This window comes from Glycine max, chromosome 12, assembly GCF_000004515.6.
Source record: "Glycine max cultivar Williams 82 chromosome 12, Glycine_max_v4.0, whole genome shotgun sequence".
Lineage (NCBI taxonomy): Eukaryota > Viridiplantae > Streptophyta > Magnoliopsida > Fabales > Fabaceae > Glycine > Glycine max.
Genome location: NC_038248.2, coordinates 1,278,754 through 1,347,462, shown reverse-complemented (window position 1 = coordinate 1,347,462; position 68,709 = coordinate 1,278,754). Strand labels below are relative to the sequence as shown.

At 34.0% G+C, this 68,709-nt stretch overlaps 9 protein-coding genes and 1 non-coding gene across 13 annotated transcripts; 5 read left to right on the top strand and 5 right to left on the bottom strand.

The window, feature by feature from the left end:
- The first annotated feature begins 1,165 nt into the window (after positions 1-1,165).
- Positions 1,166-4,193, top strand: LOC100787046 (uncharacterized). Its single transcript, NM_001255361.3, has 3 exons — positions 1,166-1,406; positions 2,046-2,248; positions 3,579-4,193. Exons 1-3 carry the CDS (start codon positions 1,311-1,313, stop codon positions 3,901-3,903), a joined length of 624 nt encoding a protein of 207 aa, NP_001242290.2. The 5' UTR covers positions 1,166-1,310; the 3' UTR covers positions 3,904-4,193.
- A 1,560-nt stretch (positions 4,194-5,753) lies between these two features.
- LOC100784576 (altered inheritance rate of mitochondria protein 25) lies at positions 5,754-10,590 on the bottom strand. The gene is made up of 11 exons (XM_003540149.4): positions 9,625-10,590; positions 9,196-9,282; positions 8,911-8,952; positions 8,748-8,792; positions 8,260-8,325; positions 8,107-8,163; positions 7,952-8,013; positions 7,168-7,288; positions 6,451-6,528; positions 6,266-6,372; positions 5,754-6,062 (listed from the first exon to the last, which is right to left on the bottom strand). Exons 1-11 carry the CDS (start codon positions 9,976-9,978, stop codon positions 6,032-6,034), a joined length of 1,050 nt encoding a protein of 349 aa, XP_003540197.1. The 5' UTR covers positions 9,979-10,590; the 3' UTR covers positions 5,754-6,031.
- A 3,543-nt stretch (positions 10,591-14,133) lies between these two features.
- Positions 14,134-18,156, top strand: LOC102669790 (uncharacterized protein At1g51745). The gene is made up of 4 exons (XM_006591956.4): positions 14,134-14,529; positions 14,664-15,223; positions 15,372-15,656; positions 16,514-18,156. The coding sequence occupies exons 1-4, from the start codon at positions 14,369-14,371 to the stop codon at positions 17,728-17,730; spliced, it is 2,223 nt and encodes a 740-aa protein (XP_006592019.3). The 5' UTR covers positions 14,134-14,368; the 3' UTR covers positions 17,731-18,156.
- A 3,033-nt stretch (positions 18,157-21,189) lies between these two features.
- Positions 21,190-24,023, top strand: LOC100787589 (dentin sialophosphoprotein). Its single transcript, XM_003540565.5, has 6 exons — positions 21,190-21,377; positions 21,593-22,172; positions 22,275-22,514; positions 22,625-22,975; positions 23,053-23,630; positions 23,747-24,023. The coding sequence occupies exons 1-6, from the start codon at positions 21,264-21,266 to the stop codon at positions 23,831-23,833; spliced, it is 1,950 nt and encodes a 649-aa protein (XP_003540613.3). The 5' UTR covers positions 21,190-21,263; the 3' UTR covers positions 23,834-24,023.
- A 1,952-nt stretch (positions 24,024-25,975) lies between these two features.
- On the top strand, positions 25,976-31,142 carry LOC100527622 (uncharacterized). The gene is made up of 8 exons (NM_001248121.2): positions 25,976-26,105; positions 26,203-26,294; positions 26,371-26,451; positions 28,620-28,668; positions 28,841-28,937; positions 30,081-30,133; positions 30,259-30,321; positions 30,505-31,142. The coding sequence occupies exons 2-8, from the start codon at positions 26,212-26,214 to the stop codon at positions 30,775-30,777; spliced, it is 699 nt and encodes a 232-aa protein (NP_001235050.2). The 5' UTR covers positions 25,976-26,105; positions 26,203-26,211; the 3' UTR covers positions 30,778-31,142.
- A 1,271-nt stretch (positions 31,143-32,413) lies between these two features.
- On the top strand, positions 32,414-34,910 carry LOC100787051 (uncharacterized). Its single transcript, XR_005887610.1, has 2 exons — positions 32,414-32,531; positions 33,078-34,910. It is a non-coding gene; the product is annotated as an uncharacterized protein (transcript).
- A 1,358-nt stretch (positions 34,911-36,268) lies between these two features.
- Positions 36,269-39,809, bottom strand: LOC100816276 (ADP-ribosylation factor-like). The gene is made up of 7 exons (NM_001254107.3): positions 39,619-39,809; positions 39,209-39,299; positions 38,629-38,744; positions 38,410-38,469; positions 38,267-38,332; positions 36,812-37,017; positions 36,269-36,730 (listed from the first exon to the last, which is right to left on the bottom strand). Exons 1-6 carry the CDS (start codon positions 39,673-39,675, stop codon positions 36,820-36,822), a joined length of 588 nt encoding a protein of 195 aa, NP_001241036.1. The 5' UTR covers positions 39,676-39,809; the 3' UTR covers positions 36,269-36,730; positions 36,812-36,819.
- A 2,302-nt stretch (positions 39,810-42,111) lies between these two features.
- Positions 42,112-53,357, bottom strand: LOC100813443 (protein EXPORTIN 1A). 2 transcript variants are annotated; one of them, XM_003540119.5, is made up of 32 exons: positions 52,963-53,357; positions 52,532-52,648; positions 51,785-51,877; positions 51,600-51,671; positions 51,019-51,126; positions 50,865-50,947; positions 49,964-50,102; positions 49,816-49,884; positions 49,661-49,738; positions 49,477-49,539; positions 49,351-49,395; positions 48,933-49,040; positions 48,663-48,761; positions 48,227-48,433; positions 47,641-47,700; positions 47,423-47,533; positions 46,920-47,017; positions 46,727-46,835; positions 46,218-46,283; positions 46,014-46,112; positions 45,819-45,899; positions 45,622-45,711; positions 45,417-45,502; positions 45,217-45,297; positions 44,950-45,132; positions 44,702-44,768; positions 44,012-44,122; positions 43,760-43,867; positions 43,434-43,571; positions 43,211-43,348; positions 43,038-43,142; positions 42,112-42,717 (listed from the first exon to the last, which is right to left on the bottom strand). In XM_003540119.5, the coding sequence occupies exons 1-32, from the start codon at positions 53,059-53,061 to the stop codon at positions 42,595-42,597; spliced, it is 3,234 nt and encodes a 1,077-aa protein (XP_003540167.1). In that variant the 5' UTR covers positions 53,062-53,357; the 3' UTR covers positions 42,112-42,594. The 2 variants fall into 2 exon arrangements, 1 of the variants encoding a protein (XP_003540167.1); XR_005887532.1 differs by lacking the exons at positions 42,112-42,717; positions 43,038-43,142; positions 43,211-43,348 and having other exon boundaries at positions 43,553-43,571; positions 43,967-44,122; positions 52,963-53,296.
- Positions 53,358-55,740: 2,383 nt separating this feature from the next.
- On the bottom strand, positions 55,741-61,455 carry LOC100809861 (probable methionine--tRNA ligase). Of its 3 annotated transcripts, XM_006591955.3 has the most exons (18): positions 61,138-61,438; positions 60,898-61,042; positions 60,538-60,691; positions 60,232-60,387; positions 59,646-59,876; positions 59,420-59,563; positions 59,169-59,259; positions 58,667-58,773; positions 58,496-58,544; positions 58,373-58,429; positions 58,145-58,272; positions 57,959-58,024; positions 57,717-57,845; positions 57,471-57,614; positions 57,262-57,382; positions 56,881-57,113; positions 56,683-56,784; positions 55,741-56,207 (listed from the first exon to the last, which is right to left on the bottom strand). In XM_006591955.3, the coding sequence occupies exons 1-18, from the start codon at positions 61,250-61,252 to the stop codon at positions 55,977-55,979; spliced, it is 2,403 nt and encodes an 800-aa protein (XP_006592018.1). In that variant the 5' UTR covers positions 61,253-61,438; the 3' UTR covers positions 55,741-55,976. The 3 variants fall into 3 exon arrangements, with proteins under 3 accessions (XP_006592018.1, XP_006592017.1, XP_014619901.1); XM_006591954.3 differs by lacking the exon at positions 58,373-58,429 and having other exon boundaries at positions 58,430-58,544; positions 61,138-61,455; XM_014764415.2 differs by having other exon boundaries at positions 58,373-58,544; positions 61,138-61,450.
- Positions 61,456-63,038: 1,583 nt separating this feature from the next.
- LOC100786507 (probable methionine--tRNA ligase) lies at positions 63,039-67,583 on the bottom strand. Its single transcript, XM_006591953.4, has 15 exons — positions 67,318-67,583; positions 67,056-67,200; positions 66,698-66,851; positions 66,392-66,547; positions 65,801-66,031; positions 65,583-65,726; positions 65,332-65,422; positions 64,830-64,936; positions 64,593-64,707; positions 64,218-64,345; positions 64,032-64,097; positions 63,790-63,918; positions 63,532-63,675; positions 63,323-63,443; positions 63,039-63,174 (listed from the first exon to the last, which is right to left on the bottom strand). Exons 1-15 carry the CDS (start codon positions 67,430-67,432, stop codon positions 63,107-63,109), a joined length of 1,914 nt encoding a protein of 637 aa, XP_006592016.1. The 5' UTR covers positions 67,433-67,583; the 3' UTR covers positions 63,039-63,106.
- Between the last annotated feature and the right edge of the window lie 1,126 nt (positions 67,584-68,709).

Here is a 68,709-nt window from a genome sequence, read left to right as displayed (position 1 = left end):
TAAGAATCACTATCACTAATTCACTATTACAATTTATTGGTAAATAATATAAATACTTCATAAAGGATTCATGTATACTTTCTAATTTTTACACTATATTCTCTTTCTAGAAACACTTATTTGAATGGATGTGTAGCTTCTCATTCTTGTTTTCAGCTGTTTCAGGTGATAAGTGCTCTTGAGAATCAAGGAGGGCTTGTCGTGAGGCTAATCAAGTGGCCGATATTTTATCTAAGTATGGTCTTACTATGGACTATTAAGGTTGTATTTCCGATTTAGTTCCTCAATTTATTTGTAACGCTATTTTGGCGGATGTTTCCTCGGTTCATTTTCCTCGTGGATATAAATAAATTTCTCCTGATGGGGCTTTAGCCTTTTATCCACACAAAAAAAAACTTATTTGAATGGTAGAGTCCATGTAGACACATTAATGGAGTTTGACTCGTATGAAACAAAGAAAATTCTATTTGAACTAGTGTTTAAGAGTGACGTAGCCAGTTAAACCGTTCGTGTCTATTCAATAATAACAACACAAACAATACTTAATGTAAGTTATTTTTTAAGATAAAAGAATAATGGTTTGAGATGATTGAAAAATATTTTTTTTACTAGCTATTAAATCAAATAAAATTTAAAATTATAATTAAGGAATATATTTAAAAGAAATAAAAAACTTAAATTAATTACTCAAATTATAGGATTTGATAAAAAAAAAAAACCATGTAACTCAACAAAGATGAGAATAATTCCTAAAATTGTTGACTTCCATTCAAGAATTATTTTTCAAAATAAATTCTAAAAATGTTTTTATTAAGAGAGAGAGAGAGAGAATTCAAATTAAGAAGCATTAAAAAGGGTCTTTGACTGAAAGTGATGACTAAAAACAATTGAAGATATTTTTGTCAAATAAACAATTAATACAGTATAAAAGACAATTTAACAAGATATTTTTAGAACAATTTTTTTAAAAAACGAGTATTTTATCTTGGTACACGTAGGAACGTGTAGGTAGTATTTTATTCTGGTAAGCAAGAGTTAATGTGTCACTACCAAGTACTACTAAATTTGAATACCAAAAAAAAATAGTACTAGTGCACTAGTTTTAGATTTGGCCTTTGGTTTTAGTTTAATAATATATTCGGTTTCCGTGGTCTTCTGAGCTTCTGACCTCATTTATTGGAGGCAGAATCACGCTTCTTGGCCACTATCCATCACTGCTTACAAACTTTACACTTCCCACAACACTCTCCATCTGAAAGAGACACTCAACACACAAAACAAAAATTTGGAAGAGAAAAAGAGAGAGAAGAATGGAGAAAAAGGTTCTGATATTGTGCTGTGTTGTGGCCTTCTTGGGGCTGTTGTCGGCTGCAACTAGCTTCGGTGCTGAAGCGACAAGGATTAAGGTTTGTGTTCTGTTCTGTTTTCATTCCTTGCTTTCCTCGAAAACCCACCAACGAAAGCATCAATCTTTTTGCTTTGTTTATCGTTGAATGTCTATCGGGTCTAGTACTTGTGCTTGCCACAGTTGAGGTACGCTTTAACGAGTTATGAGTCTCTGCAAAATCTGAAATTTTCTTATGTTTAACCGTTTATGATGCACGTTCCTTTCTCATTCATCTAATTGAGGAATTGCATCAAGCCCCCACTTTTTCTTTTCGTTGATTCCGCTGTTCATCTCGAAGATTTTGCTTTACCTTTCCCTTTAGCTAAGTGTTCATCAACCTTTCCCTTTTACGTGTCTTTTGTGATTAGTTTGATATACTTTTTTTCTTCTACCAAAGCACATAGGGTCTTAAAAAAGTACATGAACACATAGATTCATGCTAGGAGTTTTACTATCAATCCTTTGGGGTGGGGGGGAAAGGAAATGGAATAACAATGTCTGTAACTTGTAAGTAATACACTAGTCCAGTATTTGAATAATGTACCTTCCATTTTATTTTATTTTTTTACTTTACCATTGTAAATTTTTTTGTGTTTATATTCAGTTCACCATAAACAAAAGCTGATAGAATAACTATTATACTCTGTTACTTCTGCAGGTTTCTCAGGTTCATTTTGTTGCACCAAACCAGTGCACATATCCTCGAAGTCCGGCTCTGCCTCTTGGTTTAACCGCAGCACTGGCTCTTATGCTATCTCAGATAATCATAAATGTTGGAACTGGGTGTGTTTGCTGCAGAAAAAATTCGCAAATCCCTGATTCCAATTGGAAGGTGGCACTGGTCTGCTTTGTTTTATCTTGGTAATTTTCACTTTGTACTTTTTTGTTTGTCATATTCCTGGTAGACTGTGCCGGTGTAACCAATTAGATGGTTGTCCTCATATGATGGAACTTAAAAACTGGTATCACCTTGTGGATTAACTGGTATTGCCATTCTTCTAAAGAGGTATTGGCTTTACACAAAGCAGACTTGAATCTACAGGCAGCAAAGATGGATTTGGATGATTCATTTATAGGTTAGTATAGTTAAAGTAAGTTGTGGAGTATATGCCATTGATGCTTAGACATTTGTGATTTATATACGCGCATGAGGAGCAAAATATAACGTGTTCTGATATCAAAGATGAATTGAATGAGAAGCAATTTGAACTTCGAGACCTCTTCTGTCAAGAAGAGGTGTTGATGAATACATGTGACTTGTGAACAAAATCAACAACCACAATACGGTAGAGGATTGTTGATATTAGTAAGGTCCAACTAACACTTATTTTACACGCTGATACAAGTGAACAAGCAAACATCTTTAATATATATAGTTTGCCTGTATTATGATATCATGAGGTACAAATCATATAAGTTGATACTTGATAGAAATGATAGTTTCATCATTTTCATTTGAAAGATGCACCTACATATAAAAGAGAAAATGTTATTTAAGACATAATTCAATATATATGCAAATTAGTGAATTTTGAGGTACATGATAATAACAATTATTCTGTAAATATATATACTTGTACCTTTGGTTGTAGAAACATAATTGTGTTCATGTTATTATTTTATTCTCAGTTAAAATGTGAAATATATACTAATGGTATTTGTCACAATTCTTTTCTTGCTTGTAAACAGTGAATGCTTATTTTATTTTATTTAGTAAATGTCCAGTTCATGAACACAAATAGAAGTATTCTTTATTTGAGATTGTTTTGTTTTTTTCTTGAGTTTATAATTTGTTGCTCCAACTTGTTTATCTGATTACTGAAGAAACAAAAATGAAGCTTGTTCTGTTGTGTGTATGGGTGCATTGGTTTTGTGTGACAGTGTGGAACTGCATTGAGTCTTTGAAACTTTAACTTGTGTCTGATGCATAGAGTACTTCAACTAGGTTTATATCAGAACAGTAGGCTAAATGATATCATGTTCAATTAGGTGAAAAACCACATACGTGCTTTTATATTTTAAATATTTGAATTCACGGTGGTTGCTGTTATCCAAGGCTAGCCATTTATGTGCTTTCATGCTTACTAGGAATGGAAACCTGTGCATACTGTATGCCTCACATTTTGAGCACTGGCACTTGGATTGTAAATTATACTCCTTATTTCTTTGGTTGGAATCACTGTTGAAACAGGCTCACATTTGTAATTGGTTTTCTCCTATTGCTGACTGGCGCTGCACTGAATGATCAACGCGGTGAAGAGAGTGTATACTTTGGCTACTACTACTGCTATGTTGTGAAACCTGGAGTGTTCACGGGGGGTGCAATTTTATCCCTTGCAAGTGCTGCATTTGGCATTTTGTATTACATTTCCTTAACTGAAAGAAAGAATGGTAGCCAATACCCATATCCTAATCAAGGGGTCATAGCCATGGCACAACCGCAGATCCCATCTCAGACTAGTCAAGAACCTGTATTTGTGCATGAAGACACATACGTCAGACGACAGTTCACATGATTGGTACATTCAAGTGTGGAGGCTGCTTTAATCAAAACCTTTCTTCTAATGTTTACTCTTAGGAAGCAGTGTTTCTTAGGGTTTGTATGTGCATATGTGTCACTTTTGTGAGGGAGTTGTTCTTTTTGCCGTGTTTATAACTGGGTGTTCTAGACTATGAATTTTTGCCATGTTTTAGATATTAGACTTTTTAGCAGAAGATGCATGTGGAGGTAGGTTTGAATATAATCTTTTAAAGTATTACAAGGTGTGCAAATACTAAATAATAGACTCTGAATTTTCTTTATCAGAAAAAAACATCAAAATCTTTTGAATTTACGTGGTACACGAGCCAACGCAAATAAACCGTAAAATTTGGTAAATTTTACCAGCTTATTTGACCATCTCATTATATTTTGCTCCTTTAGTAAATTTTGTGCTCATGGGTTAAGTTATTTGAATAACTCAACAATAATTATTTACTAATCAATATGTCAAGTAGTTATTTTAATCAAATCATAACCGGTTATGAAAACATAATTGAGAGTCAGAGGAGCTGGGCTTTTCTTTTTAAGGAAAAAATATTGGAACCATGACATTGTTTTTCATTCTGCTGGAATTCTCTAGTCCCTACACAATGAAAAAAATAGCATTTAGAAAAGTAATGTAAGCCAATGAGATAAACTCATTTATTTTGACCAAATAAGTTTTACAATTGAATTAAATAAGTTATAAGTTAAGGGAAATAAATTGTCAAAACACATTTATGATAAACACCTGCTGTGAGCTTTCTGCAAATAGTGATTGAAGAACTAGTGATCTTTTTTTCTTGGAAGAATTTGTAAATTGACTTGTCTATTAACTATCACTTCCACAATCATTTGTTTAACAACAAATGATCTCATGGCTCAAATGGTTAGGTCCACGACCACGACTAAAAGACCCCAATAAGTTACTCGGGCGATTCAATCCTTTCTCTTCACGTTAGTTAACCTCAACCCTCCTAAAAACAGCCTCGCACCATGGGAAAATCACATAATATTTGTCGTTTTATACATTTTACCCCCTCTTTTTTCTTTTTACCAAACAATTAAACAATCATCTCACTTTCTATTATTTTTCTCTCCTCATTTTTTCCTCTCACTCTTTCCTCTATATTTCTTTCATCAACCAAAGTGTAAACGATAGATAAAAAATGAAGAAAAAAATATTAATGGTTTATAAAATGAATGTCACACACGTAATAATACAAAATAATAAATTTCTCAAATTCGTGTGCATTCCAATGTATTTGTGACATGCACGAATACCAAAAAAAAAAGTTTGGGATTAAGTGAGCACTGATATGTAGTTGTTTTTTCCAACGAAAGCCTGTTCTTAGCGTCGGAATATGTAACAAAAAATGCGTTGTTTTTCAATTGATTATAACATTTTGAGCCTTTGATCGCCTTCGTCTTCTACCAAACTCTCGTTTGCCTATATTATAGCATTTAATATATCCCCATCCATATAGGCGGAGTTAGCTAAAATTTCGACATCAAGAAAGTTCTTCATTGGACTACTCCAAATCTCAAATTACTTGCTTGAAAACATGATTTGCCAGAAAATGGTAGTAGCTCAATTAATCAGTTTGCATCGTCATCCCATCATACAGGTGAATAAGACATCACCTAATATGAGAATGATTGTTCTTTTATTGGTGAATAACGGCATTAACCACTTGACCAACATGCAAACCAGTTAAAACAAAAAAAGAAAACAAACAAACCAGTTCAAAGATCAAATGTCCCAGTAGCTGTGCTTTAATTTTCATAGGGAGCAAAATGAAACTCTGATGAGAGTACAAGGAATAAAAATGCATCTTAATCTACTTTTACCCAACAAACAAAGCAATAACATAGGAATAATTATCTCATTCCCTTGCCATCCAGCAAAAGGAATCAACAACAGGCAAAAATAGCAGAGTTAAAATTTTGATTTTGTTACATGAATAAATGGACCCCACTGCAGCTATCAAGAGTATGGAAACAGAGTCAACATTGGTATTAGCTTAGAACACCTTCAATTTTTAAAAGCTACTTGGCAGAGAATGGCTTCAGGGACTACATTGGCAGTCGATAACCAGATTACACTGTCTGTCAAATCAAATTTACTCTTCGGCAACAAAGAAGGGTAGTCCCCTAACATCCCAAATTAAAAAAAAAAAAAATCAATATCAATTACAATGTTCTGACTGTTGGCAAGTAAGAACAAGATAAATGCATTAATAGTAAAAGGCAAGAATGGTGTTTGTATATACACTCCTATAGGTCAGAAGGTGATCCTTTTCTCAAAACTTTATTTACACAAAACACAGTCATGATAAACAACCCAAACAACTTACCAGCCCCCGTGTCTTGAGAAGTAGTCATTATCTAGTGATATAGCAAGAGCTACAGTTACAGCTCTCTCTGCAAGGGTCAGTTTGCGACTGACTTCCAGGTCTTCAATCTGCAGAAAGGACATCATAATATCATATCAATTAGTTAAGAGGAGAGTGAGGTCTAGAAAAGGGGGGTGAAACTTTACTGCACTAGCAAGGCCAATCTTGGAGCTGGGATCAGAACTCCCAAATCGAATCACATACTGACCAGCATCAGTCAAAATCTGCACATTTCAGCAAATATATATTTCAGGCATGAATTACAATACAACATACAACACCTAAAATATATGAAGAACTGAACATGGAATTCTTCAGTTCAATTCAGTTAAATGACTCCACAATAATAGTTAGAAAAGTTGATGTTCCATAGGAGGCATAAGGTTAAAACTGTAGCAACTGAGAAACTCAAAGAAAAAGCAAGAGGCAAGGATATCTGGTACATAGCCAATAAAGGGCTAGTCATCTGATTAAAAAATGGAGGGAGAACCCTTAATTATAATATAGATAGATAAATATAAATTTGATGACTCCATTGTTTCAACTTTCAATAGAAAATTTGTAAATCTGTGCTTAATAACATTAGTTGTCACTTACCTGATGCAAAAAGACATATAGATAACTTAGCAATGTGGTTGATTACAATAAATATCAAATTTGGATTCATTTTGTAGAACAAAACCAATGGAAAACCAACCTTGAAATAGATATTTTAAAAAGAAAAAAAAAATACTTGGGATGTTTAAAAATGTCAGGCCAAAAATGATAAAAGAAAAAAATAGTAACCAAAGATAAGCAAGTTTAAAAAAGGTAACAGAAATAATTTTTTAACAAAAAGAATAAGGTAAATGCCAAAAACCAACCTCAAAGCCAAAACCCCTCCAATCACGATCTATTTGAGCAAGTACCTCACCATTAATATCTTTCAATGTGAATGTCCAATTCCATAAGCCAGGATTCTCAACCACAGCAAATTGCTTATTCCTGCAAATCTTATTCTTATAACTGATTATTTGCAAAAATATTGGTAGAAAGACCACAAGCTTATTGACTTTCATGAAGTGAAAAATTACAGAAAGATAACAGATAATTATGTGAGTGAAAATTTAGGCACCAAAAAATTAAGTTCTCTTAGAAGAAACAAGAATATAAATGTGATCCTGAATACACACAGAAAAGTCAAAAGCATATCAAATATAATGCAAGTTGCTAAAGAAAAAATATTCAAAACTACATAAATTAAATAATAATACAGCCCATATTACTTCCTCTATCGGCAGTTAAATAACTTCTAATTTCTTTTGTCAGCAATTTCAATTTGAATCTAATGGGGATATAAATAACACACAATGATAATCAAACTATCAAAGTCAACCTTTGGTGGTAAAGGAATTTATGGATTGAAAGAAGTTTGACACAATAAACTCCTAAATCACACAGAACACTGTAAACTCCCACCCCTGGTCGCTTCTATTATCTGTTCACGAACTCATTATTTAGGAAGTTATGTAAGACTTCAGCTTTTAAACTCATTTTTTTGCAATGAAATATGCAGATGTAAAAAGACAACTAAAGAGAATAAACAATGTTATGGTCTCAACAATTAATTATAACAAATAAACTCAAAACATAGTCTCTTGATATTACCCCAAGTACAAATCATAGATTCTCCTCCAAAGATGCCATCGCCTGTGAACTACTCCAACTTCCTGAAGAGAGGACTTGACACAATTAACAACTAAAGTGATGATAAACAACTTAATATTGTAAACAATGTACAGCATTTGACAAAAATGGCATACCTTACCATCAATTTCTGCATAAATTGAGCTTGTTATCCACCAAAAGGGTCTGCGAACCTAACCATGATAGTTGTTTGATTTATTTCACTAAGGTGAATAGGAAAAAAAACCACATGCATAAAAAAGAACCAACACAAAATATATGTTCCTTACCCTAAAGAGCTCGTTCCCCAAGGCATCAGTTATGTATGCAACAAATGGCCGCCTAAGACGAAGCAACTGCAACAAGAAAGGTTGAAATGGAATATAACGAAATAAATCTTTAAACAAAAATTCATAATGCATAAATGCAGACAAAATGGTACCAATAATATACATATGCGGGCATCTTAGGTTTGGTTGATTGCGGTACCAACAAAATGGTAACAAGAACAATAATAATAATAACAACAACTAAAGCTTTACCATACTAGCTAGGTGAGGTTGACTACATGGATCACAGGATGTCATTGGACTTAGTTTAAAATCAAACTTTCAAGGATGTTATTCATTGTGAGATTCCTTTTACCACACAACAATAGTAAACAATAAAAATATATAATTACTATTTTCCTTCCAGGTGGATGATACATGACATGAGATACATTTTAGAATAAAACAATCAAAGGAAGTCAAGTTCAAATGATTATTGAATTGAATACCTGTCTGGCAATGATGTTGCTCTGTTCACGAATAAAACCTACGGGCTGCATCATAACAGCAAGTAGCAAAAAAGGTCAACCATCATTATTATGGGCTATGTAAGAGAATTACATGAATATGGTATAACTTGGTAATGAAAAGGAGATAATAATTGTCACTGACCGACTGAGGGTAGCAAGCATCTACAATGGCATATCGATTTTCCTTTAATCCAACCAAACAAAATCACAAAATTAGACTTCAAGTCAAGAACAATAGTCAGGAGAGATAGCATAAAGGGAACAAAAAGGTCATATTAAATTCTTCAAAGATGCTACTAGAGTGAGTAATGTTCCACAACCTCAACATACAAAGTATCCATTACACATGATAGAGTGAAATGGAAAATTTAAGAAGTTGCTTAAATATAGCTAAAGGAACCAGGCATCAGAGAATAAAGAAGATCACCTGTTCAAAGCCTAGTACAAGATTTGCCCACTCGATATCTCTGGTAATTAGCAAGTTGGACCTGGCAAGCAGCGGTGCTACCTTGGCCTAATCAAGAAAGGGCAAGTACAACATCTCCATATTAAAGTTAACCAAAAGGATTTAGAACCGTTTGTTTGTCATTTTTTAAAGGGAACAAAAAGCGTTTTAGTTAACAAAAATATGTCTAAACTTCAAAACAAATAATATCATACAAAATTTTATGCAAGAGCACCCTTATAATTTGTATCTACACGGCCGAAATCATCATCATGATATAGTTCAACTCTAGTCATTGCAAGAAGTACAAGAATGTTTGTCAAGAGTCAATATTACTTATCTAACATAAGTAATGCCACAAATGTTTAAAAGAAAAAAAGAGCATTGCAAAATGAAGGCAGAGGAATTGACCTCTTCGGGAGACTGCGGATCAAAAAAGTCAGAGACAGATTGACTAATAGGGGGCTGCTTCAAAACGGCACGTCGTTTAGGTCTCCTGGGGACAGCAGATGTAGCGGAAAACCACCTGGGGTCACCATAACCTCCGAATGATTTAACTCTGTCTCTAGGGTTTCTCATTTTTCTATCATCAACCCAAAGCTTTACCAGGAACTCCCTCGTCAACTTGTGAACATCCATTTCATTTTCCTTTCCACCGTTAACGCCGCTTCCAAATCGGCGAGTCACGATCACCTTCGAAGCAACATTTCCGTGAAAATCAATCTTAGATAGCCACCTCCAACCCTCCTTCGACCAATTCTTCATCTTCGACCAAAATTGCAGCACCAAGGACTGATGTTCAAAGAAATACAATTTTACAATTTAGGGGTGCGCAAAAATCGGTTCCCAACAAAAAATCAAATCCAATTGGTTTGGAATCATTGTAGCCGGTATCAGAAAAGTATTTCACTTCTGTGCTGTTGCCCCATTAAAATAATAAGTTAATATTTAATGGGACTCTCATTTTATATCTCTGAATAGTAAAACTGATTTAGAACCTAATTGGTTAAATCAATTCTAAATCAAATTGGTTTTAAACCAGTTTTATAAAAATAATTTGGTTAATCAAACTATTTTTTGTAAAATAATGTAATTATTTTTTCAAACCAAATCGGTTTTAATTTCATTCGATTCGAACCGGGTTTTTTTCCCACCATGACTTTACATATAGCAATTAATTAAGGGATGGAGGGAAAGGTATAAGATGGAAACTCGAAAGTGGTGCGCCGGTGATCAAGTATTCAACCTCCTTGATATAATAACATTTTTATTTCAAAGTGCACTTTACTTTAGGTCCTTTTTTTTACCAAAAACTCCTCGCATCTCAGAGGAAGGGTGAGTCTGAGAAGGTACTAGGCAAACATCGGTGATGATGTCGTCTCGTAGTCGTTGGTTAGTGAGCTCGGGCGCAATTTTAAGAATAGGGTTTCGTCGAATTTGAGCCACATCATAGGAGGCTTGAGAGATCCAAGCACGAGAAGAAGAGGCTTCTCAATTTGTTCTCACTCATACTCCGTGTACCTATGCATAAATTTTTTAGGGAAGGCTAAAATAAGGATAAATAGTTAAAATTGTCTTTTTGATAGTCAATCATTGACAAATTAATCCTGAAATATAAAAAAAAATTGGTCATTGATTCTAAAAGTAATTGGAGTAGATTGTCAAGATCTCAAAAAGATATTACCTACTAAGAGTTGACCAACAAGAATATGAAATAAAGTATTACCGTGTGAAGTGTCATAATGTGTTAACTATCAAGATGTCAACAAGCAGCCATGTTACAAAATAGTATCAAAGAAGATCTTTCTTTCATTACAGTGTGCTTCAAGAATGAACCAAGTGAAAATTGGTGAGCATGTAACACCCTGAACGAATCACATTAAAATGAGAGAGATTCAAAGGTAGGTATGAGACGACATAGTTAACGATATGTTAAAGGAATTAATTAATATTACATTTACTAACAAGATGCATCTATTTTTTGGTAGTCTATCACTTAAGAACTCCAAAAGTTAAGCATATTTGACTTAAAATAGTTATAGGGTGGGAGATCTTCTGAGAAGTTTCTCATAAAATGTGCGAGTGATGACAAAACACGCTGAAAAATATTGTATTAATTTGTGGGGACAATCAATGATCTTGAGAGCAGTCGAGTGATGTCAAAGCTGGTTTTTAAGGTCTCGGAAAGGATTACATACAAAAGGATTTTGATCGATGGATGATTCTGACAAATAAGAATGTTGAGTGAAGTGTCATCGTATAAAGTGTTATAATACGAGAGTCGTCGAGAAGTCGATAATCAGGGACATTACAAATGTCATTAAGTTGAAATGTTTAAAGAACCAATTTGTCAATAAGTTATATTTTTTAGGACCAGTTCTACATTAAGCCCTAAAATTTAGGGACCAAATTGTAATTAAATTGTTCACAAGATTAATCTGTTACACTTTTTACACATTCGGTGACTAAGTTTAAGTTTTTTATCCTTAAAAAACCAATTTTTCATTGCCTCACATTTTCATATATTAAAATGTGTTTTTATCCATTATTTTAAAATGCATATTATTATATTATATTATAATAAAAAATTTAAGATAGTTTTAAAAATATTTTAAAAAATGTTAAAAATGATTTCATATAAGAATCTTATATATCCACAACAAATAGAAATATATATATATACACACACATATGAGTGTTTAATAATTAAAATGTATTAATACTTTATATCTAAAAACTTAAAAACACTTAAAATAATCTAAATAAGAATTTTCACGAGATCTTAAAAAATACAATATAACCAACATAAAAATACAACTATTTATGGGTTTCAAGACCAATGTCAAGCATTTGCAATGTGGTTTTACTAATTCTAGTGTTTGTCCTCTATGTGGATTGCATGAGGAAACTACTCTTCATATCATGAGGAATTGTGATAAAGTGTATCCCACTTGGCTCTTGATTGATTTTGATTTTGATTTTGTATTGTTTGGGGTTCACAAATTGAAATGGCAGGTGACGTGACATTAAAATATACACATCAGTCCTCCTCACCAGCCCTATTACGACATTATTCACTTAGCAGTCGAGTTGTTGGACTGATAAGTTGTTGATATATTTGAATTTTAATGATAATGTTATTATCCTCGAATCAAATTGCAGGTATCCGCTTTTCAAGTGACTACGAATTATCTAAAGTTATAACAACCTTGACAATCAAGGACCTAAGACTCCTGTCCAATGTTATAAATAATCAAGTTTTACCCACACTTTTAATTTACTTTCAGCTCATTCACATATTTACTTGAGCGTCAGAGCCCCTTTTGCAGGTTCCCCCTCCCTTGATCCTCTCATGAAGGATACACGCGAGTCTGACATAGGAGATTGTAGGGCTCACTCTGACGAAGGTCTATCCTTACATCAATCAGCTCCAGATTTCGGTAAGTACATATTCAATGAGTGGTAAGTCTAACTTGTGGATTGATGACTTGTCTTTATGGGTTTCTTCTAATATTAGTAGGTGTTAATATTGGAGACCCCTATTTGTGTTATATGTTGCACTTAGTAGGCTCATAATCAGTTTATCTTTGAGGAGAGTTCTTGGAAGTGCCATGACTTTATTTATCGAGCTAAGTTCATGTTTTTTAAGGTTAGCCAAGGTGTTGGGCTTGACTATCACAAATAGAGAGCTAAGGAGAAGTATATTATCAGGTGGACTTTCCCCCTGAATGATTGGGTTAAGTTTAATGTGGATGTCTCTGTGAAGAGTACGAGTTATGCTGCTAATTATGTCATGGATTTTGCGCGATTATTTGGAGCTTGGAAGTTGGGCTTTAATTTACAGGAAGTTAGAAGTTCGCTCCATTACCGCCGCAGAGATATCAAGGGTTATTTTGGCATTGAAGTATGCTTGGAGTTTGGGGGAGAAGAAGGTTTGTGTTGAATCAAACTTGATAAACACATCATATATAAAGGATAAATCTACATTTTATTATAGGATTAGTCTCCCCTTAAATTTTAATATTTCTTTTATACTACATGTATTTTTTAAAAGGTCGATATTTTTTAATTTAATCATTTTTAATAATGAGCTATCTATTTATTTTCTATACTAAGAGTAATCTAGCTCAATCACGACTTACATGATAATTATGTGTAAAAAATATTAATTTCGGACATGTTTCTATTACACAATTTTTTTAACATTCTATATTATTATCTTAAAATTTATTATAAATCACAAATTTTTGTGATCTCACTTATAATTTAACAAATACTACTCATGATTTCATATTTTAAAATAAGTAATCCTTATCCTTTTTACTACCCATTTAGTAATTATTATTGAGGTTTATTATTTTTTTTTCTTAAATTTTTTACATTTATATTTTTAGTCATTTAAGTTCTTTTTGATGGATTAAATGTTCCTTAATTTTTTCCTTCTTTAATTTTAGTTTTTAAAGTTTCTTTCCGTCCTCAAAATCTAAAAACAAGGAAAAAAAAATTAAAAGACATTGATCAGTAAAAGAAACATTAATCTAGAAAGACAATATAAACCATTATTATTACATCACATTAATAGAATAAGAATATTTCAAAAAACTAAATTTATTTTTTGAGTAATAATAAATTTTCTTATAATTTTTGGATACTTTATGAAGAAAGTATTAAATAAATTCAAATACATTTAATATTTTAGACTAAAAACATTTAGTAATTTAATAAATGCAAAAGTTAATAAAATATTTTTCTAAAATAAATAAATTTATTCTTATTTGATCATAACAATAAATGATTTTGTCAATATGTGCTAATTATGTTAAATAAAATAAAATAGAGTACAAGGAGGATACGGAATTTCAGAGTATAAAATGCATAAATAATCGAGGGCTTTTAAGAGTTGTGAATTACCCAAACCGACTAATAGACCACACAATCCGTATATCGAGTCGAAAATACAAAGAGTATAGTATAGGGAAAAAAACAAAAAGAGTGAAAGAAAAAAGGAGGATTAAAATTGAAGCCCCGAAAAAATGAAATTTCCCCAAATCTGAATGGGAACATTTGCCCTAACCCATTTCCCTCTATTCGGATCCTCCAGTTACGACGACCACGGTTCCCGGATCCTGCGCTCATCGGTTCTCCGGGGAAGCGTATGATGGATTGCGGTGTTGGATCCATCGTGTGGGTGCGTCGGAGAAACGGGTCGTGGTGGCCGGGTCAAATCCTCGGCCCCGACGACCTCTCCGCCTCTCACCTCACCTCGCCCCGATCCGGAACCCCCGTCAAGCTCCTCGGCAGAGAAGACGCCAGCGTGTAAGTTTTCCTTCTCTCTTCACTTCTTCACCAATTCCGTTTTTTGCGACCAAGTTAGCGAAGTTTCACTGTGCTGTGTGCAATACATCTATTAGCATTCTTATAATAGTTTCTGTTGATTTCACCGTCCTTAGGGATTGGTACAATTTGGAGAAATCCAAGCGTGTGAAGGCATTCCGGTGTGGCGAGTTTGATGATTGTATTGAAAAGGCTGAAACCGCTCAGGGAGGGCCGTTGAAGAAACGAGAGAAGTATGCGCGCCGAGAAGACGCCATTCTCCATGCTCTTGAGCTTGAGAAACAGATTTCGAAGAAGCCAGGGAAATCAAGTGCTAGTTCATTGAATGCTGTTAAAAAGGTTGCGGTTGCGGTTGCATCGCCGCCCGAAACACTGGGAAATGATAATGAAAACCATGCAAATTTGAATGTGTATTGTGAAAATGAGACTGGTGGAGGTTCCTTTCCTTCCGAGGTTGCCAAGGATGGCAATCAACTGCATGTGGAAGTAGATTATTCTGAAACGACTCCTCGGATGAGAGACTTGCAGGATTTTGGGCTCAGAATCGCCCCTGCGAAAAAGAATCTTTCATCTTCTGTTGATCCATACTTTTCTCAGAAGCGGATTGTTGATGATGGTGCTCGGGCTCTTGCAAGTGGTGGTGGTATTCGTACGGGGAGTGCACTTCTCATGAATGGTAAAATTCTCTAGAAAAGAAAAAAAAAGGCCAGATGAGAGATTCAGTCAGAAATATTTTAAAAAAGAAACATGGAACTCGCTGCTGTTTTATTGTGAAAATTAGGGATATGTGTTAGGGTGTAACGTGACTGTGGTTCTGTTTTCAGGAGCTGGGCAAATAGCAGATTCCCGAGCAAAGAGGAGTAGATATGTGCACTTTCCGACTGAGTCTAGTGATTCTCTTGAATACAGAGAGACTCTACCCTGTGTTGAGATGTCACCTTCCCAACTCAGAAGGGAGTTTCCTTATCATGATTCTTTGGTTCGAGAGGCTGAATATACTTTTATGGATGATGCTGAATCTGATTCTTCAGAAACAGCCTCTACAGATTCTGATTCTGATTCTTCCGAGACAGAACCAGACATGGATGAAGAGATGACTATATTTTCAGGTTAAGTTTCTGCCATTCTTATACTATCCTTATCTTAGCAGTATGGTCTATTTGCCATTCCTTGAGAAAAAAATTGCATAAAAAACCAGCACACACACACACACACATATTCTGCCAGTATCTTTTATTTAGTGATTTTACTTCTCTTACATTTAATTATGTTCCTTAGCTTCTTGCACTTAACATAGTTGTTAGTTATTCTTGTGGCATGATTGTATGTATATTGAAATGAATAATGTGCAAGTCATTGTCTCAGCCTCTGATGTAGTACTGTAGTTGTTCTTCCTCTCTGCATTCCTGTATCATCCATACCTTACTTGGTCTAGTAATTTGCAACTCCAACTAGTGATGGTATCCTGGCAAATGGCTTAGAATTAGCTGAGTCTAGATGGCAAACCTCATTTCCCTAAAGATCTCCGTTCCTGCTTTCTCTTTTCATCTCTTTTAATGAAATCGACAAAAGATTTTTCTGGCTAATTATATTTATGACCAAGATAAAAAATTATGATCCTATTCCTACATTAGATTGGCCAATCTACTATACTTTTTACTGCATGTGTAAGAACTCAATACATTAGAAAAAATGTACTATATGAACAATCCAATTTGCTAAGGTCTAGGGACTGAAGTTTAAGAGGAGGGATAAAGAAGGAATTGGCACATCATGCATATTTTAGTTTTGACTGGTTTTATGTGATGTAATTTGGGAGTCACTTCCAATTTGTGTGTGGGGCATCTAAGGATTCTTAGCCTCATTCTTGATAAGCACTAAGGTTTCAGTTTGTGTTTTGACTTTGTTTTAGCTTTCTTTCACATCATCCTTCATGGCTTTACTCAGGATGTTCCTATAACTGCAGAAACTGGTCATGATGCTGAAGAACACGAAAGTACTAGCAGTGAGGAGCTTGATGAATTGCCAATTTCCAATGACATGTCTCACCTTTATCCTCGTGACTTAATAACATGTAATGATGCTGTATCTAAATGGCAACTTAAAGGGAAAAGGAATAATCGGAATCTTGTAAAGAGGTCCGTTGGTGCTTCTGAAGGAAAATGTATTTTGGATGGAGCAGGAGCAGATGTTGAAGGAAGGAATGGTCATTTAAGGCACAATAGAAAGGGTCCAAGTTTGCACCGCTACAAATTTGATTTTGGTGATACTTTTGATGACGATGGTCAGATTTTTGGACTGGAAGATGAATACTCTCTAACTTCTAGATCTATATCAAAAAGTGGAAGTAAAATTCATCGTGGTGTAGCTTGGAATGATTTGGCCTGGGGTGACCATCTTGCTTCAAAAGGATATTGGGATGTTAAAGCATATTCTCCAATGCATGGTGATCGTTATGATTTTGGTGGGAGGGTGAGGTCGATGCTGGTTGATGTAGATTTGAAGGTTCAAGCAAGCTATAGGAAAGAGCATGTACCTTTCATTTCTCTGATGAGTAAATTAGATGGGAGGGCAATAGTAGGGCACCCAATTCAGGTTGAGGCTCTCAAGGATGGTTCATCTGATATTCTATTTCCTGCAACTGATGACTTCAGTAATGATGGGACTGCTATTGAGGGAACTAGCGTGCTTCCACCAGCATGGAGGACTGCAAGGAGAACTGCAAATTTTCGTGTGCGACGCCCCCATGTTCCATCTTCAAATGGTGTTGAAGTTGCTGCAGAGCTTCCCTCTTCAGATCAAGAACAAAACTTCGAATTTAGAAGTTTAAACTCTGGAAGTTCCAGTCACCAGGCTAGCCTTCAAAAGAAGAGTGGCCTTAAAAGTCATCGGTCTTCAGCTGACAGAAAGTCCTTAAAAAAGGTGCCAAAGAAATTGGGCTTGTCATCTAGCCAAAAAACTCGAACTCTGTCCTCATTATCTACTGAACATAATCTTAGTAGAAAGCCATTACATGATAGCAGTAGTTATCAAACAGATAGATTGACTAAACCAGAAATCTCTAGGCCCACTACAGTAGCTTGCATACCAGTCCAGTTAGTATTTAGTAGATTACTAGAGAAGATTAATAGGCCTCCATTGAAAACAGCTAGTAATGCGGCTTTGCTGTATACTGGTGTGTAGAGAAATTCATAGGTTACATGTACATTGTTATATGGGAACAATAATCTTATAGTTGTAGACAATATGTTAGGCATGCCTTGTTTCTGACATAGGGAAGTCCTATTCAATTTATTGTCAGCATTTTAAGGATTAATATGCTGTATAGTTCCCTATTCACCATGTATCTAGTCTAGATAAATAAAAGGTACATGAAATTATTTAGCTGTCTTGTAAGTGTACATGTGCCAACAGATCTTGGTTTCCTGGGAACTGCAAACTAGCTAGTTATTGGTTTATTAGTTCTAATATTGATGGGAACTTGAAAGTCCAATAGAATCTAGTCTTTTGCTAGCTCTATGTTGATGCTTTTGGCGGAAAAATCTGCTGAAGTTTGGGTTTTTCGAAATTACAAACAAACATAAGCTGCCTGCAGCTGCTTCTTCACTACACACTACATGCATGTGTTTGGCATGTAACAATTTGCAGTATAATGAGTTTTTTTTTTTTGCTAAAATATATACTCGAATTTGTTCTCATTTGGAAATTGGTAGCTCTGGTCTATATAAATGTGTACATAGCCGCCGATTGCTGTGTCTGTTTATGATTCTGACAGATTTGGTTAAGTTTGCGTTTGAATTTTGTCTTCTTGCTTTCCTAAGCATTATGTTATAACAGTGACACTGAGTTAGATTTACAGGCTTAAAGTATTAAACATTACTAAATATATAATTTTTTATTTTGTTTATAAGAAACAATTTTTTTGCTGAAAAGAAACAGCATTTTAGTAATTATTGATAAATATAAAAAAGCTTTATGCTAATGATGGTCGAGTGCCAGCATGCTTAAACCATTTCACAAATCATTTCACTGACATAAAAATTCAATTGAGTTAATTTTTGTAAAAACATTTTAGTACTTATTGTTGTAGACGTTTAGTATTGTCATCTTGGAGATTTTATATATAAAGATATTTGCATTTGATAAAATTTAACGATGTTAAAATAGTTGAAATTTCATATTAAAATTTAATCTTTTTATATCTCAATGCTTCAATTATCTTTTTACTTCTTTTAATCATTTGGCAGCAAAATAAACAATGAATCAAAATAGAGAAAAGGAAAAAAGTCTTGCTAGTAGGAAAAAGTAAAATTTAAAATAATAATCAAATAGTAATGCCAATATTCTATCAATCTATCTATATGTTGAGAGTACTATATTTATGTATCATGAATCTTAAAAGCAAAAGATTTTGGGTGATGGAAAAAGTTATATAGGATAATATATTGTTTCTATAGGGTGCTATAAAAGATTAGTTACAAATGTATGCTATTTCGTAGAGATACTTTTTGTGTTTTGTAAATATTTAAATATTGACGGCTCAACCAGATATTTAGCACGTTGATCCAACTGAATAGCAGGTGAAGACTTTACTGACCATGTGACCTAGGGTTATGACATTAACACCAAATAATATTCGATGTTGGTCAATTAATTTTTCAGAAAATGCTATCTTAAGCCAAGATAACGAAGATGGCCAAAATTTTTTTTGCAAGAAAATCAGTAGTTAGTGTCACTAGATGTGCATTTCTTTTATCTTTGATCACTAATGTATTTTTTATAACTTTAGAATCTATTTCAATGTCGAATAACAAAGAACACGAGTTCATTAGAATAACTAGGTGTCTAGCTATTGTTGTTAGGCTAACTGACTTGCTATCTTTTCTCTCAAAATTTGTTTGGGATTGATTGTTCGTAATCTTTCTGTTATAACAACTCGTGGATACAACATATTAAATATGTAACATTCTCTTCAATTAATTTCACATCCAACACCCAATTTTCTCTCTTCTCTTCTCTTCCCTTCCAGACCTGTTCTTCATCATCCCAGACATGACCATTGACCTTCTTTTACTCTGAGCTGAATGCTACTAGGCCTTGGCAGCCGAGATCTGAATTCAGTTCTGTCAGAAAAGGAGATCGAACAATGTCTGAATACAAACACTTTGACGTCATCACCCTGCAGCATGGCGACTGGCCTCTGGATTTGGCAAAAGAGGAATCAAAGCTGGAGGAGATAAAGAACTATTCCATCTAGTATGGCGAGGAGCCTTTGGATTTGGTAAAGTGGAGTCAATGGTCTTGCAACATGAATCAAAGTTGGTGGAGATGAAGAAATCATGTCAAATTTGTCAAAAAAGTGGTCACAATCATCGCCATACAACAATGTCCCCTCATGCCTGTGTTCTGATGCAAGTAGGCAGTGTTTCATTCTCTAGTGCATATGGGAGGAAATTAATTATTAGATAGTCAAGAAGCAGCATCACATGTCTAAGATTTTCCACCTATTTAACTATGTCATTGACAGAAGAATTCGATTTCTGATTCAATTCTCACTATCTTCTCTTCTTCGATTGCTCAAGTTTCATATTGGTCTAATAACTCATATTGCTTTTTTCCATGTTGTTATTGATCACATTACATGTAAAGTTGAGTTTGACCTCAATCATTATAAAAATAAAATGAATTTAATTATCATATATTAATAATATAAAATAATTTTATATTGTTAACTTATAAAAAATTACTGATAATATGATTTTTAAAATAATAATTATTGTAAAAGTGAATCAACAGTGAATAACCCATTCTCTTTAACAAGAAAAAGAAAAAATAAATTAGGCAGATATTATAAAATTTGTTATAAGAACAATATATCTCATACAAAATATATATTTTTTTGTTTGATGAACTTTGAATTAAATATAAATAACTAATATTATTCATTGTAAGTCATAACTAAATAAGAATACAAGTACGATTTTTTTTTATAGAAGGAAGTTACTTGACTTTTTAAATGTTAAATATAAACTATTATTGCAAAAGATAGATATTTTTTTTATATAACTTTTTTTGAGAAGTCTTTTTAATATATTAGAATTTATAATAAATAAATATTTTTGTATATATAAATTTATTTTACAATTAATTTATAAATAAGCAAATATCTTTAAATACATAAATTATATTGTTTATTTACAATAAATAATTTAAATTATGATTCTCTTTATTAAAATAAAATAAAATTTCGCGGCCGTGAGCGGTAAAATTTCGGAATCGTCAATCTCAAACAACAGGTTGTACGGAATATTGATTATTGATGAATTAATTATAACAATTTATTCACACTAGTATTAGGTATTATGTAGAAAATTTCACACTATTATTATTATCATCTTTGAAACCAGGTTGCTGATTTTGACGTGTCAATTAATTACATCTGCATCTGTATTAAAGTGATTAAAATATCATGGTGATTAACTTACCAATTAAACCCATGCACTACACAGGCCCAGGCCCAGGCCCAGGCCCAAAGATTCAAATTTCAAAAGGAGGCTCTAACGGTCATATTGTCTAACGTCGTGTCCGATCAACCTACACGCAGTACATATAAATACCCCCAACCTATTCCTATGCTCTTCACTCACTCTCGCCGCATTCATCCTTCAATACCCAAAACATCTTGTTTTGTGTCTTTCGTTCTTTTTCTCTCAACAATGGATTTCCACACCCTCTCAAGGAAGCAACTCCAGACCCTCTGCAAGAAGAACAAGATCCCCGCCAACATCGCCAACGTTGCCATGGCTGACGCTCTCGCTGCTCTCAACAAAGTAAATCTTTCATTCTTTGATTCTTTTCTTTTATTTTCTTTAGTTCAAACCCTTATTTATTGTCACTTGTTGTAACTGTTCTAATACTTCTGCCTTCCTTATGATGTTGCCATGACGGAGATTCTTGTTTGAAACTGTGCGGACTGGAAGTTCGATATAGGACTTCATCGTATTTTAAATTAGGGTTTCATTTTCCTTTAATTGATTCATTTCAGGTTGAAGGATTGGATGATTTTTTGAATCCAATCGAGGGGGATGCTGGAACCCCAAGTGTTAATCATCGTACGGCTGTTAGAACCTCAACTCAAAGGAAAACAGTCAGAGAAGAAGCAGAAGGTTCGAAGGTGGAGGCCTCGACCCGGCGGGTTAGAGTTGCAGAAGAAGTGGTTGAGCTAGAGAACAAGGATGCCAATGTCCCACCAGTCACTCCCGCTGCAAGTAGGAGAAGGGCTACAGCAGTTTCTACTCGCAGAAAGAAAGAAGTTGAGATGGCAGAAGAAGATGGTGACAAGAATGGTGTTCAAGGAAATCCTAAAACACCTGCTCCAGTAGCTCCCGTGAGTAGGAGAAGAGTCACTGGCCGTTCAGTTTGCACCACCAAGATTGAGACCCCCGGTGCCGGTGGTACTTCTGCGTATAACACGAGGAGATCAGTTAGATTGTTGGAGAAGGACTTATCTAAGATGAGCTTGATTGATACTGAAGACATTGGACCTGCCAAGATTGATGATGATGTTTCTCAAGAATCGAGTAATGTCTCTCACCAAGTAGAATACTTGTATGATACTGGAAAGGGTACGTCGAATTGTATCTCTCTTTTATGAATTTATTAGTGATGTTTTTTAACGATGTATGTTTTTAAGCAACTAAATTTGGTATTTGGGTGCATGATGCCAGGGGATAGTTTGCAGATGGAATCAACTGTGGTTTCGGAGGATATTCAGGAGTTGGAAGTTTGCTCTCTTGAGCAACACACTGAATATGAATGCCAATCACGTGATTTAGATTCAGATGTGAAATTAGTTCCTGTGACAGAAATTGATATGGTGGTTGAGTCACATGGTCCAAATGAAGCTGGATCGAAGAAAGTCAATTGTTTGGAGTTGGAGGCTGAACCAAATGCTTCGGATGAAGCAGGTTTGTTTTTTCTTCTTCTAATAGTCGTTTGTTGTTGTGGTTAGTTCTTGTACATTGTTGATGGTGTGCTTAAGTGATGTGATTTGAGTATGATGTTGATCACTTTTCAGGATCTGAGTCCTTACCTGTACTTGAGGAATCTTCTGATTCTTCTGAACCAGAAACTGTAAATAAGGAATGCTTTTCTCTGGTGGCATCCGAAGATGCTTTTCCAGATGTTACTGACCAAGATATCGCCGCTGTGACTGTTGTGGCACCTGATGACGTTTCCGTGGATGCTACTCATCAACAGGTTGCTGCCATTCCTATGCAATCTGAGTGCATTATGGATGATCAAGTCAGCAATGAGGGTGATCATAAAGAAGATAAGAACAATGAGACAAGAGAAGAGGATGAACCCAATGATTCAAATTTGAATCTGGAAGGAAGTTTTGGCACATGTGATAAATCTGATGATGCAGGTTTGTTTTTCCTCTTTAATTGTTATTTATGGTGATCAGTTCTTGCATATTGATGATCTTTATTGATCGCTTTGCAGGATTTGAAGTGTTAACAGTACTTGAAGAAAGCGCTGTGGTCATGCAAGACATTTTGCCTTCTGATGCATCTCAAGATGCTCCTATGGAGATTGCCCCCCAACATACTGCAACTTTGACTGTTGTGGTGGCTGATGATGCTTTTGATCAAGATGTTGCTGGCTCGCTTCCTATGTCACCTGTCAATGATACTCCAGAGAACATAAAGGAATTTGTTGAGTGCAACACTGATGATGATCAAGGCATCAGTAAGGGTGACGATAACCAAGATATGAACGATGAAACTGAAGATTTGAATCTGGCTGATGGCAACATGGATGATGAAGACTGCCAGCATCCTCTTAATGTTGATGAAAGTGACTCGATGACAGGTTCTGAAGAAGATTCTATCCAGGAGCAGAAGAGTACTGATATTCCGGTTCAATCTGATCAGTTGAAGGGAGATGTGCACGAAAGTAAAATGATGAAGGAAAACGTGACCTCTGATGATCTAAGTACTAAGAGTATCGGGGAGCTGAAGAGGATGCTGATGCAGTTGACGCTAAATAACAAATCAAAATCCAAGACTAATGATGTCAAGGTTAGACCCCCCCAACCCCACTGTATGTTTTGTTTGATTTCTTAGAAACATTCTTCTATCACTAGCTGCTATGTTTGATTTCTTTGTAACATTTTTCACCGTCAACATTTGTGCAGGATGTAGAGAATAAAAGGACTGCACTGCAGGTACTGCCACAGAATCAGATGAAAGCCAGTGAAGCTCAGATTTTGATGGCTGAATGAATAATTATGGAATAAACTTGGAATTTGGCACTCTCTAAATAATTTTTTTGGTTGTTACCGGATCAAGGTGTAAGGTCCAAACCTTTTGGTTTGACTACCCTATATTTTGTTTTTCAGATACTTGTCGCAAGAAACTCTTCGTTTTTATGAATTTTTTTATGCATCAATTACAGTTGTGCGTTTTTGGATCTTTGAAATGCATCCTATACTAGTATATGTATATTCAAACCTCTCTTGCTGAATGGAATTAGTGAGACTGGATGCCATGCTTAATCCCAAATCCGAAGTGCGTTTTGATACTACTATACATACATATTTACACACACATAATATATATTTCATTGTCAATAATATCCTATCCATTGAGCTAATTGTTATTACAATATTTAAAATTGGACTTGCTTTGCCAAGGAAGAGAGGGTTCTTCAAGTGTAACACACAACGAAATGCATATGTGGTAACATTCACAAAGGAGAGAACAAAAGACAATGACGAGAAGAGAGGTGGTCTTCAAGGGCAACACAACGAACATGATGATTATCGACAAAGGAGAGAACAAGGAGAAAGGTGATCTTGGGCAACACAACCAAATGCATACATGGTAATGTATGCATTTGGTAATATCGACAAAGGCGAAGACGAGGAGAGAGGTGATCTCCAAGTGCAACATAACAAAATGCGTATGCGGTAACATTGACAAAGGAGAGAACAAAAGGCGATGACAAGGAGAGAGGTGGTGGCCTTCAAGTGCAACACAACGAAATGCGCAGTAACATTGACAAAGAATAGAAGAACAAAAGGCGATGACAAGAGAGGAGCGGTCTTCAAGGGCAACACAATGAAATGCATACGTGGTAATATCGATAAAGGAGAGAACAAAAGGCGATGACAAGGAGAGAGGTGATCTTCAAGTGCAACACAACAAAATGCATACGTGGTAATATCGATAAAGGAGAGAACAAAAGACAATGATGAGGAGAGAGGTGATCTTCAAGGACAACACAACGAAATGCGATAACATCGACGAAGGAGAGAACAAAAGACGATGACAAGGAGACAGGTGATCTTTAAGGGCAACATAACGAAATACGCACTTGATAACATCAATAAAGGAAAGAACATAATCGATGACGAGTGAACATTTTTTGGTGTATAGTGTACTATGTTTTGGATAAGGGTGAAAAAAATATCTATTTTATCCATGATTATTCATACTTGAATAACAATCCATTCGATTTCATTTTCAATATCAAAATCAATACTTGAATAACAATCCATTCATACTTGAATAACAATTCATTCCATTTCATTTTCAATATCAAAATCAAATCAATATTTTTTTGTATTTGATTTTTTAAAATTTGTTAAAAGAGTTTTAGAAAAGTTTCTTATAAATAATTATGATTTGCTAATATTAGTTCAAATTTTTAGAAATAACATCTTCTTAAAATCGTATTAATAAAACAAATTTTAAACAAATAATCATTTCTTTAAATCAAGCAAACGTTATAAAAGATGTATTTTTTTTAAAAAAAAATTGTGGACAAATGAGAGTTGTGATTGTGACAGTCACAAACTATTTAAAATTTAAATGTTTTATGGATTAAATATTCATTTTCTTCTTTATATAGATCATATTTATCTTCCAAATAGATTAATGGAATTTTTCTTCTTATTTAACAGAACTTTTCCTCCATCTATTATAATTCAAATAGAAAAATTATTCAATCTGTCTATTTAATTTAGGATGATATTGTCCACATTTTTTTTACTAATGGATCTTCACTATTTTATGAAGTCTTCCATCTTTCATAAAAAGGAGGAACTTATGTCTATACATATATATGTATTTTTTTAATTTCCTATAAGTATCTTTCTCGAAATCAATGTGAAACTCAGTGGGGGTGGGGGTGTGAAGAGAGTGAGGGTGAGAGGGAAGAAAGAAATTTTTTAAAGGGGAAGGGGGAAGAGATGTGAGCAGAGGGTAGTTTAGGAATATAAATAAACCAAAAATAAATAAATGGAGGGAGTGAAAAGAAAAAAGCGGGAAGTGAATAGTCCCCTCGTAACTTATAAAGAAGGCCTTGGAGCGAGCGAGTCCATTGGATCAATACAAATACGCAAAGCCCAACGAGCGCACACACACACACACCACATCACGAGGCAGTTCCTCCGCTTTGGGCGACGGAGGCTGCAACAGTCTCATTCTCAACTACACTACACGACGCCGCTTTACTTTTTCCAAACCTGTCAAGCTGTACTATTACTATAGGTATGTATATCTCCCACCGAATCCAATACCGATACACTCGCCACCGTTTGTTTATTCTTCAAATTTTTCATCATTTCATTTTCGCGATTTAATGTAGTTTCATTTCATGGAGACGGAATCACATGAAGATTTACAGCACCCGTCGGTTTCTTCGAATGACACGCACAGTGATGATGCGTCGAACCACAGGTGACTGCGGTTTCACTCATTTCCTGTTTGCTATATCACTGAGTTACCTAATTCGATGGTTTTTGTGGTTTTGTAGAGACGCTGAGCAAAAGCAAGATGTTTCGAGGGAAGAAGTTGTGCAGATTCTACAAGTTATTGCATCTACGGGGAGGTTCTGGTATGACTTATTGCAGTACCGACTTTTTGTTCTTAGGCTTCTTGTTTTTGTGATAGTTAGGGATGGTGTTTGTGTATGTTTTTTTCCCTTGACAGATTTAAGTATTTAACTGTACCTGCTTGGGACTTGGTAGTGTGTTGGTTTTCAGATTGTTTGGTTTGGATTTATTATTTTTTGTGTCATGAATGCGCAGTATAGGGATAATATCGTGTTGAATTTGGAAATAACGCAGAAGCTATAAACTGTAGATTCTGTTCAGACGCACAAGGAGTGTCTGTCTCTGGTTGTGATTTTAGTCTAAGACAAGGGTGTGTGGGAGGGAGGTACTTGATGTGGGTTTTAACTTTGCACACTTTGAGGCCAAAGGTGCTCTGAAAGCAAATGGAAGAAGGCCACAGTGGATTATTTTACTATTTTGCTTTAAATTTTCTTATAAATTATTACTCAAGCATAACATTTGTAGTAAATACAAAAGATCAAGATGTTCAATTTAGAAAACCCTAAGCCCCTCCCTGATAAGAGTTCCACAGACTCACAGCTAGATATTCTTTTGACTATTTGACTATTGAAGTCGCACTGTGCAGGCACTAATAAGGCGCTAATAAGGCACTAATAAGGTGCTGACTTGTTCTGGCACCTCTCCTTAGCATCTTAGGCGTGCCTTTTTGGTTCCTTAGACTACACCATATTTTTGCATGAAAAACAATCTAGCCTGTCACTGTGTGAATGAGTTATTTTATGATCTAGGTTTAAATATGCTTATGAATCTTTTAATTTTATAGAAGTTTCCCTTTAGTTCTTATGGTTTGCAATTGCAACTATACCACCCTTTTTGAAATGATATAATTAAGTTTCATGATTAATGGGCGCCGAATTGCAAATGGAAATTGGTGAGGTTAAACTGATGCTGCTAGATCTCAATGATGTGATGCTGACATAAACGTTTTATGTGATCATCTAAATGAGCTCCACCTCACTATTCCCATTGAATGCTCTCTTGATAATGAATTTAATTTTACCAGTTTAAAATTGAATCTCATGCAAATAAATAGGGGCAAAATTTGCATTTAAGTGTGATACTAATTTACTACTTATTTTTGGCATTTTCATTTGTTATTAACACCATAATCTCTTTGATGATGTGGCAACACTTAGAAATGATGATTACTTATGGTTCAATTACTTCTTTGGTTGCTTCATTGGGCCTAGATTGTAGCCAGCAAATGCAAAGTACTTAGTTGTGCTGAATCGCAGCACTATAGTGTGGTCACAGGCTTAGGCCTATATAGGGTGTTGAGATTGCAGCTGTCAGCCTGTCACAGCAGCAAATCACAACTGGAATTGCAGCCATCCTGGCTGCTCCAGTGAACAGGTGTGATTTTTTTAAAACATGTTTTGGGTTTTCCCATTCATTTATTTGGGAATTCTCATCCTTTTTTTACATCAGAGGGTTTTTCATGGTTATAAACCCTTGTTCCTTCAGGAAAAAACCTCAGCTGCCCCACCTCTTTAAAACTTCTGGAAGCTGATGTATTGATGTGTTTTCTGGCCAATCCTGGACTGGACCTTTTCTTGCAGCCCTCCTCTGTTTGGCATATAGAAACATTTGTTTTCCACATTCCTTTTCTGTTTGAACCTCTGTTTCACATGTCCCTCCTTTTATTACATCTATAAACCAAATCCCAACGATCCAGTGATTTTCTGGGCAGGTTCTTGTGTTACCTGTCCCTCTTCTGTTCATTTCTTGTGATTTGATTTAATTGTCTAGTCACCGTCTTTTTGTATCCTTGTATATTTTACACATTTGATAGATGTATGTTAAATTCAATGTTCTGTGTTATCCTCTTAGTTGCAGGATCTGCTGCTCAAGAATCATTGTATGTGTTATCCTCTATGGCTTTTGGGTTCTAGTGATTAATACGTCTTACATTTTTAGAAACTCCTTGATTTTTGAGCATTCATACATGTGTATCATAATTTTGTTGAGTTTTATCTGCTATGTATAGCAGCCACCTCTCTATATCCACTGCACCCTACAGTGCTTCTTGGGGTTGGTTGTGCTGCATGGCTTTCTGGGATTCATTACTATGGCCAAACTTAATGATAGTTGACTTGAACATGGATCTGTATATTCAAAGGGCTAATGTGGTGAAATTTTTGAATGACAGGCATGACTGGGATAAGTTGAAGAGTATGCTATCATTTCAGCTGAAGCAGGTATGGGGAGGTATGCTAGCATGCATTCTTATGTATATTTTGTTGATTCTTAGAGGTATGCTAGCATGTAAGTTTTTTCATATTTTTGTCTCAGGTCATGCAATTGCTTATTGAAATCTTATTATTCATATAATCTTCTTTCTTTTTCTCCATATTTCAAATTGTTATACAGGTACTGTCAGAATATCCTGAGGCAAGAATGACAAGTGAGCAGCAGTACGCGTCATTTGGTGAATCCTACATTGAGTTGGTCAACAAATTGGATGAAGGTATCTTAATCAATAGTTCCATAGCCAAGGTTTTAAAGTCCAAACATTCATTGAACCAACAAAGAGACTGTCTTGGTTCAATGTGTCCAAACTGTGAACTAGAAATATTGCTATTTTTATGAGTATCATTAATTGGGAGAATTTAGTTTTGCTATTTCTATATTAAAAATTATAACAAACAAATATAGTTAAGAATAGATATAATCTAAGATTGTTAAACTCACAACCAATGGTCTAGTTGTTGAAGTCTCCTGTTCAAAGCTATGGGATCCATGTTTGATACTCACTTCTCCATTTTGATGCATTTTATGGTAAATAAGCTTTGAACTGGTTCAACTTGTCAAACTGGTCAATTCATACAGTTTGACCAGTTTATCTGTTCTCTGTTACTAATTTTTTTAGTCTCAACCAGACCAGTTCATGCTCGAACTGGACTGACCAGTTGGTGTGGTCTAGTTCTCAAAACATTGGCCATAACTACAAGTGTGCGTACATATATTTCTGCATATGTAATTATGCATATCTACACTGATCAGTTAATGTACAAAAGCGATTAATGGTAAGGCTTTTCTTTGCTCCTTACATAGAACATTTTGTTTTAACAAAAATTTCTCAGAGAATGCTCAACATTAACAGAAAATGTCATTTATTTAAAAGCATGTGTTAAATTCTTTAGTAATTTTGAATATGTCTACTACTCAACATGTCTATCTGGGGATTAATTCAGTCCTAAAGAAACCGAAGGTTTAGAAGAGTAATCCTGTTAGAAACTTCTAAGCAATAGCATTAGTTGCATTGAGCATTGGGTTGATATCCCACCCAATCTGGTTTAAACCCCTTTGATCTATAAATTATATGATGTCTCCAAAAGCGATAGCCATTTAGCTGCTAGAGCAGTCCTTTTGGATAGCAAATTGCATAGAACCCAGGCCCCATTCAATTTTAAGCCTACAACAAATCTGAATCATGAATAACAAGATCATCTCTTTTCATTGCGCATTTTTATTACATCATTGCCTAGATTCCTTAAATGTTTGAAGCTGCTATTATTTATTTGCTCTATTAAATTTTTGTTGATATTTTTTTGGGGGCTACATAGGCTCCACTTTAATATTTTGATATGCTTTTATTTATGGATTCCAGAACTCACTTGTTTCATTGAAGGCCCCCCATTTACGTTGCAAAGGCTTTGTGAGGTAAATCTGTTTTCTTTGTCTGCTGTGCATTATTATATTCCAGCATCAATACCATCAAGTTTAACATGCTAACATTGTAAATTTGTAATATCTATTGTTGCTTTGTCTGATTTTACATTGAACAGATCCTATTGGATGCAAAAGGCCTTTATCCAAATCTTTCAAAGCTTGCTTTAGCTCTTGAAAAGGTATGCTTCATAATTTGGCATGTGCACTGTGGTTCAAATTTGTTATTTTTTGAATTAACAACTGTAAAAAATCGGGTATTTATAAATGGTTAATCATTCATTTTTATGATTGCTACTCAAGTTATAGATAGTTTATTTAAACAAATTGCTTGACATCTGTCTGTCTGGTGTTCTTCCCTGTAGAACTTGTTAGTTACATCTACATTGACAATCTGCACTGATCCATACCCACAAGCTACAGCCAAAGAGCTAGATGACCAAGAGAAGCCAAGTGAAAAGCAGCAGCAACAGCAACAATCCGATAGTGCAGAAAATGGCGTTGAGCTTCTGGTGTCTGACAAAGACGAAGTAATGACCGAGGCTGATGTAGGTGATGATATGACCATTGGCATGGAAGCTTTTGAAGGCGTTAAATCATCAGAAACAAATTCCGAGCTGAATGCTAATAGTGCATAAGCTTTATCGTTACTGTGCATTGTTGAATGCATAAACTCTGATGAGCTCAATGACTTGGATGTTTTCACTAGGTGAGCTCCAAATGCTATGTGGACAACGTGGACCTTGGTCATTGCAGAGTGCTTTATTCCGTGGTTTGGTAATCATTGGAGCTGGACATTTAAAAAAAGAACAGTGTTTCTATATTGTATATCTTGGATGGAATGCTTGTATTGATAGCATGAAGTTGAGTATCTCGCTGTAGATCTGCTTTTAATTTGTGCTTTAAATTCACTAGCGTGTTCAGGAACTTATATTGGTTGGTTTTTGGCAATGAAGTGTATCATAATCTACTGGTAACATCTTGGGCCATCCAATGTGTTTCATTTTGGGTCTCTTGCCCCAAGAAATAGAGGCCAATGAACAACTTCTGGAACTTTTAATGTTTAGAAATTGTAGTGCAAAGAAAGAAAATTCATCTTAGTTGAAAGACTAGTGAAGATGGGAGGAACGGGTGTGCAATGCGCACCTTATTTTGGAACATAACTTACATTCTCCGTCCAACTGTTGATTGATATAATTTGGGCTACGGTCATGTATAGCTCTTTAGACCTTTACCTGTCTTTACCGTAGCTAAGACCCAATTTCGGAAGAAAGCTACAGAAATTGGTCAAATTAGTGCAATTACACATGCGTAAAAAAAGAAATTAAAGCTCGATAATAAAAATTGATTTATGCATGATATCATAGGTACCGAAACTTGAAGTAAAGAAGATAACAGTGCATTCTCTTGTTCACCACAAAGTTTCAACCATCTACCTCAAAGTCCAAGTGGGTTAGCTTGAATTTTCTCGAGTTCAACACTCTTAATTGGAAAAGTTTTCGTATGTCGTTTTTCGTTAATCTTCTATTATGGAACTTTCATCATGTATTTTTCTTCCTCTTCTAACAGCAATGTTAACCAAGATAAATGAATATATTAAAAATAGCACCAATATTCATCATGTATGGTTGAAAAAGTTTTACACTTCCATTTATTTAACCAGGATTACAAATAGCTAGCTTATTGACGGAAAAGATGAAATGGCACAAAATAAAATAGAACATATTAGATTCTATTGTTTAAACTATTTAAAATACAACGGAATGAATTTGATCGAAATTTTCCCTTTTCGTTCAATTTGGGAATATGGGGTGAATATTTTTTTCGTTCCATCACGAAAATATCCACACAATGAAACTATATTTTTGTTTTATTCCTTCCTTTTTCTATCTCTTTTCATTATATTTCAATAGCCATTACATGTCAAAAAATAACTTAAAAATGAAATTACTTTCATGATAAAGTTCCAACACAAAAAATTGAACTCGCTCCCTGGTTGCATTGAGGAATAAATCTGCTTATCTCAAGATCAAATACTATATATTTTTTTTCTATTCATGTAAGTGATATACTTTTTGTTTGTAAGAACCATCTAATTTGTTTTGGTGTGTGAAAAAAGCCATGCACATGCACTGCACGTTATTATTAACGAATCCATAAACAAAGGGAGGGAAGGTGTTAATCGCAAAGCAGAATTCCTAACAAACGCAGAGTTGGAACAACGTTTGTTCGAAACATGCAAGAATCGTAAAATGAACTCTGCACCTGAAATTGATGGAGAAAGGTGGCTCCAGACTCCAGTGCTTTCGTTGGAATAATGCAAATGCAATGGCTCAATCGTCTTCCCCTCAAACCTTTTCTCTTCCGGCTCCAATCTCTCAATGGCCTCGAGGTGTGAATTTATATGTGCCTTTTTCTTATTGTCACTAAAATTTTGATGATAGGAATGTGCATTATTATTATTATCATTATTATTTGGCTTTTGAGGGCTAGTATATATGCATCTCCCTTTATTTCATTTTCCCTTGTCTCTCTTCCTATGCAGAGTTGATGAAATGGCTTTCTCTCATTCTCATTCCTTTCCAGATTACCGTTTATGCTCCATTCCCCATGCCAAGTTTCTGTTTTGATAGCCTATTCCATGTTTTGATGAAACTTGATATTCCAGTAAAAAATGTAGTGCACTCAGTAATGACCTTCATAATGGAATGATTTACAAATTAGGATTCATCAAAGCTGAATTCTTTTAGGAATTCATCTTTGGTAATGATATTGCAGTAAGTTTATGGTTGAAACTAACAATTATATCCAAGAAAAAAAAAATAGAAGTGTTGTGCTTGCATAACATAGCAGTCTCAATGCCACATAACATCTGGAGAGAGAACTGTATATTACCTCTCTGAACTAATATATTTTCCTTATTTCATTACAGAATAAGGCTTTGCTTCTGGCCTCGTAAATCTTGGTGAAATAGAAGTTTGCAAGGTCACAAGGTTTGAGTTTATTTCGAGCAGCAGTGCTATGCTAGACACAAAAAAAGCTGTTACATTCTATAGGCCAGTGGGAGTACCAGAAAGCTTCCATATCCTTGGTCACTATTGTCAACCCAGTGGCAAGCCCTTACATGGTTTTGTACTTGTTGCTAGGGAAGTGGAAACTTGCTTTTCTGAAAATGCTGATATTTGTAACCAAGATAAGTTACCTCCTCTAAAGAATCCCCTTGATTTTTAGCTAGTTTGGAGTCAAAATGCGGGAAGTATGGAAATGTCAAGTGTATACTTTTGGCTACCTGAACCTCCTGAAAATTACAATGCCCTTGGCTATTTGGTTACTAAGAAACCTGACAAGCCTTTGTTGGATGAAATGTGTCGTGTTCGTGCTGACCTCACTGATAAATGTGAACCTTACCACCTAATACTCACTGCTGGTTCTAGAATTCTAGAGTTTTCATTTCAGGTATGGAGCTTGAGACCTTGTGACCGTGGCATGCTAGGGAAAGGAGTTTCTGTTGGTACTTTTTTCTGCTGCAGTGGCTGGACCATGGGAGAAGATATACCTGTTGCATGCTTGAAGAACCTAAATCACGAGCTACCAGCAGCAATGCCAAATTTGCAACAAATACATGCACTTATTAAGCATTATGGCCCTTCTATTTTCTTTCATCCTCAGGAAAAATACTTGGCATCTTCTGTGGATTGGTTTTTCAACAACGGAGCCATGCTGTGCAAAAAGGGTATGTCTAAAGGAGAGGGAATTGATGCAAGTGGCTCAAATCTACCAAGTGGGGCAACAAATAATGGCCAGTATTGGATAGACTTGCCAAGTGATCATGATAGAAAGAATTTTGTCAAACGTGGGGACTTGAAGAGTGCAAGGCTTTATGTTCATGTGAAGCCAGCTCTTGGTGGAACTTTTACTGACATTGCAATGTGGGTGTTTTGCCCTTTTAATGGACCAGCCACTCTGAAAATTGGAATTAAGAATATTCCATTGAGCAAGGTTGGAGAGCATGTTGGTGACTGGGAGCATTTTACAATTCGTATATGCAACTTCAGTGGAGAACTCTATAGTATATACTTTTCTCAGCACAGTGGTGGTGAATGGGTTGATGCCTATGACTTGGATTATATTGAAGGCAATAAAGCTATTGTTTACTCATCTAAATGTGGACATGCAAGTTACCCTCATCCTTGGACCTATATGCAAGGTTCTTCAAAACTTGGGATTGGCATTAGGAATGATACGGCTCGCAGTAATTTGTATGTGGATTCTAGTATTCACTATGAGCTTGTTGCAGCTGAGTATCTTGAAAATGATGTCACTGAGCCTCAATGGTTGCAGATTATGAGAGAGTAGGGCCCCAAAATTGTTTTATGATGCAAAAACTGAGCTGGATAAGGTAATCAATGCTCTTCCTCGCATGCTTAGATATTCAGTGAAGAGCTTATTTAACAAGTTTCCAGTGGAACTTTATGGTGAGGAAGGTCCCACAGGGCCAAAAGAGAAAAATAATTGGATACAGGATGAAAGATGGTAAATTGATTCTATGTTGGTGTTCATATCACACTGTCACTGGCTCTTGGTGAGTGCAAATTTTAGTTAAATAATTGGGTGTTTTGTTGTAATTGTATTTGTATGTACAGAGAGAGATAGTTATGTAATAGTTTTGGTTGGTGGTTATCTTCTTGATTTTGTGGCTAATGATTTGTGCGTTACTAATATGCTTCAAATATCTCACAATTGGATCGAATGAGAATTCTTACACTAGCCACCTCTCACAATTGGATTGCACTTATCCCAATTGTTTTACACACCCAAATTCACCATGCTGTTACCGTGACAAATTAACAGTGCTATGGAATCGTGTTAAAGTATCATATCCCTGTTACTCTTGCGAGAAATGTAATAAGGCCATGCTTAGTTTCTTTGGTATGTTCTGCAAAAGCAATGTAGCGTTTGGCGTCTGCTGATACTAAAAATATCTGTGCAGTTTTAATTTTGTAATTTTGGTGGAACTTAATTCTTCAGGATAAAACTTTGTTCCTATTGTTAATTTTTACTACCTTTCCTATACTAACCATTTAATTTAAAAATTGTAAACTTCTCTATGTGTCATTAATGAATGATCATAATTAAAGCATCATAGTATTTATGCCAAAGTTATAAAATTGACTTGATGATTGATGATTGAAGAGTGAAGAAAAGATCATGAATTTGAATTCTTCCACTAACAAAAATTATCAAATTAATATTTGACATTTGTCAATAAAAAATATAATATTTATGTTTTAATGTTGATGAATATTTTTAGTTTATCTAAAAGTTTTAAATAATACAAAATATGAAATGGAAATTAAAATAAATGTGGAATACACCTATGAAAAAAGAACAAATTTTAGAAAGAAGAAAAATATGAAAATTAATTTGAGAATAACAGTTGCTAAAATTTGAGGAAAAAAGTAATATAAAAATAAATTTTAAAAGTAATTAAACCATTGACAATTTAATTAGATTTTGGCAAAAAATAATGATACTAAAAAGTAATTAGATTTGGGAGAGAAGGAAAAAAATAAATTTCAGCATAAACAAATTTAAAATCCATTAACAATTTTAGGAATTTTAGAAACAATTTACTAAATAGTGTTAGACTCGCGTTTCAACGAAAGAAGTAAAATTCAAATGTCCTTACATTCAAAAATGAAGATTTTTTAGTTAAAACATATCAGTCATATTTTATCATTGGGATTAAAAAAATTGTATCGTTTTTATTTGAGTTAAATATTAAAATTTTATTTAATACTTTTATTCATTTTTATAATTAATTTTAATTTTAAAATAAAATCAGACTAATTTGTTAGAAAACCATTAAAATATTTTATCCACTACAATATAAGTAATAAGTCTGAATATACTTCTATTGAAAAAAAGTCCGAATATACATTAGATACTTGTTGGATATTGACATGGGCACTAAAGTTTGGACACGAATAATTGTCCCTTGCCATCCCTACTATGCATTTGATAATTTCAAAATTTACAACACGTGTGGCTCAAGTAGAGATTTAGCTAAAAAAGCTTTTGTGACAAAGATTTCCAAATATTAAAAAAAATCCAATAGAATTGACAATTATAAGCAGAAGAAAAGAAGACTAAATAATTGCAACCACCCAATTGAATTAAATCACAAGAAAACGTTCTGAAGAGAGAATCATGACACATTTGTCAGAATCATTATTTTTATGAATCACCACAGGTACAGCCACACAGAAATACTACAAAGAGTGAGATGGAGGAAATCGGGGCAGAATGAACAAGTGATCCAGTATCCATTAACTTCTATCCGGCACACGTGCACTTAATAAAGGATATCAATATGGCAAAAGAATTTAGTTAATCATTCGTCATGCACAAACTTGTATAATTGGAGCAAAGCCACATACATATCTTGAGCACCCTGAAAGGCTTAGCAACTTTCTACTAATGAGAGCTTCAGATGTAACCCAAAAAAATTGATTATCAATCACATCAACTTAGAACCGGCCACACACTCTACAAATTCGTCCATTGCCAAATCCGAAGGCCAAAATACCTCTGCAGCGGAGAAAACCTATAATGTAATGGGATGATAAACATGAAGGTAGCTCGTGATTGAAATAAGATGATAGTTCAAACCTTGAAAATTAGAAGGATGAAGTGCCTAGTCCTATTGAAGAGTATCCAGCAGCTCTTCTCTCCTTCAGAGTTGTGGACAACCAGTCCAAGCCCTCATAAAGACCATCTCCCCGAAGAGCACAAGTGCCTTGTATGTGCCACTTTCTGTTCTTGAGATCAAAGAGACCTAATCCTTCACATATTTCCCTTGGTGACATTGCTCCTTTCTGGTAAAGAAAAGGAAAACATTAACAATTATAACTAGACTTGAGGATAAGACAAAACTATATATATTGTTTGAAGGAGAGTACTTTATTCAAAAAGAATGGTCCGCCAGTATTAAATTGATAATCATATAAAGTGCAGGTTACTTTGGAAGAGAGAGAAGTTCCATTAGATGAAACTGTGCCTATACTGCAAATGAAAACTGTGGTGGAGTCATGGCTGTCATGCTTTTATGGAAGATCATGCAGAATTCGAGTGGTATAGATGTAAGAATCTAACTTGAATATGTGGGAAAAAAAACCCACAAATTCCCCCAAAAAGTGAAACACAAAAAAAAATCTTACTGGTATTAAATTTTTTATGGTCAACCAGAATCATGAACAAACAAGAAGAAAAAAAAAACTTATTAATAGAAAATGTTACCCAGATAGTGGCATTAGCTGGAGAGCCAAATACAAATTAGGAATTATGTTAACAGTCATTAAGGAAGGAAATCTACATTGAGCAAACCCCTTGTGGCAACTAGCTCCTAGTTAATTAGTTTGGCACTACATGTAAATTCTAAAAACTTCTGGAAAATATACTTTGAATTTTATTTTTTTGCAAGAGCCTACCCTCCATGCAAGGTGTTTTCTAACTTGTTATTATCATAAGCTTGTGTAGCTCAGTTGGACCTATGATGGGAACAAGCATTTAGCAATTGCTTTACTTTTTTCTGTAGGTATAAGTTTGTTTAGCTTCCCCATGTTGATTCATATTTCTCATATGTTCCAACCAAACATATAAGCTAATCATATTGGAAATTAAGTATGTCTGCACACATATGCGCAAGTGACACACACAGTCACACACACACTGTTTCTGCTGGATGTGCCATGCATCATCTAATAATTGTTACATATAATAAAAAATATGAAGAATATTGTTAGTGAGTAGCTTGTAAAACAATGAATATTTTCTACTGCACTTGATTCCTTCGGACAGTGGCCCATTAGCAGGGGGAAATTCTAAAACGTCTAACTAATTTTCAAATATTTTAAGTATTTCAATGATTTTTGTTGCATAAAACTTACCTGCACTGGTATATGCATTAAGTATATAACCCACTACTAACTCTTGTAGTACATTCAGTAAACAATGTCAATCAATTCACATTATTTGGCTCTGATTTCATCCTTACTCATGAAGATAATTATATATGTTAGCTCATTCAGCCGAAAAAACACCAATCAAGAAGTAATGAAGACATACCAGGTCCTGTTTGTTGGCAAACACCAAGATGATACTGTGGAGCATAAACGGATCATTTATGACTGTCTGCAAGTAATCCATAGATATATTCAAAATCAGTTTGGAATAACATCGCGTATCTGTACACATTTTGATTTTATTACCTGAAATTCCTGCTTTGCTTTCCCTATCCTTTCGCGGTCCAGACTATCAACAACATATATCTGCATAAATATGCACATATGTATCAACCTGGCAACTATAGATCTGTAACATGTGATGAATGATTTTGTAATAGACGGAAAACTTTACAAGATACCAAATTGCAGAAGTTGTGTTTTCATTAAGATAAAACACAACAAATAATGGAAACTCATTCTTACCAAACCATCAGTGTTGTTAAAATAGTGCCTCCAAAGTGCCCTTAATTTCTCTTGCCCTCCAACATCCCAAACCGTGAAAACAACATTCTTATACTGAACCTTCTCCACATTAAAACCTGCAAAGCACTACAAATCCGTAAGCCTTAAATAAACAACATATAGGTTATTTCTAGTTCTTCCCCTGTTAAACTTAAGTGTGATACTGGTACATGTTTGCATCAAGACCTATTCAATTCACACACATCCACTGCTAATAGATATTTGCCCTGCCAGTCGAGAGGAAAATATCTTTTTTTTCACGAGTCATGACACAAGAAATCTAGTTTCAACTAAATCCAGCTCCATTAACAGAAAGATTTCGATTACTTCACACTGTCAATGAGGAATCACAACAACTCCATACTTACAAGCAAATTCAAAGTTCAAAACAGACAAAGAAACAAAAGGTAAGTAGATAACCGACAAGCATATGCTTAACATCCTTTGGCTATCAAGACAGAAATGGCTTAATTAGCTGATACCAAGAAATCTGCTTATAGTATAACTAAATTAAATGATGCGCTTATAGAATTAAACGCACCTATTGTAGGAACAGTAGATAAAACTTCTCCAATGTGGAGCTTGTACAGTATAGTTGTTTTGCCAGCAGCATCTAGACCAAGCATCACAACCTAATCCCAACAAATGTAAAAAAAAAAAGTAAGTACGGAAACTCATGCAAAGATCAAGGATCTATGGTTAGAAGATGGATGATGAGACTAAGAAAAACAAGTATTAATGATCACTAGAATTGCATTATCTTCCTTTATAAATCATGATGATAGCTGATTGCAAAAGCAAACGATTTGAAAAGAGAAAATTGAAATAAAATCATAGCCCCGCACAGTATCAGCGTTATTAAGCAAAAAATGACATCTATTCTTCTAAGAATTATTATATTATCATTATTATGACTGTTGCTATTAAGGAATGGAGAAGGAAGGAAGAGACCCGCATCTCGGTGTTGCCGAAGAAGGTGTCGAAGAGCTTCCGAAAAGCTTGACCCATGCCTTCGTTCTGTGCGATCCAAATCAAATCGAGAATCACAAAAGCCTTTTTGAGATGATGAACCTTCTATTTCTAATTAGAACAGATTGCAGTGGCGTTGCCTTCAGTTTGATTTCGAATCACAACACCTCAATAAAATTAAGAATCTTCGCATTTCCGTTTTTAATTTATATTATCTTATTACAAAGAAAATTATTCACCTTTATGTTCAATGTTAATAGAAAAAACGCAGGAATATATTCTTCTCTATCAGAAAATAAAATGCAATTCTTGAGCTGCATATCATTTTCGTGGCCAATTTATCTTCCACTTCTAAAAAAAAAAAAAATACATCTACCCAAAGTATAAATATTTTTTACACTCTCACAAATCACCATATATTCTAATTGTATTGACCTCGTAATAATTATGTTAAAAATGATACCAAGAAAATCTCATATCAATTGATAACATAAATATATATAATGGCAATACACGTTAATTAAATGTAACATAAAATACACACACACACACAAACATCATTATCTACTCCATTTTAATTAGGATTTACTCAGAAAAAAGTGATTTAATATCCGCTTCAGAATAAGACTATTAAATCTCAAGCATAAGATGCTAATATATATCGGTTGATAAATTGTTCGGTTAAAAAATTGTTGCAATTGTTGTATACTCTATTTCCAATTAACTAATTAGTTTTTAATGATAAAATGTAGCTTTAAACAGAAAGTACTATAGTAGTAATTTTCACTGAATTTTCAGTGCATCATTTTTCTATTAAATTGTAGGTGCAATATGCTTAAGCTAAATTTTATGGTAACAAGTACTACATAGGTTGTGCCTTTATTTTATGTAAATATTTTTTATCTTTCTTTTCTTTGCATTATATTCATTTATCTTTTCTTATGCTTTCAAACGCGGCACATGCACGGTCATTCAAGCATAATTATGGGTTATTATTATTGGATTAGATAAGTTGGGATCGTGGTTTCAAGGATCTTCTGGTGGAATTTGACTCACGGTCAGCAGGGGTGTCCAGCATCTCATTCCTATGCTACTTTTGTCTCAATGTTTCGACATTTGGAGCAGGGTGGAAGATACAATTTGTCTCATATTTACCGCAAGGCAAAAAAAAAAAGACATTTATTTAACTCATGATAGTAGACTTTAAAGAGTTTTGTATCAAGACAATTTAGTATCATAACAATATTCACCTACATTTCTCTCCTCCTTTTCCAGCCACCACTTCCATTTCTTCCTTTTCTTTTTTTTTGACTTTTTAGTTTCCTTATTTGTTCATGGCGCCTTCCTTTTTATCTATACCACTTTTCTATTATAAATGTATCCAAGCCAACAACAATGCTTTACTCAAATTAGTTGCCCCTTTGTGAGCTCACCCTATTTTACTCAATCGCTTAAATTCGTTGTGAATTGCTTTGAGTCATTTCGGATTAGTTGTTAGGCAAGCATCGATTCGGAAGGAATAAAACCCAAGCTCTATCAAAGTTTATATGTAATATTTGCGTTTGTAATTTTAAGATTGTTAATATGTTTATCTAGAAGGCTTTTAATGTGCACGCATGATTGTTGTTTATTTACAAAGCATGGCTATTATACTGTTTCTTTAGCATCGAGTACTGTTTTACAATCACTGCATAACAGACTTCAAAAAATCTTACTGCTAAATATTTTTAAGAAATTAACACATAACATCCTCACAGACATTGAGACATTTTGCAACGGTCCTCTCCCCAAAATCATGAATATCCTATTCTTATAAAACATTTTAAAACACCAAGCACATTATACATTCTCAAAGATCGCATTAAAATGTAATTTCTTATAAATGAAGAAACCCATTCTCGAAAACAAAATGCCCCCTATATATTATTATTCCTAGACAGGGAATATGATTTTGAAAAAATAAAAATCATTCTCGAAAACAAAATTTAATTATACATATTTTGTTCCACAAGCCGCCTATCAGAGTAATCTAGCATTCATATTTTTAGTAAACACACTAATCTAACGGTCACATTCTATCCAAATATACGTGAACTTGAACAATGAAGTTAATAAAATACCTTACAAGCATTCCACAGAAACATAGACGCTCTAGAAGAGACTGTTCATTAAAATATCTCAACTGAACAAAGTTTAAGAAGAAAAAAAATCACCATCCACACACGATCTTAAGAGGACCTTTTCCCCACTCAGATTCCTTAATTTCTCGCCTTACTAATGTATAAATACTGATAGCTCATGATCAGATTAAGTATTAAATTTAAACCCGGTGTTTAATTATGTAGAAGAGATCTTTCCCTGATTAGATTTGCTAATTGGCTCTCTTGCCATACTAGAATTTCCTGTTACTTTCAACATTAAAACTGAGAGCAGAAGCATTAAAAAAAACTATTGGGAGGAAATGAACACATTATATAGCACACCAGTTCACGAAACCATATATTAAGTGCGCTCATTGTACATCAATATCCCTAAAAATTAATTGGTGAGGGAAAAAATACAAAATATCAAACCACAAGGGTTTTCTGCACAAACCGCCCGAGGTTAAGGAGGTGTCACCTAAGGAGTCATCAATACTCAGGAACGAGTCTTCCATCCTGCGATTCTATATAAAGATGCCTTCATGAATCCCTTACAAATATTATCAGCCCCAATTAGTAATTGAATAATCTACACTCACCCAACGGACAAGGCAGTATCCCCGGCCAGCGAAAATTCTGAAATCAGGAACTGCCAAACCAGTCCCAACTTAAAATATTGGGAAGAGGGGGGAAACTAATGTTGGAGAAAAACGCTGCATCTCTTCTTAAAGGACCTGGCAATGGATTGAATCAAAGCCTGTGAAACAAGTTAAAATGCCCACCGTATTACTATCAACTCCCACACTGTTTAGCCTATCTATGAGTCCACCATTTCATCTTGCAATTCGCTTGGGGCAATAAGCCCTGGAATAGAAAGCATTCTTTGTCGTTCTCTCTCTCTCTGAGCTGCAGCCTCTTCTGCATATAGATCTTTGTTATCCTGCAGTAGAAAAGACAATTGATAAGGCCTCAGATTTGTACAGAATTACAGGAAAAAATATAATCAAGGGTCAACAATGCCATACTACATGGGTAGAGGAGCAAATCTAACACAATTTACAGGGTGCATATAAAGCAAACCAAAAACATTAATAAGCTAGCAAAATGCTAATCCCCGCAGTCATTGCAAGAACCAACTTAAATAGCTGCAAGATGTACTGCAACTTCATGATATACAAGTATAAAATTCCCATATCAGTTTTGAAAGGAAAACCCCTATCGTTAGCACAATGTAAGCAGTAACACTAAAAGAAGCAATACCTGAGCTGAAAATTCTTTTGACTGAATAAGAAAATCTCGTATGTGATTTTTAAAGGTGGAAAGATCATTGGTGGACTCAAATAGTCCATTAACAAATTGGGTAACCTGCAAATTTCTTGAAATCAGTCATTTGTTTTGGTAAGGGAACAAATTATTTATTTCACTCCAATTACCTCTGCTGATGTCATGTTGGGAAATGAAGTGCTTAGAAGTTTTATGGTAAACTCACGTACAAACACAGCATTACTTGAGTATGAATATTGACTTGTAGCAACATCCCAAAGAGGTTCAGTTAGAGCACCAGTTTCTAGCTGAAAAAGATGGAACTCCATAATTATTTATTTCGTACGTACTTAAAAAAATTAAACCAAATAAAGCAGGATTATGACACCGTACCAAACAGAACAAATGCTGTAGCACCAAGACATGTAATTTGAATCCAGGTTTATGAAAAGTGTCAGTCAAGACGGCAAATATCTCTTGTTCAATTGTCAAAAAGTATGTCCGATAAAACTGATTACAGAACTCTGAGCCCTGTTATAAGCCAGACATTCAACCAAAAAGTATATTATTATAGAGAGAAGGAAAGTACAACAAGGGAGAGGGTAACAAATCCTCAAAAACTGGCAAACTTATATACACTAAACAAAGAAAATTAAGCATGCAGAAAGAACCTCGGAAGGTTAGGAGTGAGTTGTAAACAAAAATTATGAAAACCACACCTGAAACTTCTTCAGCATCTCCAACAACAGGTTAAGCCCAGTTTCAGCAATATTCCTTTCTGTATGCCGAAATGCCCATATGATTGAGTCCATAACAAGCTTCAGTTGCTGGCATAGATCACAAATAACATGAGGCACAGACTAAAAGATTACAAATTTTGACAATGCAGTCATAGTCAACAGATAAAATAAAAAAAAAAAACTGACATGTCATTGATATATTGTGGGCAGAGATGGAGCAGCAAACACAACCTGACTTGACAAGCAGATTAATGCAGGAAAACAATGAGTAGCTATGGCACGGAGTAGAGAGAAGAACTTGAGCCGATGCTCTGGGTAATCTTCAAAATTTTTTGTAATCATCTGTACAACAGAACAAAAAGGAAAATATAATTCAGTGTATGTTTACCTGCAGATACCCAATAATTATTTGGCTTCAGTTGTTAAAAATCACAAGTTATATGACGCATCATTTGCAGAACAGAACTTCTATAATATATAAATATGCATCTAAAAACAACCACCACCTCCAAGCCTTTTCCCATTGGTCAGGTTATGTATATGGATGAGACACCATAATGTTATATAGTGAATCACATCTACAAACAAACCACTAACGCACAAATCTTAATTAATAATTTTGCTTATAATTTTTCCAAGTCTCCCCTCCAACTTTAATGATTAAGCTACCCTCCATCTAATCTACTCTCTTTACTAGGATTCTGATGTCTTCTCCACACAAGTTCAAACCATACAAAACGAGATTCTACCATCTTTTTCAGATAAGTTGCAACTCCAACTTTACCAGTCTTCCCCGTGTATGCATATAAACAATTGCTGTAAAATTAAATCTCAAAAAGAAGACCACAATGTTCTAAAATTAACATGATAATAAAGTAGGACATTTTCATCAGTAGCTGAATGAATATCCTACACAGTTACCTCAAGTGTGCACTGAAAAACAGCTTCAAATATGCGAGGTACATCTTCAATCATTGCAGCTTTATATCTGGGAGAGAGAGGGGGAGAGAGAGAATGTCACATGCAGTTATTCATAATTAAAATAGCAAATAAAACAGCTCTACCCTGAGGAAGAAACAGAACATTTACATACAGAATTTGGATTTCAAAGCACCTATACACCAATCAACAAAATAAAGGAAATGAGGGGAAAAAAGACAAAAGCATACTTGTTAACAATTGTTGCAAAAAGTGACAAAACCTCTGATTCCCTTGCATCAGGAACATTCCTGGAGTAATCTCCAAGAACAGGATCCATCATTGGCGGCACAAATTGTTTGCCGATTTGTGGCTGGTCTTCTGCCTTATCCAAGAATGTCTCAATCAGCTTAAGTGTCTCCCTCTTAACCGAACTGCATCAAGATAAACATGACTAAAGAGCGGAGTGGATAGTAATCTCATTTGTACAAAACCAGCATATCCTTAATTAATCATACCGTAGAAGTTTGACATAGGATGTTCTAGATGCAAAAGGTCCACCTTCTGTAATACTCTTTGAAATAAGCTCACTGTACATTCTGTTGCAGCAAAAAATTATTTAGCATTTAGTAAATAATCAAATCAAACTATTTATTGCTGAGTATCAATTATGTTATTAGCGTCCCAGAATATAAGAACTATAGTTAACAGAACATACCTGTACACATTCAACATGTCCAAAAAGATCAACGAGATTTGGGGCAAGAAATATGTCCCTAAAGAAGTTGCAACACTTGTATTCGTCTGAAATTGGGAGAAAAATTAACTTTATAAATTCAAATGGCTTAATAGCAGAGAGTGTAAAATACTAGAGAATATACAGCAGTGACACTAAAAACATATATATGATTTCGAAGTTATACCTGCATTATATTAAGAACTGTCCGGATTACATCCTGATCCTTCAAAAAATCAACATTTTGATGTGCCTGCCCAATAATTTCCATCCATTTCTGCAGAAAAAGGGGAAAACCACAGGCATTTATATATTTGGTTTTCAGTAATAAAAAAATAGCATGAAAAAAGTTCAGCAAATAATATGGCTTCTCAAGCAAAGAACCTGATTTGGGAGCTCCATCAACCGCTGAAGATATTCATCTCTCTTCTGTGCATCAGACTCTGCCTGAATCATGTGACCAACCTACAATACAAGAATATAACTTAAAAATGTGGAAACAAGAGTATAAACATAGAGCATATGAAAAAAATTTATAACCAATAATGAACTTGAGATCAAAGATATTTAAAGACATACAGATTCATAGAAGGAATGTATCTGATGGGGTTCAAGATCTGCAATAGTGATGGGAAGGCCTGTCAGAAGCTCAGACACAAATGGCTCGTTTTCCCCAACCTGAAATAGCAATCATTGTGACTGTTAGCTATTACCTCATGTACTAATAGTCACTTCTTTTTAGCAACAGGAAGATGGGAAGGGGATGCAATTGTAGCCAATTACCTGGGTGATTACAAATTTTCGCTTGCACTTCTGGACTATTTTCAGAAATGTGTCACAGGCCATATCCTAAAACACAAGAAACATGATTAATATTTTCATGTTAATGCATTTCCAGCAGCATATATATAGATAATCAAGCAAAATCATAGCTTTAGCAATTGCAAGCACACACAAAAAATATACAAGTACTACAAGGTCGCTATAGATTAACATAATATTTAACCAACTCATAAGCCAGAATTGTTTATACGCCACCATAAAGGATATATTGAAACAAAATAATTGTATGCTAAATAGGATATTTATATAGGCTACAGTACAATGATTAAAGAGAGGAATCTTGTCAAAATTATTACTATATGTTTAACAAAAATTAGTTAGAAGTTCTCCTGCTTAAAAAAAATATAAAATAAAAATCAGAGCCTGGCTATGTTTTGACACAAGTTAATACATCACTAAATAATAGGCAAGCAAAAATTGACAATAAGCTTCAACGGAGAAAAAATAACCTGAACTCCAGGATGTGTCTCATGCATAAACTCAAACAACTTGTTCACAACAGTTTTAAGGAACTTCCAATGAGCTCTTAAAAACCGTGGATACTGCCCAACAACATACCTGCCAACAAAAAGATATATTATTAAAAGAAACAGAACTAAACAAGCAAAACACAGCAAGATGGAATGTGTGAATAATCCTTACATGATATTACTCGCAATAACAGCTTTGTTATCTTTTCCCTTTGTGATTTCACATAGGTTTAATAAATCGCGAATGACCATAACCAAGAATCTGTTTTCCTGTAAAAAGTCCAAGATAACTAAACAAAAAATAGAGAAAAAACACCAAAACTAATAAAAAAGAATGCTATAAAAGAAATAGAGATAGTTAACAAATTAAATCAGTTGATAAAGGGATGTAATACATGAATCAGTCCCAGAAAAGACGAAATAAACAAATATGCAGTCATGAGAGACAGAGACAGGACAACCCCTGGCCCTGCCCCATGGGTGTGCACAGACATAGATTAACAATATATGAATAATTATGACTGTTTAAAGTCAAATTGACCAACAGGCAGTCACAATAACAGAAACAGAAAGACCTTAGTAGATTAGTATAACACCTATTTTTCAATTTTAAATAAATGCATATTGTAATATAATCAATATCAAATAAGCTAGAGAGCATGATGTTCACAGTACCTGTTCTTCCATCATGGAACCTGATATAGAACCAATTGCCCAGCAGAGTGTATTCAAATTGTTCCATGTCCAATCCTCACCACTTAGTTGTTTACTTAATTTCCTCAACATCTGGACATTACACAATAAAAGACCATTGAATAAAGGTGTCATAAATATCAGCACAAACATACAACAGTTGTACAACAGGAAGCAACAAAAGGATTTCTGATACACACCTGCTTTTCAGTATCATCATGGTCAAGATGTGACAAGTAAATAAGAGTCTCCCTCATAATCTGTATAATAAAACAATGACCAGTGAGTGAAAAGTAAATAAGAGTCTCCCTCATAATCTGTATAATATAAGAGTCTCCCTCATAACCTGATTTTAATTCACATTTGATATTTGAGGATTTTTATTTTGATCTTGCATAATTAGTTTGCATTATCTTTTAGATTTGGCTTGGATTAGGTAATCATTATCTTCATCTTACGTCTTTTTTCTTTAGTTTGTTGATCTACATATAGACCCTCATAGTAGTAGGCCTTGTGGGTTTTTCTGGCTATTGAGTAACAATTTTATTTCATAGTATCTGAGTTGAACCAGAGGAGGACTCTGCACCTAGAGCAGTATCCAGCATTTTTTCCCCTGGTTCCCCACCAATAAGTGTCTCAAATTTATTAAATATCACTATCAATGTTATATACAAGCAATCTATCGAAATACAATATTCAGAGAATAATAATTTCGACACGGGTTTTTTTTATGTAGATATGAATATTCAACAGAGTTCTGGTAGAATTAAGATGTTAGCTTATAACCTTATATTGAACAAGAACATCATTGTCCTTCAAGGTTTCACGGACAATGTTCCCATTTTCATCTTCAACTATGAGCACCTCCTCAGGCTTAGCCATTCGACAGATCATAAGCATTCTTAACTTTGACATGGGACCAGCATAAAGCTGCCGGCGCTGAAGGAGCTGAGAACCATGTCCATCAACCATACCAGGGAGCATTGCTGGTACCTGCTCACATTCCATTGATTAAAAAACATCAGTGACAAGTATGCACAGTATATCGACACCATAATTTCAATCTGAACATTACAATACGAAGTCATATTTTGTTAGACTTTTTTTTTTTGCACAGCAAAACATATTTTGTTAGACTTAGACTAGTGTTTTAGTGAGAGAAGAGAATGGTTAATTCTTGATTTCAACAATCAGTGAGGCAGTATTAGAGAGAGATTATCACCTGAAGTCCCATCATGGTTGCAGCAGCTGCAGGATTATCCAAACTTCGGTGTGGTTCAAACAGCTCCGATACCAAGGAATTCCAGTAGTCCAAACAGACCTGTTATTTTTAACAAACCAAGTATAACATGAACTCGGGTTTTCAGAACAGGAGGTAGTGGCATGCAAACTAACAGACACATTGTTGGGAGGGAATGCAGACGACAACTACAAGGAAATACAAGGTTAAACGCATAAAGTTGAGCATTCATAACAGAAGAAAAGTTCATACCTTGAAAACCTCAGTATCATCCACATATGAAATGTTGATCACATATTCAAGGCCCACTAGCAAAGCAGCTATATTCTCTTGAGTGGATTCCAGGATGCGAATGTGAAACTGCAAAATAGAAAGGTACCAGAATATCGTTAATGGTTAGCAGAACATCCAACAAACAACCCAAAAATGGTATGTCAAAAAAAAAAGGAAGAGGAGGTTAATGATAATGAAAGAGAAGACGCCAGCCGGAGGAAGGTCACATTCTTTCAAAATACAAGTATAATATAGACTGATATAGTCTACTATAATCTCAAAGTCACCAATCTCAGCCAGGTCAACTTTCTTTCACAGTTTAATCATGCTGTTTGATGATTATATATTCACAAAATAACCTTATGAATAGACATAGAACAGAAAAAATAAGACTTGCCTTGTAAAATGAAGTGAAGAACAGTGCCAGATTCTGTATAAATGCCTACAAGGAGAGAAAAAAAGTCAGTCAAATACTGCACAACTAATTAAGCAAATTAAGCACCTTGTTTCAATTAACACTCACTTGTTCCTCACTTGAACCCTGTCCATATGCCTCAGGTATATTTGTAGTTGGCGGGAGTATTCCCTGTACATTTAACACAATATTATCCGGAAGTCAACAAAAGAAATTATATTATATACTCAGTAGAACCAGATGAATGAGAATGCAATATATTTTACAAAAAAGGAGACCAAACCAAACAAACCTGCAACTGGACCATGAATATGTTATACATCTTGACATACTGCACATCATAATAATTCACAAATTGAAGGGCTGCCACCTGCAAATATAAAAAGTGAATGTTGAAGTTGAAAATTTCATGGAAAAGCATATAAGCATTTAAAGGGAGGAATATACCTCAGTTAAACATTGCAAGGTGAGGTTCCGGTATGCTGGGACAGGGAAAAATTTTAGGAGTGTCTCAAGCTGGTGAGAAACATAAAAAAGATTTCAGTTTCTCAGTTCCTCCCAAACAAGTTCATTTTAAGCTGAAAACTGCACCTACCAAGGGTGATTCAAATATATAACCCAAGGGAATCCATGATAAGAAGGCATGCAATGTAGATAGAGTAGCTCGTATGAGCTCAGTCCTTTGGGATGCCGATAACACATATAAGCATAACTCATGTATGAGTTGAAATTCACTGCAAACAACCAAGTATAAACTTTAATACAAGTAAATGTAGAAAAATCACATCCAATCACTTAATACTTGACTAGCCAAAGTATGTATGGCGAGGGGAAGCAAACACAGATATCAAAGTAACATGCACATATGTCAAGCCAGTTTAAATAGTAACCAAAGCACTCTAAGGTACGTTATCTCAAAAAGGAGAACAATATGATAAATTTACAACAAAGGAACTTCTGGCAAGAATATTTTCCAGTTTAGAAACAAATAAGTAAATCTGCCAACATGTGGTTATTTACCAGTTGTGCACTATATTCTTAAAACAGAAAATGTTTGTATCAAGAACTCCCTTTTCGATGTTTTCAAAAAATCATTTTGGTTCTCAAATAACTAACCATTACCAATAAAATAAATAAAGTAAGCAATTTATGTCAATCAACCCAATCTAATCTTCCAGCTGATATTGCAGTTACTAATTAACAACTAAAGCAATACCAGCCACAATCTATTTTTTCACCCACCAGTTATCATCAATAGTCCTACCTAGCCACTACTAAAAGCAGTTATCATCTCTTGCCAATCTTTGAATCACTAAAATTTTACAGAAAAATTATATATAGCATCACAGCCAAAGTTTTTAAAATGAAACCTTACAAATCTACTACTGTGAACCAGTAATTAAAAAATCAAAATCTTTCAGACACCCAACGTTAAAGAAAGGAAAATGAAATGGCAAACATAAAAGATATATAGAAATTGGGCTATAACCATTTACCTGTTCAATGATTGTTTAAGCTCTTTTATCTTCTGCTGAGTCATCTCTCCTCTTGAAAAATCAAAAACCTCTTCACTCAAAAGCTGAACGTACATTTTTTAGTTTAGTAATGGGCATAAGGAACATAATCTAAGGTTAAGTAGGATAAACTTACTTTCAATATAGCCATACAATTCTCACAAATTGTTTCACTAGTTTTAGCAGCTGAAACAAGGTCAGGAATAAAGCTTCGCCATCTTGCTGGCCACTCATGCTTCAAAATCTGCATATGAGATAAACCGACCATTTTCAGCATTGTGCAAATTCATGTATAAATACCAAAAAAAAAAACCAAAATAATGCAAAGGTTTCTGAATCCAGATATAGAAATACAAATATGCAACATCTAAAACAAAATTCTAAGAAAACTGCATTAAAGATCTTTTTATCTTGAATCTTAATATATACGCATGGCAAGGGAAAAAAATTCAAGATTGAATTCATGAATAGAAAAGGAAAGGTTGAACCATATGCACCAGATAACAGAATTAGAGAACAAAAGAAATAACTCAAATCAATTTGTAAGCATTAGGTACCCTGAAAAGATAGGTACAAGAAAAAAAGACAACATTCCTAAGAAGCTCGAATTTGTGCATGAAAAATTATGGGATAAAACATATGCGATGAACAATGGGTTCTGAGACTAATCACTGAATCAAAATAATCAGAGTAACACTACTGAATTCTAATTTTTACCTGAACTAATATAATATTGAGTTTGTTGACATACAACCTTTCCGCTCGAAATGAAGCCTCATTGCTAGAAAGCTATGCAAGAAAAGCCAATAGTGGGATCGATGAAGCAGAAAAACATAGAATTCACAAAAGAAGAACTAAGAAAAACTGAAGTGGTCAATTTTCTCTTTAAATGTGATTCATACCTGTACAATAACATCAGATATGAAATTTTTCATTCCATCTCGCTGCTCAACAGGTAATGCATTCCATCTATATTTAATTACGCCTTCTAGAACCTGAATGTACAAAATAAAAGAATATATATATAAACTACTCTAAAGGCATCTAAAGTAACATTCTCAAGAGAAAAGGAAAACATGTTTGATGGCTAACAAGTGTTGCTTTTCGAAGTCATTGCTTAAATAGCAAGTTGAAGCAGTGATCAAATTAAAGGACCCATATAACACAGGTATGAAAACATAAAACTCAACAAGCAAATAAGTAAAAAGCCCTCTCCAATATCTTAACAATAAAAGATTATTTTTACCATAAGCCTCTTGGCAACTAAAGGACGTAGGTTAAGATTTCAGCAAATATAGCCTATTAATTCAAGAACTCTGAGACAGAAACTTTGCCTACAAGTACTCAAACCACACATAACTACAAGTAAAGCAACTTAATTAGAGTGCTTTTAATTAAGCATGCTTTCAAATAATCAAATATTATGCCCGACTACTATGATCAACCCAGCACACATTCATACCACAAATTTTGTATGCTAGAATCAATCCCATTAAAAAGGTTTTAATGTCTAAACATAGTTAGAGCATTATGACTGAAACACAAGGCTATTGTTCAGCTGTAGTCTAACCAGAAAAGGTTATGGCATTATGACTGAAACCCACAAAAGCATAACAGAAACAGTTGAACAGATTATTTAACAAACCAACCTGTAAGGCGAAGAACTTGGTATTCAGGTTTTGAGTATTTTGCAAAATATGCATGACTTGAAGCCACATATCTGGATTATTTTGCAAGTCCCGCAGAATCTGATCGGCGGCATTTCTCTGCATCATTGAAGTGCACAAAATCCATCAGTCGCATAGAACAAAATGTCCTTTAATTAGCAGCACATTCTCTAAAACAAAACAAGTTGCGTTCTAGTATGACTAATTAATCACACTAACGACGAAAACAACAGAACGAAACGGCTTGTAGTTGAAACGCGAAACGAGTAGAACAATTGATATATCTCCACATTGCACATATCAGCAAGAGGATAATTCGTATAACGAAACCAAAAGGCGTTATATTCAATTGAGTGGTTAAACCCTAAGTGTAAGTGCGAAGTGTTTGGAAGAGACGAGAGTGATAGAGAGACCTCATCCTTAGATCCGGTGCCATAGAAGGCGGCGACGGTGGCGTCGAGCAAGGGGACGTCAATCGGCTGGCTCAAATCTCGGAGCTTCTCGGCGGCCATGGAATGAGTGACAAAACCCTAGACTGAGACCAGCAACAAAAACCCTAGACTAGACTAGAGCGTGCGCGAGAGAGATATTTCAGGGAGAGAAAAGAACTTCCTTAGACTTTTTTTATTTATTATTCAAAATATTAAAATATGCATACATACATATATATGTATATATATAGAGAGAGAGAGAGAGAGAGATGAAAAAGACAGCTTGAATTTGAAGCAGAGTTTGAAAGGAAGAGAGGCGCACGCACGTAAGTAGTAAAGGCTAAGGACTCCGCTCATATTTGTTGACAAAAAAAAAACATTCAACTATAAAAGACACTGTTAAATATAAAGAATGGTTGAAAAATTATTTGTTAATTAAAATAAAAAATGAAAGGAAATTTTTACGTTTTATATAATTATATGTAGTTAATTAAAGGCAAAGGCAAAATAATAACTCAAAGATTGAGATTTGTTCCAGGTAGTGATTCTAGACAAGGACTAAAACCCAAAATAATAAGACTAAATCATGATACTCTGTGAGAAAATGTGAAAGTAGGTTAGTTTTTTTAACTTTCTTTAACTTATACTTTCAATAGTTTTAAATTTTTTAATCAGGACAATAGTTTTAACTTTTAAGTACATATTACCATTATTTAGATTAGATATGATAATGGTTAAAAGATATATTTAAATTTTTAAATACATTTTTCAATATGATTAATAGCTTTTTTTAATTGTCATTTTTGGTAACTTACGGTGAGAAATGATAATTCAAGTTAGAAAAAGTTTGTCGATTCAAATTATGTACTTACATAAAAAATTTAAGGTGAAGAAATAATTGTTCTGTTCAAATTATGAATTTATATCTTTGGAGTAAGAAAAAAATACATATGATATAATTTATATTTATCTCGTTATAAAAAAGTATAATAAATTTATATTTTAGAATTGAACACAAACATTAAAAATTAATAATAATTCACACATTTCTTAATCTACCAAGACTCTTTTGATACACTTTAGTTTATAAGCCCAGGCTATGGTGGGAAGTAAATTTCGCTGTGTCCAATGCACAATAAAAATAATGATCTTTATATTGATATAATTTGATACACCACGACAAAAGTGAATTCATTAGTTGAACTGGTGTTGTTATATCACATGGCAAACCAACCATCAAAGTTACAGAAAGAATAACTCTTAGTTAAAATATAATATTATATAAATCGTTGTAGGCACTTATGGATTCTCAGCCAAAAAGAGAAGTTCATCCTTGTTTCAGTGACGACTCGAGGGAGGCTGAAAAAGTGTGAAATGTGAAGGTTTTGGATTTGGAATTTTGGATGAGATGTGGAAGCCATTTTCCATCTAATCATTTTTATATTCTATATGAAGCCCAATTTTTTTGTCAGCACACGAGAGAAGCAGATAGCCATGGCACTTATTTTCGTGAGCGTATTCACAATATCATTATCACCTCCAAATTGCCCATGCCGGTGAACACGAGAGCATGTCAAGGTTTGCGTCCAAAATTTTGACAACAATTTAGAGAAATCATTGTTTATTTTTCAGAAACTCTTTTTAAGGAAGTCATAAAAATAAATTATTTTTTCTTTAAAACAAACCAAGTCTTACACTAATGTGAAATAATTTTGTAACTGGAATCAGTGTTTTAAGTATAAAAACACCTAGAACCATGGTGCTAACATTCATTTTCAAAAGTACAGTATCATTTTTGAAATGATACTTTATTTTTGAAATGATTACTAATAAATTCTTGGATAAAATATGTTTTGGTTCCTTGTAAAAAAATTTAAAAATATTAATTTTATTTTTATAATTTTTTTTAATAATTTGATTCCTCTAAAAAATTCTTAGTTATCTTGTTAAACGGTAATCTAATATGATTAACATTATTATACAATTTGATTACAAATAAATTAAATAATTTATAATAATTAAACTCTTCAAAAATTATAAATTTTCATGATTTTTTAGGCGATCTCTCACACTTTATTATCCCATTAGGGAGAAGATAAAACAACAATAAATTTTAATATTATATGTGTTCAAATAGGTAAAGAAAAAAAAATAATTAAATCTCTTAGTCACCACAGAAAATCATCTATGTTTGGATAGGTAAAGAGTTATCTTGTTAATCGATAATCTAATATGACTAATATTATTCTATAATTTAATTACAAATGAATTAAACAATATGACGATTAAAATCTTCAAAAATTATAAATTTATCATTTTTAGACGATTTTCTCGCACTTTATGATCACAAGGAGAAGATGAAACAACAATAAATTTTAATATTATCTATGTTTGGATAGGTAAAGAGAAAAAATAATTAAGTCCCTTACTCACAACAAAAAATCATTTAACAAAAATACCATTGAAAATCAATAAAAATATATTTTATTTTTACATAAATCAAATTAATATTAAAAATTTTATAAAAATGAAATTAATACTTTTCAAATTTTATATGGACTTCAAACATATTTTATCCTATTTTTTTTAAATCTATACATGTAATTGACAGTTTCATTTTTTAGACATTATATCAGGTTAATGATTTGTTATCGAATGGAACGGGGGTAATGTATATAGTAAAATATAAAAAGTAAACCTAATGACTCCGTTGACAATGGTCCCTAAATAGGAAAAATTAGATAGATACCCCAAGAAATATGCTTACGAAGTCTGTAGATTAAATTAAAAAGTTTAATAAAAAACAATGCAAATAATTTGGCTACAGCTCACCCAACATATGGGCAGTAAAAATGAAGATGAAGAAAGCACGTCAAAATGTCAAATTACACGAAGCAAATTCTACATTTACGGCAAAAAAAAAAAAGGCAACAGATAAAAAAGCAAATTCTTTTCTTTTTTAATTTCCTTTTTTTCTCTCTTTTTGAACTCGTTGTCTACCTTATGGATCCACAGCTTATGGATGAAACCTTGCAAACGCCAGCTGATGTGGTGAGTGGAACATTTTTGTAGCATGCCACCAGTTCCTCATTTGTGTGCAAATCGACTTGCAATGTTTCCCAAACTTTCTTCTTTGGGTTTAAGAGTTCATCAGGATTACCTTCATACCCAGGGAATGTAATTCTTTCTCCTGGTTGAGCAGAACTGGGAGGCTCAACCAACTCAACCTGGAGGGAGCACAGCAATCAGGTATTTAGCACTTGAAAGGAACACACAAAAATAGCTTCCAGTTTAATTATCCACTATGGACAACCAAAGTAATGGCAACCTAATTCCAGGTTTTACTAACTAACCCTTTAAGAACCAATTTTATCTTTGAAATTATTTGTAGAGAATCTGGAGGGGGAAGTTCAAGGATTGATTGTTACTTACTGTCTGAGATGAAAATGGCACAGTACAAATTATGAAGACAAATGCATATCAATCTAGGAGAACTCTATTGTCTTTCAATTAGCACTTAACAAGTGTGACCGTGCAATCATGCAATATCTTTATAATCATAAACACTCAGCACATACAATCATACTACATCATATAATCAAAAACATTAGCCATACTAAGACCATAATAACAGTGTAATTTAAAAGCTGTCAAAATAGATCAACACCACCTGATATACACAGGTTTTGTGTTTTTCCTTACCTTGGTGTGATCACCATCGGAAGCAGCAAGAACCATTGCTTGAGATTTAATGCCCCTCATGGTTACTGGCTTTAGGTTGCAAAGAACACAGACCTTTCGGTTCTGAAAAAAGTTATTAGAATTAATTAATCAGTAGTCAAAATAGTACCTGCATAACTATATATTAACAGACAATATAATTTCTGACTCAACAAAAACCTGCATTTCATCGAGTGGTATAAATTTGACAAGCCCACTGACAACAGTTCTGGTCTGTTCTTCACCGACGTCAATCTCTTCAACATATAGTGCATCTGCATCAGGATGTTTTTGAGCTTTTATTATGAGGCCAACCCGGATATCAAGCCTTGTGATGGTAATATCTGGTTCAGCAGCAGCTTTATTTTTGGCTTCATTTGATGATTTTCCTGGTTTTTTCTTTCCATTGCCATCTGTAGTAAACAATAGCCCTAATAAGTGTAAGTAATCTTGAACAATTCTGTTATCTATTTAAGAAAAATAATGCACATGAATCCTAATGATTTGACTTCCTGTGAACTTCTTTAAACTTGTTAGAAATGGAAGAGCCGGGAAAAACACCTGAAACTTTCGTTTTCTTCAGTTGCTCAGCAACATTCTGAGCTTCGGCCTCTGCACGCACAATCCTATCAGCTTGACTTCCTGCGAACTTCTTCCTGTAGAACTCCACCTCTTCATCTTTCTGGTCAACAATTTTGAAAACATCAATGACAATAAAGCAAAAGCATAACTTGAATCCTTAATTAAATTTCAGAAAGCAGGCCACTTACCAGTTCCCTGAACAATGGCTTGGGTGTTCCAATTTTATGACCAGCACTTATGATATCCCAGGGTCTTTTTACCCTATCAACATCTCCTTTATCATCACTAAGTGAAACATGTGTATCCGCAGGCAAATTTAGCTGCTTAAATACCTTCAATGCCAGAAAACAGACAAGTACTGAGAATGATAAACTAACCAAACTTAAAACGTACTTTCACAAGTGCAATATGGATACACAGGGAAGTTAACTTACTTCAAGAGTGAAAGATGGGATAAAAGGTTCTAACAAACAAGCAAGAAGATATACAATCCCAGCTGCAGTTTTCATGACAAGAGAGCAGAGAGATTTGTTTTCCTTGTAGAGGCGCCAGAATTCAGCTTCCTGTAAATTTAATTGCAAACGGATTCAGAACGTAGGCAGCCATTTAACATGAATATAATATAAAAAGTGAATATGTTGTTGGGGGGAACCAAACATAACAGCTCCAAAGTTACCTGCAGATATGCATTTCCCTCGCTGGATATGCTCATTGCAGTTTTCAACCCTTGCTTCAGTTTAACCTTAACATATTGCAAAAGGAAATGCCATCAAACTGATAATAATTAGATAAAAAAAAAAGACCATGCACTCAAGTGATTAAATTTACAATATCATGTTGTTTCAAAAGGGTGATAGACTACCTTCTCCATTGCTTCTATGTATTGGTCTATATATGCAGCAACTTTATCAGCCAACTTTTTGGTCGGACCATGGGAGTCACCACTTACATTATCAGGAACAGAGGGGATAATGGAATCATATCCTTGCCCTTCACAGCACAAAGTAATGTGTGCATCAAATAACAGGAAGAAGAAGCAAATGAAATAAACAGTGGAATATTGAAGAAAGTAATAGGTATAGATCTTTACACGTTCCAAAAACTGTGATAAAGAGTTTGACCAAAATGATGAAAGAGTTTGACCAACCTGCAGGTTTGGCAATAAAACTCAAAACTCGGTTGATAAAGTTGCCCAAATTATTCAGTAACTCACTATTTAGTTTAGCTTGCAAGTCCGGCCATGTAAATAACGTATCTGATACCTACAACACAAAATCCATTCAAAGATTCAATAAATGGGAAGAGAATAGAATATCCATTAATGTTTCACAAGAGACAAGACAGGTAAAATAGAATTGATAAAGTATGTTTAAAATAGAATTACCTCCGGCCTATTTGTGAGCAAGTAATATCTCCATACTTCAACTGGAATATTAGTATCTTTCGCATCATTACCAAAAACCCCAATACCTTTGCTCTTAGAAAACTTCCCTACAAATAATTTTTCAGTAAAATTTAGTTACTTCATAATGTCCAAATGTCCATCATTATCAGTTTACTTCCAAAGCAAGTCATCCGTCTGATTATATGCATCATTAGGCCCATTTTGGATTAACTTGTAGCCCATGTGAGCTGTTCAATTTAGATAAGTATTTGATTCCTAACTCAAAAAATAAGCCCATACAAGTTTTTAAGTGATTATGGACAAATGAAATGAGGATGGTTTTAAAAAATTCAGGTACATAAGACATAAGTTGATTTTAACTTGTGCAAAAATAATAATTTATTTTACCTCTTTCATTCATTTTATTCTCTCATCTATAAGTGCTTTTTGAGAAGTTTATCAAAACTAGCTGACTGAAACCATTGCAACTCAGATAACTAACCTGCTTCATAATTCAAGTATTCAGTAACACTAATAGTCTTCATTAAAGTCCAATTTTCACTAGTTCCAAGTAGAGTAGATGGAAACATCACCTGAAGAATAAATTCCATCAGATTACAAAGAACTTTTAACTCAGCTGGAGAATTAAAGATCAGTGAGGGAAAATGATAGAAAACAAGACACTGACATAAATTGTCCCAAGTAAACATAAGAGCATAAAAATCCTCAAATTGTATAAAGACACCAACTTACAGTGTGGAATGGCACATTGTCCTTGCCCATAAACTGATACAGCTCCACATTCTCTGGGTTTTTCCACCATTTCTCCCATTCATGTGTGTAGCACGAAGTAATTGAGACATATCCAATAGGTGCATCAAACCAAACATAGAAAACCTTCCAGTATAGAGCACATAAATTTAAAAAATTAAAAACTGAAAACAACTAAAATTTTGAAAAAGTCAACAGAAAAACTGACCTTGTCACTGTATTTTTCATGTGGAACAGGAACCCCCCACTTTAGATCCCTCGTAATACAGCGTGGCTTTAACCCTTCTCTAAGCCATGAATTTGTTGTTTGGATAGCATTTTGACTCCATCCACCAACCACAGACATCTCACTGATGTATTTTTCCAATCTATCTTTTAATAGGGGGAGTTCAAGAAACAAGTGATCTGTATCACGAATATGAGGAGTTTTCTGACAAACCTGTCACAGATGTCAAAAATCTCATCTAAGAAGTTATCAACTTTCATCTACCTCAACACAACCATAATTGTACCAGTACAACACAAATAAATAAACATGTGTGTGCTCCAAAAAGCATGATTAAAACAAAAAAGTATTAAAAAAAACCAAGGAAACTCATAGCAAAGGGAAAACAAAAGTTAAGGAACAGGATTGTGCATTGAAAGTTTGAAACCCAGGGCTACTAAAAACTCCAACTCGGAAATCCATTCAATTCAGAAAGATCATCCATGAGAATCACAATCCACAAATTGGAGTGAAACCATTAATTAATCAACCAGCAAAACCTAGAGTTAAAATTTAGTAGAGATTAAACCTTGCATCTGGGATTTTTCAATTCTGTTGGATTTAGAAGCTTTCCACACTTCTCACACTGGTCTCCTCGGGCAGAATCATACTCGCAGCCAGGAGTCGGGCAGGTTCCCTCCACAAGCCTATCAGCCAAGAACCTTTCACAGGTGTTGCAGTAAAGCTGAAATACAATAGGCATTTAAGTAAAGCAAAGTATAATAATAACATCCTTGAAAATATTTGACATCAGGAAACTATCCTTCAACTTTCAACCAAGGAGAGAATGACCACACCAACAAAATATGAAATAAATACGGTTTGGCCAAAGAACCTGCTGCATTGTGTTCTCGGATAGCCACTTGTTTTCGAATATCTTTCTGAAAATTGCTTGGCAAACTTCAGTTTGCTCAGGGGATGACGTCCGTCCAAATTCATCAAAACTTATATTGAACCAATTGTACACCTCCTTATGAATAGCATGATATCTACAAATACAGAGAATTAAGAGTGTAAATAAAACTTCGCTCAAGGAATGAATCAGTGTGAAACAAAAGACTCGCAAATCTAGTCCACCACATCATTAAATAATAAGATCCTTTGAATATAATTATAACTATTATACTAAGTCAGCGAACATATACAGCTCAGATTAAATAAATAAAAAGGATAAAAAGAGGAAACGCATATATACTTGTCACAAATCTCTTTGGGAGAGCAGTTTTCTTCCATGGCTTTAGTCTCAGTGGCAGTTCCATACTCATCAGTACCGCAGATGTAAATAGCGTTATAACCGCGAAGCCGACAGTAGCGAGCGAATACATCAGCACTCAACACGCCTAAACAAAATCAAACCAATACGTTGATCCTTACACATATTTAATCATGGATTTAAATCGATCAAATTCAAATTGAATGAAGGAGTGAAACGTACATCCAATGATGTTGCCGAGGTGAGGAACGTTGTTGACGTAAGGCAAGGCACTGGTGATGAGAATGTTGCGCTTTCCTTCGACGGGAAGCTTCGGCGCTATCAGATTCTCTGCCATGGGAAAAGAATTCGGTTGCGTTCGCCGGAGAGATGAAGCAGTTGCGCCGGCGGCGAGATTGAGAAACGGAGGGTAAGGAAGGGTGAGGCCGGCGCTTTTTGTAATGAACCTGACTATTGTGTCTAACAACTGACTGACTAGGTATTCCCACTCGTTGGTAGCACCTCTTCTAAATGGATACCTTCGCTTAACAAGTTCTCCATTATTGTATAAAATTTGTTTATGGTTATATATATAAATTAAATTTAATAACTATTTCTTGTAAAAATAAAAAATAGGTGATTTCACAGTGACACTTTGCAATAACTAGACAGATTTTATAATTTAAACTTGTTTACAAAATAATTAAATAAAATTTTCATCTAATAAAAAAATTAAAAATTAGTTGAAATGATTTGTCCGACATAAAATAAGTTTATTTAAATATATTTTTTAAAAAATACTTATTTTAATAAAATAAATAATTTTTTGTTTTTATTTTTTGTGTGTTTGTTCAAACTATGTCTGCTTAAAAAAAATTGAGTTCTGATTATTATTTTGATAAACAAATTCTATATGTTTATAAAAAAAATTAAAAACACTTATTATAAAAATAAAGTTTAAACAAACCAATCCATAGTGTTTATCTCTTCTAATTTATCTTTTTCATTTTATTTTTAAATAAAATTTCAATATTTTTAAGACATAAAAAGTCAAAGTAATATTATATTACAACATAAATTAATTACCATAATTTAAAATATAGATTATATATTTAAAAATGACATGTGTAAGATTTTAATGTTGTACTTGTATAATGCATGTTTGGATTAAATTTTAAAAATATAAATTTAAAACTAAAGTATATTGTAAAGTTAAGTTTGTTAAAAATGAATTTACTGTAACATAATTTACGTTCAGATATTTTTTTCCTCAAAAAGTAAGATGATAAAATGAAATTTGTTAGGATAATATCAATCAAAGTCAAAGGTACTTCAATTCATGCTTTTATTGTAAATATACAAATCAAAAATACTTATATTTATAAAAAAAACATCAAATTGTTTGCTTATGATTCAAATCCGAGTTTATCTCAAATGCAAGTTGCAAAATTAAATTTTAGAGAATTCAAACATTATACGAAATTAAGTTTAGGACTCCAAAAGTATGTTTGGGGTACCTAAAGGGTATTAAAATATACTTACAATAAGTTGCCAAAAAAACTTAATTTAAGTTACTCAAAGCAACTATTTTTTAAACTCTTTTTTTTTCTTCTGTTTCTTTACCTTTTTAAAATAAGCTCATTATTTTGTTAAGAGCTTTTGTGGAGAAGAAAAACAAAACTAAAGCACACACTATCTAAGTACATGATAAGATATCTAATGTTAGGTGCACATTAGACAACAAAGCAAATAATGTTAGAATATAGGTAGATTATGTCAAAAAATAATTTTGAATAACATTTTATAATATTTATCTTTTCAAGAAAAAATAATTAATAATCACATTTTTATAATCATTATCGTTACAACTTATTATCGTCATCATTGTGACTACTGCTGCATAATAAGTGTAAAGAGAGTATTTATTAAAACTTAACTGCTCCATTTAAGTGCTCTTTACAGTGTATTTAAAGAGCATTTACTTGAAAACAATACAATACCTATTGGCTTGCGTTCCTCAGTGGCAAAAATCTTCTCAACAGTCAACGTACAGCTAGCAGAACTATTTAAACCTCAAGAGCCAGTACAAAATCCATGCATTATAAAGGTTGGAAAAGCAATAACGATATAAAACCATAGCTAAATTTGTCTTTCCTCGTACGTATAACTCTTCCCCAAATTATTTCATGCGAGTTTAAACTACAACTCATTATCAGAATGATTCAGCTTTATTTTTTACTTCATTTAACGATTTTGCTGGTTTTTTCTTTACATTGCCATCTGTAGTAAACAATAACCCTAATCAGTGTAAGTAATCTTGAACAATTCTGTTATCTATTTAAGAAAAATAATGCACATGAATCCTAACGACTTGACTTCCTGCCAACTTCTTTAAACTTGTTAGAAATGGAAGAGCCGGGAAAAACACCTGAAACTTTCGTTTTCTTCAGTTGCTCAGCAACATTCTGAGCTTCGGCCTCTGCACGCACAATCCTATCAGCTTGACTTCCTGCGAACTTCTTCCTGTAGAACTTCACCTCTTCATCTTTCTGGTCAACAATTTTGAAAACATCAATGACAATAAAGTAAAAGCATAACTTGAATCCTTAATTAAATTTCAGAAAGCAGGCCACTTACCAGTTCCCTGAACAATGGCTTGGGTGTTCCAATTTTATGACTAGCACTTATGATATCCCAGGGTCTTTTTACCCTATCAATGTCTCCTTTATCGTCACAAAGTGAAACATGTGTATCCACAGGCAAATTTAGCTGCTTAAATACCTTCAATGCCAGAAAACAGACAAGTACTGAGAATGAGAATGTCTTGGAATAACTAACCAAACTTAAAACGTACTGTCGCAAGTGCAATATGGATACACAGGGAAGTTAACTTACTTCAAGAGTGAAAGATGGAATAAAAGGTTCTAACAAACAAGCAAGAAGATATACAATCCCAGCTGCAGTTTTCATGACAAGGGAGCAGAGAGATTTGTTTTCCTTGTAGAGGCGCCAGAATTCAGCTTCCTATAAATTTAATTGCAAAAGGATTCAGAACGTAGGCAGCCATTTAGCAAGAATATAATATAAAAAGTGAATATGCTGTTGGGGGGAACCAAACATAGCAGCTCCAAAGTTACCTGCAGATATGCATTTCCCTCGCTGGATATGCTCATTGCGACTTTCAACCCTTGCTTTAGTTTAACCTTAACATATTGCAAAAGGAAATTCCATCAAACTGATAATAATTAGATTAAAATAAAAGACCATGCACTCTAGTGATTAAATTTAGCAAATCATGTTGTTTCAAAAGGGTGATAAATTACCTTCTCCATTGCTTCTATGTATTGGTCTATATATGCAGCAACTTTATCAGCCAATTTTTTGGTCGGACCATGGGAGTCACCACTTACATCATCAGGAACAGAGGGGATAATGGAATCATATCCTTGCCCTTCACAGCACAAAGTAATGTGTGTATCAAATAACAGGAAGAAGCAGCAAATGAAATAAACAGTGGAATATTGAAGAAAGTAATAGGTATAGATCATTACACGTTCTAAAGGCGGTGAAAAAAGAAAACTATTTATCAATAGTCAAAATATATAAAGTCACAATACTAATGAATGTAATTTCTCAGGATTTGTAGCAGCTAATCAGTAGACACTTGAAGATAAAAATGATGAAAGAGTTTGACCAACCTGCAGGTTTGGCAATAAAACTCAAAACTCGGTTGATAAAGTTGCCCAAATTATTCAATAACTCACTATTTAATTTAGCTTGCAAGTCCGACCACGTAAATAACGTATCTGATACCTACAACGCAAAATCCATTCAAAGATTCAATAAATGGGAAGAGAATAGAATATCCATTAATGTTTCACAAGAGACAAGACAGGTAAAATAGAATTGATAAAGTATGTTTAAAATAGAATTACCTCCGGCCTATTAGTGAGCAAGTAATATCTCCATACTTCAACTGGAATATTAGTATCTTTCGCATCATTACCAAAAACTCCGATACCTTTGCTCTTAGAAAACTTCCCTACAAATAATTTTTCAGTAAAATTTAGTTACTTCATAATGTCCAAATGTCAATAATTATCAGTTTACTTCCAAAGAAAGTCACCCGTCTGGTTATATGCATCATTAGGCCCTTTTTGGATTAACTTGTAACCCATGTGAGCTGTTCAATTTAGATAAGTATTTGATTCCCAACTCAAAAAATAAACCCATACAAGTTTTTAAGTGATTATGGACAAATGAAATGAGGATGGTTTTAAAAAATTCAGGTACATAAGACATAAGTTGATTTTAACTTGTGCAAAAATAATAATTTATTTTACCTCTTTCATTCATTTTATTCTCTCATCTATAAGTGCTTTTTGAGAAGTTTATCAAAACTAGCTGACCGAAACCATTGCAACTCAGATAACTAACCTGCTTCATAATTCAAGTATTCAGTAACACTAATAGTCTTCATTAAAGTCCAATTTTCACTAGTTCCAAGTAGAGTAGATGGAAACATCACCTGAAGAATAAATTCCATCAGATTACAAAGAACTTTTAACTCAGCTGGAGAATTAAAGATCAGTGATGGAAAATGATAGAAAACAAGATACTGACATAAATCGTCCCAAGTAAACATAAGAGCATAAAAATCCTCAAATTGTATAAAGACACCAACTTACAGTATGGAATGGCACATTGTCCTTGCCCATAAACTGATACAGCTCCACATTCTCTGGGTTTTTCCACCATTTCTCCCAATCACGTGTGTAGCACGAAGTGATTGAGACATATCCAATAGGTGCATCAAACCATACATAGAAAACCTTCCAGTATAGAGCACATAAATTTAAAAAATGAAAACAACTAAAATTTTGAAAAAGTCAATCGAAAAACTGACCTTGTCACTGTATTTTTCATGTGGAACCGGAACCCCCCACTTTAGATCCCTTGTAATACAGCGTGGCTTTAACCCTTCTCTAAGCCATGAATTTGTTGTTTGGATAGCATTTTGACTCCATCCACCAACCACAGACATCTCACTGATGTATTTTTCCAATCTATCTTTCAATAGGGGGAGTTCAAGAAACAAGTGATCTGTATCACGAATACGAGGAGTTTTCTGACAAACCTGTTACAGATGTCAAAAATCTCATCTAAGAAGTTATCAACTTTCATCTACCTCAACACAACCATAATTGTACTAGAACATTACAAATAAATAAACGTGTGTGCTCCAGAAAGCATGATTAAAACAAAAAAGTATAAAAAGAACCAAGGAAACTCAGCAAAGGGAAAACAAAAGTTAAGGAATGGGGTTGTGCAATGAAAGTATGAAACCCAGAGCTATTAAAAACTCCAACTCGGAAATCCATTCAATTCAGAAAGATCATCAACGAGAATCACAACAAATGCTTCCACAAATTGGAATGAAACCATTAATTAATCAACCAGCAAAACATAGAGTTAAAATTTAGTAGAAAGATTAAACCTTGCATCCGGGATTTTTCAATTCTGTTGGATTTAGAAGCTTTCCACACTTCTCACACTGGTCTCCTCGGGCAGAATCATACTCGCAGCCAGGAGTCGGGCAGGTTCCCTCCACAAGCCTATCAGCCAAGAACCTTTCACAGGTGTTGCAGTAAAGCTGAAATACAATAGGCATTTAAGTAAAGCAAAGTATAATAATAACATCCTTGAAAATATTTGACATCAGGAAACTATCCTTCAACTTTCAACCAAGGAGAGAATGACCACACCAACAAAATAAGAAATAAATACAGTTTGGCCAAAGAACCTGCTGCATTGTGTTCTCGGATAGCCACTTGTTTTCGAATATCTTTCTGAAAATTGCTTGGCAAACTTCAGTTTGCTCAGGGGATGACGTCCGCCCAAATTCATCAAAACTTATATTGAACCAATTGTAGACCTCCTTATGAATAGCATGGTATCTACAAATACACAAAGAATTGAGAGTGTTAATGAAACTTCGCTCCCAAGGAATGAATCAGTGTGAAACAAAAGACAAACCTAGTCCACCACATCATTAAATAATAAGATCATTTGAATATAATTATAATCATTATACTAAGTAAGCGAGAATATACAGCTCAGATTAAATAAATAAAAAAGTTAAAAAGTTGAAACACATATACTTGTCACAAATCTCTTTGGGAGAGCAGTTTTCTTCCATGGCTTTAGTCTCAGTGGCGGTTCCATACTCATCAGTACCGCAGATGTAAATAGCGTTATAACCGCGAAGCCGACAGTAGCGAGCAAACACATCAGCACTCAACACGCCTAAACAAAATCAAACCAATACTTTAATCCCTCGGCAACGCACGCAAGATAAATACACAGATTGAATCATGGATTTAAATCGATTAAATTCAAATTGAATGAAGGAATGAAACGTACATCCAATGATGTTGCCGAGGTGAGGAACATTGTTGACGTAAGGCAAGGCACTGGTGATGAGAATGTTGCGCTTTCCTTCGACGGGAAGCTTCGGCGCTTTCAGATTCTCTGTCATTGGAAAAGAATTCGGTTGCGTTCCCCGGAGAGATGAAGCAGTTCCGCCGGCGGCGAGATTGAGAAACGGAGAGTAAGGAAGGGTGAGGCCGGCGTTTGTGTTTGTAACGAACTGACTATTGTGTGTAACAACTGACTGACTAGGTATTCCAACTCGTTCGTAGCACCTCTTCTAAATGTATACCTTGCTTAACAAGTTTTCCGTTATTGTATAAAATTTGTTTATGTTTTTATATATATAATTAAATTCAATAACTATTTCTTGAAAAAATAAAAAATAGGTGATTTCAATAACTATAAGTAGTATTTTATTTCTTTATGTTAATATTTTTTGTAACTCTATATATTATAGAGGGTTTTTTTATAGTAATTTGTTTTTAGTCCTGTCTTTCAATTATGGATAATTGAAACTCTGAATAAAAAACAATTGACATAATAAAAAGAGATAGAGGAAAAATAATATTATAGATTCTATAATAAAAATATTACATAAATAATATAGTTCTTTATTGACCGAAAATGTATTTGTATTACTAACAACAAAATATATTATTTTAATAGTGAAATTATTGATTAATATATAATTGATTATAAGAATAAATTTTATAGTTGGATATCTTAGATAAAGATTAATGTTAAAATGATATATTTCATTTGATTGTTTGAAAAATAGTTTTTGATAGAAAATCACAACAAGTATGAAAATATTTATAATACTGAATTTTATATTTAAATTAATTAGTTGTTCAAAATAAATAAAAAAATTTCTCTGGACGAGTTACAAATATGCACAAACAAGAAGGGTTGAATTACAATAAAATCAATTCATCTTCATAGCAAGGGAGTTGTAAATACACCGTGGAATACAAGAAAAAATGTGATGACTAGAGTTGATGATCGATGTCATAGCTAGGATACGTAATCATGTATCTTCTAACATATTGAATTTTAAAGCCAATATTAGCTCCAAGCAGCTCCCTAATGGTTAATATGATTAACAAGAACTCCACATTCTGAGAATTTATCTTCTGCACAAAACAAGCAACTTACAATCTTTATGTCTCAAAGATAACAGATTGTATACAAGTTCAACGAGCCACAACATGTCAACATCTATTGTAAAAGAGCAAAAGCTTCCCCCTCTTGCACATCCAATAATTAAAGATTGGATCCAACCAATTTTAGCTCAAACAAAATAACTTCCAGAACTATATTCCAGAATAGGTACTTTTTATTTTGGTTTATCTCGTGGCAATTTTATTTATTTTCTAACTTTAT

Excerpts from the sequence above, each read along its gene's own strand:
- LOC100787046 (NM_001255361.3), top strand. The coding sequence starts at position 1,311 with ATGGAGAAAAAGGTTCTGATATTGTGCTGTGTTGTGGCCTTCTTGGGG. Across the intron at positions 1,407-2,045 it reads CTGAAGCGACAAGGATTAAG|GTTTCTCAGGTTCATTTTGT; the intron begins GTTTGTGTTCTG and ends TTACTTCTGCAG. Across the intron at positions 2,249-3,578 it reads GTCTGCTTTGTTTTATCTTG|GCTCACATTTGTAATTGGTT; the intron begins GTAATTTTCACT and ends CTGTTGAAACAG.
- LOC100784576 (XM_003540149.4), bottom strand. The coding sequence starts at position 9,978 with ATGAAGAATTGGTCGAAGGAGGGTTGGAGGTGGCTATCTAAGATTGAT. Across the intron at positions 8,793-8,910 it reads ATGCTTGCTACCCTCAGTCG|CCCGTAGGTTTTATTCGTGA; the intron begins GTCAGTGACAAT and ends GTTATGATGCAG. Across the intron at positions 6,063-6,265 it reads TTCTCAAGACACGGGGGCTG|GGGACTACCCTTCTTTGTTG; the intron begins GTAAGTTGTTTG and ends TTGGGATGTTAG.
- LOC102669790 (XM_006591956.4), top strand. The coding sequence starts at position 14,369 with ATGATGGATTGCGGTGTTGGATCCATCGTGTGGGTGCGTCGGAGAAAC. Across the intron at positions 14,530-14,663 it reads GGCAGAGAAGACGCCAGCGT|GGATTGGTACAATTTGGAGA; the intron begins GTAAGTTTTCCT and ends CACCGTCCTTAG. Across the intron at positions 15,657-16,513 it reads AGAGATGACTATATTTTCAG|AAACTGGTCATGATGCTGAA; the intron begins GTTAAGTTTCTG and ends CTATAACTGCAG.
- LOC100787589 (XM_003540565.5), top strand. The coding sequence starts at position 21,264 with ATGGATTTCCACACCCTCTCAAGGAAGCAACTCCAGACCCTCTGCAAG. Across the intron at positions 21,378-21,592 it reads CTCTCGCTGCTCTCAACAAA|GTTGAAGGATTGGATGATTT; the intron begins GTAAATCTTTCA and ends GATTCATTTCAG. Across the intron at positions 23,631-23,746 it reads CCAAGACTAATGATGTCAAG|GATGTAGAGAATAAAAGGAC; the intron begins GTTAGACCCCCC and ends ACATTTGTGCAG.
- LOC100527622 (NM_001248121.2), top strand. The coding sequence starts at position 26,212 with ATGGAGACGGAATCACATGAAGATTTACAGCACCCGTCGGTTTCTTCG. Across the intron at positions 26,295-26,370 it reads GATGATGCGTCGAACCACAG|AGACGCTGAGCAAAAGCAAG; the intron begins GTGACTGCGGTT and ends GTGGTTTTGTAG. Across the intron at positions 28,669-28,840 it reads TATCATTTCAGCTGAAGCAG|GTACTGTCAGAATATCCTGA; the intron begins GTATGGGGAGGT and ends ATTGTTATACAG.
- LOC100816276 (NM_001254107.3), bottom strand. The coding sequence starts at position 39,675 with ATGGGTCAAGCTTTTCGGAAGCTCTTCGACACCTTCTTCGGCAACACC. Across the intron at positions 39,300-39,618 it reads TCGGCAACACCGAGATGCGG|GTTGTGATGCTTGGTCTAGA; the intron begins GTCTCTTCCTTC and ends TGTTGGGATTAG. Across the intron at positions 37,018-38,266 it reads TTGCCAACAAACAGGACCTG|AAAGGAGCAATGTCACCAAG; the intron begins GTATGTCTTCAT and ends TTTCTTTACCAG.
- LOC100813443 (XM_003540119.5), bottom strand. The coding sequence starts at position 53,061 with ATGGCCGCCGAGAAGCTCCGAGATTTGAGCCAGCCGATTGACGTCCCC. Across the intron at positions 52,649-52,962 it reads GCACCGGATCTAAGGATGAG|AGAAATGCCGCCGATCAGAT; the intron begins GTCTCTCTATCA and ends TCAATGATGCAG. Across the intron at positions 48,762-48,932 it reads ATGATACTGAGGTTTTCAAG|GTCTGTTTGGACTACTGGAA; the intron begins GTATGAACTTTT and ends TAAAAATAACAG.
- LOC100809861 (XM_014764415.2), bottom strand. The coding sequence starts at position 61,252 with ATGGCAGAGAATCTGATAGCGCCGAAGCTTCCCGTCGAAGGAAAGCGC. Across the intron at positions 57,114-57,261 it reads GAAGAAAACGAAAGTTTCAG|ATGGCAATGGAAAGAAAAAA; the intron begins GTGTTTTTCCCG and ends TGTTTACTACAG. Across the intron at positions 56,785-56,880 it reads TACCACTCGATGAAATGCAG|AACCGAAAGGTCTGTGTTCT; the intron begins GTTTTTGTTGAG and ends AACTTTTTTCAG.
- LOC100786507 (XM_006591953.4), bottom strand. The coding sequence starts at position 67,432 with ATGACAGAGAATCTGAAAGCGCCGAAGCTTCCCGTCGAAGGAAAGCGC. Across the intron at positions 66,548-66,697 it reads CCGAGAACACAATGCAGCAG|CTTTACTGCAACACCTGTGA; the intron begins GTTCTTTGGCCA and ends ATTGTATTTCAG. Across the intron at positions 63,444-63,531 it reads AGCCATTGTTCAGGGAACTG|AAAGATGAAGAGGTGAAGTT; the intron begins GTAAGTGGCCTG and ends ATTGTTGACCAG.